The sequence below is a fragment of the Hyperoodon ampullatus genome (genome assembly GCF_949752795.1).
Source record: "Hyperoodon ampullatus genome assembly, chromosome: 10".
Taxonomy (NCBI): Eukaryota; Metazoa; Chordata; class Mammalia; order Artiodactyla; family Ziphiidae; genus Hyperoodon; species Hyperoodon ampullatus.
Window position 1 is genome coordinate 77,527,577 of NC_136923.1, and position 72,089 is coordinate 77,599,665.

At 42.2% G+C, this 72,089-nt stretch overlaps 1 protein-coding gene across 1 annotated transcript; it reads right to left on the minus strand.

Moving 5' to 3' along the window:
• Nucleotides 1–9,123: 9,123 nt before the first annotated feature.
• ADGRF1 (adhesion G protein-coupled receptor F1) lies at nucleotides 9,124–33,083 on the minus strand (the record flags this gene model as incomplete). Its single annotated transcript, XM_079712458.1, has 14 exons — nucleotides 9,124–9,197; nucleotides 9,743–9,809; nucleotides 11,418–11,477; nucleotides 12,485–12,526; nucleotides 14,197–15,570; nucleotides 17,647–17,835; nucleotides 19,490–19,653; nucleotides 20,804–20,955; nucleotides 24,594–24,652; nucleotides 25,663–25,763; nucleotides 27,693–27,866; nucleotides 28,839–28,988; nucleotides 30,840–30,897; nucleotides 33,015–33,083. 14 exons carry the CDS (start codon nucleotides 33,081–33,083, stop codon nucleotides 9,124–9,126), a joined length of 2,733 nt encoding a protein of 910 aa, XP_079568584.1.
• Between the last annotated feature and the right edge of the window lie 39,006 nt (nucleotides 33,084–72,089).

Genomic DNA, 72,089 nt, shown 5'->3' on the forward strand with positions numbered 1-72,089 from the left:
TGAGGCTCACAGAAGTGCTGTCATTAGAAAATGAAACAAAAAAGTCCTCACTCCCTGCCCTACCCTCCTGCACAGGGCAAGGTTTATTCAGATCCTAATCTCCTGCCCTCAGCTTGAAACATTCCCCCTTTGAGTTCTCTAAATCGGTGGTTCCCAAATCTAAGTGTGCATCAGAATCCCCAGGAGGGCTTGTTAAAACAGCACTCCCTGGGCACCACTCCAGAGTTTCTGATTTAGGAGGTCTGGGGTGGGGTCCAGGAATTGGCATTTCTAACAAGTTCCAGTCATGCTGATGCTGCCAGTTGGAGATATAGTTCGGGAAGCATTGCTCTAGTGTAAAAGAAAGCAGGGCAGGTGCACTGCATGTTTGCAGAATTTAATATGTAAAAAATTATCAACATAAATTTTGAAAGTGATTCCATGAATGTGACTTCTTACATATTCCTTTGAAAGCTGACGGGGAGGGGGGCTGTATAACATTCCCCACATCAGGTGACATAGAGGACAGGTGGGGCTGGCTCCCCACACCCAGCCTACTTCAGGAAAACAAAGTCACATTATCACCAGCACCAGGCAAAGCTTTCATGCCACAAAGAGTTGTCCTTGGCAGTGCCTGGCTGTGTGTTGTCATGGAATCCACAGCTGCCTTGCCGTGCCCTACTGGGGGACATGGCTGAGATCTAAGAACCAGGAAACCTTATCCATAAAAGCAATGTGTCCCTTGGCAACACATCACACTGGGGCACTCCTCTGCTCTGGTTTCAAGTGTCAGGTCAGAATTCCAGAGGGCTGTTGCCTCCCATCTGGCTGGCATAAAAGTAGCTGTTGGCAATGCTTTATCTGTGATTCCTACCCAGCAAGATAAGGTCTTGCCAAACCCACTTGGTACTCTTTGGTGATAAATTTCTCTTCTCCCAGGGTGTTACCTATGAAGAGACACAGAATCAGAGAAAGTCAGGACTGGAAGGGATCTCTGAGCTTATCTAATTAATGCAGATCTGTGTTTTACTGATGGGAAGTTGACCCACAGAGAAGTGATTGAGGCAAACTAGAGGTGAGCCTCCCAAGGACTCCATCCCAGAGAGAACCCTCTACGTAAGCCCCATGGAGCCCATCAAGGAAAGGTACATGGGCACTTTTTTTTTTTTAGGATCAAGCCAGGTGAAATGGAGACAAATTACAGAAGAGTTTGTGGTCATCAGTGGACTCTTCCCCCATCACTTGTCCTTTTCTCAAATTCTAACCCTTCCCTGACCTTGCCCAGGTTATCAGGAGAATCTGGAGTCAAGTGTCTGGATAAATTACTTCATGGTACAGCCTGAGGGTCCAATATTTATCCCAAAGCAATAAATCTCTATTCACAAAATATTAGGAATGGTTGCTGCTTGCATAGAGTGAAGCAAGGAGGCTTTCTGAACAAGGGAAGTGAGGCAGGGTGGAATGCTCTGGACCCTTCCTGCTGTGTGCAGCTTACCCAAACTCTCCCAGTCCCAGCTTCCTTATCTATAGAAGGGGGAAAATGATATGCAACTTACTGTGTTGTCTTGAGGATTAAAGGGCATGATCTATGCTGAGTCTAGCACAGAAACTGGAATCCTGAGGGCTTTGGTCACCTCTGTTCCCTTTCCTACCCTTTCTTTCAATAATGTAATAGGGAAGAACAAATCTGACTCCATATTGGATCTGTCTCTTTTATTTTAATCTTTGTATTCTATTGCTTTTGCTACAAGTTAATCACTAAAGGGATGTTGCCTAAGGCTTAAAGTACACATAATGGCCCATCCTGGGGAACCCTGCCTCCCGTGCCTGAGGATTAAGCTAAAATACCTTTTTTTTTAGCTCACAGGAAACATCCTGACCAGGCCAACCTATGAATGGCTGCAAGAAAGAAGAAATCAACACATCCCCTCTGGAGTCTGGCTGGAACCAGGAAATATTTGCAAAACTTAACACTTTTTTTTACTTTACCTCCTCACCTTCCCCTCTTGGCTCTATAAAAGAAACTAGCACCCAAATCTGGGCAAGATGGTTCTTTGGGACACTAGTCCACCAACTTCTTGGTCTGCTGGCTTTCCAAATAAGGTCACTATTCCTTGTCCTAACACCTTATCTCTTGAGAGCAGCATGAACTTGGACTGCATAACACTAATGCAAGACCTGGCAGCAAGAAGAGGGCTGAGGAATAAATTGCAAGCAGCCCCGATCTTTCTTGATTAATCTTTGAGGGCCTAGTAAATCTTTGCTCTGAATGAAGTCACTATTTTATGTTTCTTTTGTTTTGTTCCCTCCACCCTGAAGAGTTAGGGTAATTCGTTCATGGAAGCTCACGTATGACAAAACTGTACAAAATCTGCCAAACCATTTTCCCCCAAAGTAAACAATGAATCCAAAAATCTAGGAATATCCCCAACCTATTTGGTGCCACATACTTGAATTAACTTACATTTGCCCAAGTTACTCAAGGTATATCCTGTTAAGACAACCTACATTTTAAATAAAACGCTGGTTTTCTAGCAGGCAAAAATCCCCTGCCAACCATGGTTAATTCCTGCTTTGCTTAAAAGCAGCCTTCAAGTGTTCGTCAGCACCCTTGGGCTTAAACCCAGGAAACAGAGGTATTGTTTCCCAACCCCAGACGGAGTTATTATGTTCTTAGCTCCCTAATCTCTTTTACTAGACAAAACACAGTAGCAACACTGTAAGTTGTTCCTAATTAGAGTAGTTGGATTAAAACGCCTTTCACCTCGCCACATTCCAGGCTGGATCTCAGGTGTATTTAAGCTTTGAGCAATTTGTCCAGGCTTTATTTCTTGGTCAGAGCCCGCCCCCTGAAGTTTAATAAAGGTAAGTACAGCACAGTTTTGCTGCCTTATTTTAACAAAAGGCACATTGTCTTTCCTCATAAGAATCATTTAGAAACAAATAGATTTGGGACTTTTAGCAAAATCTGCATCAGGCTGGGAAACATTCTAGGTGTGACAAAATGACCATTCCTCAGCCCCTCCATTTGTTCTGGAAGCATCCAAAAAACAGAGAGAAAATTAATCTTTCTAAAATAGCTAGTTGCAGATCTGGAAGAGCTTATCCAATATGAGGGATGGCAACATCTAAACACGATTCCGTTCTCTGTATTCAGTGTGAAACTTTCCACTAGTGGAATTTCTTACTCTGAGTACCTATTATATTCATACATTAAAGATCTTCACATTCAAACTGGAATGGGCAAGTCGGGCTCTTTATCTTTCTTGACTCTCAGCAGTAGTTAACCCAGTTGCTGTCCTTGAACTCCTTCTTGAAATGCTTTCCTTTGCTTCTGGGTCTCATTGTCCTGGTTTCCCTCCTACTTCACAGGCTTCCCTTCTCCTTCCTCTTTACTGAATCCTCCTCCTCTTCCTACTTCTAAATGATGGGGGTACCCTCAAAGCTCAATGCTTAGACTTACTCACTTCTTTCCCTGTACCTGCTAGGTGATTTCATCTGGTCCCATGGCTTTAACCATAATCTCCAGGGTGAAGACCCTAAGAGTGTATCTCTAGCCCAGATTTTCCCTTGAACAATAGATTGGTATGCCAAGTGGCCTACTGGACATTACAAATTGAAGGTTTCATAGGCATCTCCAAGAACTGAAGCAGCTGACCAAGGCTACATAAGCTTGTGGCCAATTAAATCAATCAAGGTGACTTCCTATTTCACGATGTCCCATGCTGTCTCCAATTATACACACACACACACATTAAACCAAAGTCACATGGATATGATTTCAAGAGTCAAATAACTCTATAATTCCCTGCTTCTCAGAGACAAACTCTTTTAACTGATTTAGTTGATTCTTTTGATATTTATTTCTATGTTTCTAAATAACATGATTATAATGCTACTTCTTGGTTTCTCAGTTTTATTGATTTCCAGAAACAAAGAATGAGTATTTAGATCTCTTTTCCTATCCTCTCAAATATACTTCCTATTCTCCACCTTCCCGATACATTGTTATTATTTTGGTTATATCAAAATCATTTCACATTATTGGCACTCTGTATGCTCTATTCATAGCTGAGCCAAGTAGTATGCTTAATTGCTCTTCCTTTTCTGCACAAGATTTTATTTCTGTTAGGTGTAACTTTTTTTTACTTGCTTAGATTTCTGTGTTCTTATGAAAAATCCATACCCAACCTACCTCAAAGTATGTAGGTCTCTTCTAAATAACACTCAAGTATATCAGGTATCCTATCATTTTCACCTTGTTGAGCAATTTCCCCTGTGGGTCCAGCCTGGACCTGCCCCACGGCAGCTGTCTGGCTAGCGACTCCCTTATTCCCACCCTAGAGGTTCCCTCTCTCTCTCTCTTCTACTGCGTCTTGCGTCCCAAGTCTTTCTGGGCTTATTGCTGCCTTTGGTGCAGCCTATGCCCCAGTAACCTTTGGGAAAGGAAGTACTGCAGGAAAACGTGTCAAGAATTTCTGCATCTGAAACTATCTTTATTCTTCCTCACCCTTAATTGTTTTTAGGTTGCAATCTTTTCTTCTCAACACTTTGAAGACATTTTCCATTGTCTTCTAGCTTATACTGCTGCTGTGAAGAGTCCTGATAATCTTCTGATTTGGACCCTTCAGGTAAATCCCACTTTTTCTCTCTGAAAATATTTGCATCGTCTTTTTTTTTCTTCTGTGACCTGAAATTTCACAATAATGTTGTCTCAGTCCATTTGGGCTGCCATAGAAAAATACTATAGACTGGATGCCATATAAACAACAAATACTTATTCATCACAGTTCTGGAGGTGGGAAGTACAAGATCTGGTGAAGATTCTTTCAGGTTGCAGACGTCTGGCTTCTTGCTACATCCTCGGGTGGTGGAAAGGGCTGGGGAGCTCTGTGAGACCTCTTTTATAAGAGCCCGAATCTCATTCATGCAACATCCACCCTCACGGCCCAAACACTTCCCAAAGGCCCCACTTCCTACCTCCATCACCCTGGGGACTAGGTACTAACCTATGAATTGGGGGAAGACATATTCAGATGATAGCATGTCTAACTGTGGGTCTATTTTCACTTATCATACTGGGCATTCTGTGGGCCTTTTCAGTAGAGAAACTCATGACCCTAAGTGACCAAAAATTGTTCTCTATTTATTACTTTAATGATGCCCTCCCTTTTGTTCCTCTAGTCTTTCTTTCTGAAAATCCTACGATTCAAATGGTGAAATTCTGGGTCTAGTCCTCTAATTTTTTTCTCTTTCATTTTACATCTTTTTCTTTTATTTCTATTTTCCAGGTCGTTGCCTCAACTTTCTCTTCCATCCCCTCAGTTGAAGTGTTTTAGTGGTTATGTTATTCTATTTTTAGTTCCAAAGATTCTTTTTGTGGCCCCAGTGTGCCTTTTTATAGCACCCTGTTCATAAAGGCAATGTTCTGTTGGAGGTTAGTATTGATCCCTGCCCTTCCCCCTCTTTCTAGTCATGTCCCCCCACCCCCCTGCCCCTGCCCCAGCTTCCTTTCTCTGTTTTCTCCTTCATCTTCTAGTCGAGCTCATAGAACTGGATTCTAGGTGACACCATACTGGCTCTTTCTGTTTGTTTTGGCTTCTGCATTTAATACTGGGTGCTTTCCTAGAGAGCCTAGTGGGCTGTGACAGTTTGGCTATACTTTTCAGAGTAGGACATTGAAGAGCTGATTGGAAGGTCTGTGAACAAAGTGCGTCTGATGGCTCTTGGCTTCACTGTAGGGTGAGCTGTGTGAACATTTCATTAGCAAACACCCAGAGTCAGTATCTTTCAGTGTTTTCTCCTGGTGATCAGATTCTCCAGAGAGGACCGTCCCAGTCTCTTGCCAGGAGGAGGTAAGCCTCGTTGCTGGTGTTATATGTTAACTTTCACTGAATCTCTCCGTTTTGGAGATGGTAAACTCTACCTCAAATGCTTCTGGAGTCTCTCAGTCCCCAAATCCCGTGTTTTCCCCACATATCCATATATTCTATTGCTAGGATGGAAGAAGGGATGGTTACTTGGTTGCTTGGGGTGAGGGAGGCATCTGAGAGTCTGTTTCCTAAACTGACTTTGAACAACTGTACGGTTTAGTTCCACCTTCACTTCACTTCTTACGGAAGCACTGGTGCTGCCAAGTCTCAAGTCTCTTGGGGGATTCTGCAGGGTAAAGCAGCTTGCTTCTTGGCTCCCCCCGCTTCTGACTTCATATTTAGCTTTCTTAGGCAAGCTAAGTCAGTTTGCACTCACCCCACCTGCTTTCCAAAGTTCTATTGCTGTTGCTTCCTCTCTCTCTCCTTATCCTTAGTAGTTCAGGTCCGGTAATCCCTTCCTCCTGCTGTTCACACCTTTAGAAATCCCCTTCCCTTGAGTGTGGCCAGGACTTGTGACTCACTTCTAGCCGATAGAATATGGAAAAAGTTATAGGATATCACTCCCCTGATTACCTTATATTGTACAAGACTCTGTCTTAAAAGCAGACTGGACTAAGAGACACTCCTTGCAGGCTTAATGACATAAGTGGCCATTTTGGAAAATCCCAGTGGCAGGGATGTGTAGGTGACCTCTAGTGTCCCAAGGTAGCCTCGGGCCAATAATCAGCGAAAAGCCAAGGTTCTCTTTACCACAGCTGCAAGGAAATAAATTCTGCCCATAAACTGAATGAGCTGGAGGTGGATTCTTCTCCAGTTGAGCCTCCAGGTAAAGATGTAGACCAGCTAGCTCCTTCAGTCTTGTGAGACCCTGAGCAGAGGACCCAATTAAGCTGTGTCTGGACTCTTGACCCAGGGAAACTGTGAGAAAATAAATGCAGGTTGTTTTAAACCCCTAAGTTTGTGGCAGTTTTTTACACAGCCATAGAAAATATTCTAATGTCTTTCTCCTTTTTTACTTCTTTTATTGTTGTTTCAGTAGCATTCTGGAAGGGAGCTGAGCTGAATGTGTGTGTAGTCAGTGGGTTAGACAAACATGAAATATGGTATGTGATCCAACACACTTTTAAAAGACCCTAATTTCAATTAAACAGGCAAATAAAAATTCTAGCTACTTGTTATGGACTGAATAGTGTCCCTGCAAAATTCATATGTCGAAGCTCTAACCGCCAATGTGATTATTTGGAGACAGGGTCAGTAGGGAAGTAATTAAGGTGAAATGAGCTGATAAGGGTGGGACCCTAATCTGATAGGATCGGTGTCCTTACAAGAAGAGGAGGAGACACCAGAGAGCTCTATTTGCATGTGCATGGAGAAGAGGTCATGTGAGGACACAGACAAGACAGAAGAGCAGTCTCACTAGAAAACAAGCCCAACTGCAGCTTCAACTTGGACTTCCTGGACTCCAGAACCATGAGAAAATAAATTTGTGTTGTCTAAACCACTGGTCTGTGATGTTCCGTTATGGCAGTCTGAGCTGACTAATATACTCCTACAGATAGCAGTAAATGTGGACTTGACTTACTTTTGTAATCACAGGCTGCTGAGACTTAGGACATCAGGGCTACTCATAAAATAGTAGCTAGATGATGCCTGAGCTCCCTTGCAGACCAAGGAGTCCAGGATTCTAATTACAATTAAATTAGCAGTTCCAATCCTGCTAGGCTGACTTATATAACCCTCTTCTTATTGTAATTCAACTTCCATAACTACTACCCTGGCATAGCCATTTGCCATCCATGTTGCCCTGCTCACATCTCACCTCTCTGTGCCTTAGTTTCAGCAGCTGTAAAACAGGGATAATATTATTCCCCCTTCACAAGCTTATTGTGAAGATTACATGAGTTAATAGATGCAAAGCACTTAGAATAATGCCTGACACATAGTGAGCACTCTCTACATGTTGCTTCTTCTTTTATGACTTCTTACCACCACCGTCATCATCATCAACACTGCAATTGTTATTGAAAAAAATCAACACTTGCTTTAAAAATGCCACAGCAGATTTCTAGGAGACTCTGGAAGCAAGGATGAATCAAAGTGCTTAGTTCTTCTGGGCACTGTGGTCAGGACTGAAACTCAGGTGAGCCCCAAGTGATGGCAGTATGGAAGGGAAATGTTGCTTCCTACAGTGCCTTCACCTGCTGCTCTCTATCTCATCCAAAAGTAGCCATACATGTAATAATACATGTATTACATGTATTATTACATGTATTGTATATTACATGTAATATATAATACATGTAAATAACTTCCAAAAGTGCCTACAGTGTATTATGAAAGAAAACCAGGTGCTTTAAGGTCTTTCTGGATGCTGACAACCAAATTCTCCCGCAATTTTCCTCTTACATAGAGAGAATTCTGGGAGTGATGAATCTCATAAGGCTTGCCTAGGATTGCAGGTAATTTTCAAGGCTGTTATGAGGCTGTAGAAATGGACTAGGAACCAAAAGTCCTAAAAGCGTCCTTTACTGGCTTCACTTTGGGAAGTCACTTCACCTGTCCAAGCCTCTATTTCATCATCTCTGCACTAGGTCTGCCTGGACACCTCACGTCATTGGATGGGGGACCAGATAAAAGTGACTTGTAAACTGAAAAATAATGCATCATATATATATAAAAAATGCTGCTTTATACTTCCTAAGTAACGACTATGAAGCTATCTGAAATGGACACTTCTATTTTGTTTCTGATTAACTTTCAAAGTTCAGTGACTGTATCTAAAAAACAAAAACAAGCATAAAATCCAACTGGAAGTTTTTGGAGGAAAACGCCTTTTCTCTAGGAAATTTCACCAGTGACTTTTTTATAAGAAAGTGAACATGGTCCATCAATGTATCTAAAGTGATTTCATGACATTTCCTTACTCCAATTCAGGTGATTAGAAATGTCACATGAATAATGCTATTTTATGGAAAAGGAAACCATAGTTTGTGGCAGTGAGGGGCTAGTACAACTGACATAATTTCCGACAAAAACCTAATCTTCTACATTTATGAAGCAATTCCTTTGAATCAAAGCCCATGGAAGTAAATCTCTCCATTTAACTGAAAATAAAGATGGCTGTCATGAAACTGCTGAGAGTTCCTTATTATATTCTCAGACTCCAAAATCAGAAAAATTCATTGAATATTGAGCATGATTTCTTCACTGACACTGAGCTCTAATGTCAATTTGCTCCAAAAAATTTTCCTTGATTTTAGGGTTCCCGGCCTTATTCAGTTGATGAAAACTGAGTTAGCATGATGTCATTTGAGGACTCTCCAGTATAAGAAAGTACATAAATGCCTAAAAGAGGAAAAAGAGGATAAGAATTATTGCTATTATGTTGGAATCAAGCATAAGACCAAAATAAAAATAAGCCTATGCAATTCCTTACAATTCTGGACAGTGTTAGGAAGAGGTTAGGGTGTACAGCATTTTATTAATGCCATAGAAGCTTACATTCGTCAGACATCTCTCATTTGAGAAGAGAAGCACCGTATTTTCAGACGTTGGGGAATGAGATTGGTTTGAGATCACTGAATGTTACTGCTGGAAAGAAACTTAGTGATCTCTTAGTTTTTCTTTTTACTGATGAGGAACAAAGGTCCAAAAAGATAAAGAGATTTATTAAAAGCCCTCAGGCTGGTTGGTGGCAGTGATAACAGGACCCAAAGCTTCTGGATGAGCACATGGAGCATTTGGGGAGGGAAATATGCTTTTTCAAGTTCCGACACTTGAACTTTATCTGAAATTCAAAGAATTTTGATTGGACTCTAAAGTGAGTTGCCCATGATGGATTCATGCTCTTTCTTCCTACCCCTTAGAACCTTTGGTTTGTTGTAACTCACCTTTGTGTTGGAATGGGTTGAAAGTCTTTTTGAATCTGGGTTTGACAGATGAATCTGATGAGTTTTGCTGCACAAAAGAAAACCAAGTCATTTAGGCGTTCAAAGTATTCTTCTAGGTGCCTGCTTTTTCATTCAAACTCCCTCAGAAATTACAGATACTCATTTTTTTCTTCTGCCAAATGTGCATTTACTTTAAAGCAAATGAGCCACCTACCCAGAAAACAAAATCTCATTTTTGTCACCTAATTTGAAAGTGAAACTGGAGAAGGGGTACAAATCCAGAAGATGCAAAGCCCTCACTGACCACTGCTGCCTTCTGAAAAGGGTCAACAATTTACATTAAAAACAGGGAGATAAACCACTGTCAGGCATCTTTACTTTTGGTTTTGGTGTATTTTACTTTTCAGTGTTTTTCTCTCTTTGCCCTTCCAATAAGAAAAACTCTGACTTCCTGCTTTGTAGGGTGGGGAGTGTCCTGTCTTGCTTTACCAACTAAGGTTCGACTTTAATGCAGTCACACATGCTGTTAACTCCCTCCTTTTCTTAAGAGTAGAGCATGATTCATTAGTTTCACATTTTCTGGTTCAAGGGATTTTAGTTCTTCAAGACATAAAATCAAAATCACAGAATATTAGAACTTCTGCTTTGAGTAACTAGTCTAACACTTAATTTTTACATCTTGAGAACATTGAAACCAAAAGGTACTAAGTGACTTTCCTGAGGTCACACAGCCAATTGGTTACTGAGTCAGAAATACAGGGCAGGTCTGCCAGCTCCTGGGGTCACAGCTTCCTAACCCACAGCCGTCTCCTATGAAATGCAGACCCAGGAAAATTATTTTATAAAAATGCCAGAGGCTAATTTCCTCACTGTTTTTTTTATTTCAAAACGTTATATTATCCCTTGTTAAAAATCTCTAAATATCCATGTAGTTTTTCATGCACTTAAATTGGCTGATTTTTATCACACACAGAAATTTCTGCTTTAGAACCCTTTCTGAAAGGCCCTCTGTGTCTTGCTAAAAGACAAAAGTCTGAGTTAACGTCAAAAATACAAAACCGAGAGGCAAGTACTTTTGATCCTAACTATACTGTTCCTTACATGGATTGCACTTTTGTGGCAAAGAATGAAAACAAGAATCCTTTGTTTCCATACAAACTTGTCAGTTTGTAGACTGAAGAGCTAAAATTGCAAGGGACAAAGTCAGGTACACCAGCATAAGAGAAAATTCATAAAGATCCTTTTATATATTAGAAGTTAATGAAGACTTCCCCCTCTGATTTTCTGGAGAAGGAAAAGGGGTCTGCAGGAGATCTAGACAGGCAGGCAGAGAAAAGGACCCTATTGACTCTAGATATTGGGAGACAAGTCAGACTATAACAAACAACACTGTTGAAATGTATTTGCTCACAAGAGCACCACAGAACCCCATGCCTGAGCATCCTTGAAGCTTTCCACACCTTCGCATTCATTCATCCATTCACTCATTCACTCATTCATTCAACAGCTCTTTAATGAGTATTGACCATGTGCTGGACATCATGCCAGATACCAGGAATATAACATGACAGAAACTCAAGGGGTTTACACAAAAGTGGGCTTGCCGTGGGACTGTGTATAAAAGTGCAAAACTGGAACTCCACGAATTGCCTCCACCACTGCAGGAGATGATTACCTTTGATGCTTGGTTCCAAAAGCTTAAAGGAGACAACTTGTTGAGTAGCAGCTGTTGCAGCTACAGGGCAAAAAAGAAATAGTGAGGAACTACACATAGGCAATCATACAGAGGCAAATCAAGAACAAAACTGCAGAGTGTAATTGTTATTTAGTAGTAGTATTTCCCAGAAACATTTAATAGACTTTAAGCATGTGGATCTGATGAAAGGATTGCTTTTCTTTTATTTCTTTTCTTTACCTGTAAACAAATCTAGAATGAAACAAAGAGCGACAGTACCAAAAAACATAATAATTCAGATTCTAGACATTAGTAATTGGCAATAGTGGCTAAATCGAAGTTTGTCTTTGAAGTGGAGAGTGTCCTCATCAAGTGAATGGTGCCAACAACAGAATTATTTAGTCCAATCAAGAAGGAGGCAAATTGCTTCTTTGTAAACAGGGGTTTGGAGGCATGTGCAACAATTATGATAATTATAAAATATCCATATCTTCTTATTAAAACAGAGGCTACATTTTTTAGCTTATTGTCTTTACCTCTCTCTGCAGAATTGCTCAAAGCTTGGAAAAATAATGAAAGAAGCTTAAGGTTTTTTCTATTATCATTTACTTACATTGGTCATCCTTCATTAGGAATTCTATTTAATGTTAGAGGCTATGTAATATTTACTATATAAAATTCTAGAAACATACAAATAGATAGGCCTTTCAGCATATTCTAAGTGAATGAATAAATTAAGTAAAGGAGCAAAAAGGAATTCACCCCTAAGGAAAGTTTTTCTGCTGGTTAATTATGCCAAATCATAATTTAAAAGTAAAAACAAGTTTCCCCTTTTTTTCTACAATGTTCACATTATATGTTGTAGTTAGTTCTCTACAGCTCTATTATCAGCAATGAGCGTTTAGTTTCTTTGTCTCCTGACTGAACCTGCCTTTTGTGAAATTATAGAATTTTATTATGCAGGTACCCATGGTCTAACTTCTTATATATGAATAAGGGCCCTAGAACTGAAGGGGAGGGACTAGATGCCTGGGTTAAAGGAGAAAGAGAGAAATGAATACACATACCTTACTATCCAAGAGCATTCCAAAACATAAGATGAAAAAGCCCTTAAAAAAAGGAATAAGGCACATGTATTATCTTTTCCTTTTCCAGTAAAGAAAGCATTTTTATGTATTACTATTCTATTATATCCCCCAACATTGAAATTATTTCCTTGTCTGTCCCCCTGTTGACTGTGGGTCCTTGAAGGTAAGGATACTGTGTAAACTCCACGATGCCTGGATTAACACAAAGTATGCAAACATTTTTTTTGGTTGAACATATAATTAAATTATTGCATGAATAAAGTCTGAAACACACATGGAGCATCATTTTCCCCTTTGTGTCATCCTAAACCCAAAACAAAGAACTTCCATTTGCTTCTATGTCTTAGTCTTTCTTTAGGCATTAAACAAACGTTAACTAAGCGTCTATGATGTCAGCAGTCACTGAAGTCCGATCCCAAGGCCAAGTAGAGGAAGTTGACTATATCAGCATCCTTTCCATCAGGTCCATCCAGCCCTTCTGTAACCCTTGGCAGAGTCTTTCTTGGACCTTGAAATTCTCCTCCCAGGCAGAGGACCCTCAATTGGTGTCTGTTCAGACAGCATGTCACCAAGGGCCCTGGACAGAAGTTCCCTAAACCTGTCACCATTAGGTGTGTGCTCTCCATGACTGCCCTCTGTGCCACCACCTAAATGTACCCTGGTTTGTTGCAGTAGGTGGAGAACCAACTGGATTCAGGAGATACTTACTGAGCACTTACTCTGTGCCAGGCACTGCACTAAGTGCTAAATGATCTCATTTACTCTTCACATTTACTCTAAGATACAGGTAATAATATTATCCCTGTGTACCAAATGAGAGAATTAAGGTATAGAGAAATTAAATAATTTGTTAGCAGTCACACAGTTGGATAGCATGACATATTTGAGCCCAGAGCTATTTAACTCCAGAGCTCAAACATTTAACCACCACTACCCTGAGTCATTGTCCAGAGGAGAACCAGTAAATATTTCTTGAACCAGGACTGAACGCTCTCTTCCAGATTCACCAAAACCTAAGGATTGCTTTGCCCACCTACTCTCTGAACACTCTCTGATCATGGCATGTAAAACCCAGCCTTGGCAGCAGAGTTCGGCAAAGTTTTTCTGTAAAGAGCCAGAGAGTAAATATTTCAGGTTTTGCAGGTCATCCAGTCTCTTACAACTGCTCAGTTCTGCCTGTGCAAGGAAGACAGCCACAGACCCTATGTAGATGAATGGGCATGGCTGTGTTCCAATAAAACTTTATTTACAAAGACAGTGCTGCCTACAATTGGCCAGGCCCTGCTTTATGGCACGTTAGGGACTTCCCTTGCACCATTCAGACTCAAAAAGCACTCTGGATTTATTTCCCTTTCCCTGTGTGCTTTAACAGACATCAGCACAAGACAGAGGACTGGGTCAACGGCAAGAGAGATGAGAATTAACTACGTGAACTCTAACAGATTTAAAACCCCGGAATGGATTACTGAAGAAGCCTAATATTCTGCTTCAGTATGAGAATAACTGTTGGGAAGACTGGATCTTTTATTATTTTATTTTTTTCTATTCACTGTTGCCAGGCAATTTGGGTTATAATAGTCCTGCTAGAGGCAGGGAAATGAGATCGCCCCCAGAGTGGTCTTCCCATCCTCACTTCTCTACAATTATTCCAATTACCCAATGATGTAATAGGTTGTTCTCATCGCTCTTACCTGAGATGCATTGAGTGATGCGAAAATAACATGCCAGGCCAGATTCTGGCTGTCAACCATTGTTCCTATGCCAAACCCCCAGGTGAGCCCTAGCAGGGGGGTCAGAACGAGAAGGCTCCTCCCTATACGGACGACAGTGGCCTTGCTCTCCTGAGTCAGCCTTTCTCCAACAGCGGGCCTCCAGAGCTTCGTGAGAACTAACAGGACCACCACCAAATTCACAGCCACAATAGTCAGGGCAGGACCCGCAAAGGCCAAGAGAGGTTTGCTCCCATCGGACCAGTTAAGCCAACACACATCTTTCCTTTCATAGACATTGCTGGGTTGTGTGACCGCAATGGTGATGATGGATATAATGAGAGGACACCCGTAGCCCAGGCAGAACCCGACAGCCACCAACAAAGGCGTGGCCATGTGGTGGAACACGAGGATAACCCGATAAGCCAGCAGCAAGCTGAGCGTAAGCATCCAAAAGAACAAGGAGAGGTAGAAAAAGTGTGTAAAGAACACTGCAGCTGTGCAGACTCCAGAAGGGTTTGCCGTGGTGTCCACGGAGGCAGCGACAATAAACCAGATGTCTGCGATCAGGAGGCACAGGGCTATGTTCACCATGCAAATGTGACGCGTGTGTGAGGTTTGGCTTTTGTTGACCTGCTTCCAAAACAGAGCTTCGATGGTCAGGTATAAGATGAGACTTCCGATGGAGACCCCCAGTCCCGCAAAGGTGATCCATTTCACAACGGGGATGATGGGAGGGGGGACAGAGGGTGACATCAGCATGGAGAAGGAGGTCAGGTGAGTACAGCGGCACGTCACAGAGTCTGGAGTTTCATTCACTAGGTGGCAGCCATTATCGTTCCACTGCAAATGGTTGAAATCCCAAAACATACAATGAGGCTGGCTCAGATTTGATTCTATCTTGGAAAAAGTTAGGAAAATTTCATTGATGGAATAGTTTGCGATAACTATGGATATCACGGGCCCATTGACCTGAGCATTTCCATCTTTGGTAACAGGTAGAATGTTCCCCAGGGTCAAGGAGGTCATGCTGATGATAGTTTCTGGAAGGGGTTCCCGGAATTGGTCTGACCTAATTAATGCATGGCCTCTGATGGGAATGGAGGGGTTTTGGGGGAACATTTCAGCCTGATAGTTATAACCCAAATTGCTTTGATCTGAGGATGCTGGAATCCCTTTCCAGTCAATGAATTCTCGAGAAAATTCCAGAGGCAGAGCTGTCGAAGGGACTAGAACGCTGATATTTTCCAGTGACTCTAGTAACTGGGATCCAGCATTCTTTTCTTTCTGAAGTAACACTGTCCAGTTGGTTACCGAGGCAGAATTAAGGATGTGGTCAGATATACTGATGACATTCTGAAATACAAGGGTGAAAGTCAGGTTGGATTTTGAGTAAACAGGTCAGAGGACTACGGGTGGATAGTCATTAGTCTTAAGCTCAGGAAAATTGCCCAGAGAATTGGCTCAGCTGAGGACCACATTAAAACTCAGCAATGAAATTCAGCTCTGGTGCTCCACGCAGTGGAAGCATTGGGTTAAGAAATGAGGGTCAGGGCTTCCCTGGTGGCGCAGTGGTTGAGAGTCTGCCTGACGATGCAGGGGACACGGGTTCGTGCCCCGGTCCGGGAAGATCCCACATGTCGTGGAGCGGCTGGGTCGTTGAGCCATGGCCGCTGAGCCTGCGAGTCCGGAGCCTGTGCTCCGCAACGGGAGAGGCCACAACAGTGAGAGGCCCGTGTACCGCAAAAAAAAAAAAGAAAGAAAGAAATGAGGGTCAGCAGAATCATGTCAGTTCCAGGGTGATCACCCCTGGGTATTCATACTCCGGTTGGGGCTTTGGCATAGAGGAGGAGAATCCTGCAATGGGTGCTGCAGAGTGTGCATTTTCTTCCTTCTGAGATGCCAAACGGGACTGCGTGACTCCTCAGGCTGAGGGTCCAAGAGTGAAACGTTACTTGCAATTTCTTTCCCATATCATGTTTTTCTGCTAATATTAGAAGTTCTAAATTCATGTCATGAATGTTCAAGTTTTAATTCATTTGTATTTATGACTTTTCTTTAATAGAGGAGAATATATAGCAAAAATCCTTAGACACTGGACATGCAACAAGGAAGCATTGAATTGTTGTGGGTTTTAAGGGTCAGTCTCAGTTTGAGATTCATTTTAAAGGAATTCCCTGGCAATTCAGTGGTTAGGATTCTGTGCTTTCACTGCTGAGGGCCCAGGATCCATCCCTGGTTGGGGAACTAACATCCCTCAAGCAGTAAGGCCAAACAAACAAACAAAAACAATAGCAACAACAAAAACCAGGTTCCTTTTCCAAACATACCTGGAAGGCAGCGTTTTCTCACCCAGGACCCTCACTCACTCTTACGGGTCTGGTTCCCAGGCATCTGCTGCGGGCGTCTATCCCTCTGGCTGAGTCTTACCCTAACTGAGCCCTCTGTGGCTTCTGGCCCGAATCCCACAGTGAGCTTCTCCTATTGCCCCAGCAACCTCTGCCTTCTTTTTGTTTGTGTTTGCTGCTCTGTTTTTGTCCTTCATTTTATTTTTAGCCTTTTTGTGTCATCTTGTTTTAGTTAGTCTCTTGTAAACAATGCATAGCCAGACTCTAAAAAACAAAACAAATCTGAGCATCTTTGATTCAGGGGGTTTAACTTATTCACACTTAATGTCATCTCTGATGTTATGTTCACCTTATATAGTTAAGCAGGATTGTGGGATTATGTAACATATACATTATATAACCCAATTTTGTAAAATATTATATGCTTTAACATATAAAATGCACACATCCAAAGTGTTTGGAAGGATATTTATTTAACAAATATTTATTGAGTACCTGCTATGTGTCCTTTGTCAATTTTCTAGGCACGGAGGTGACACGTAAAATGTAAGCAGTGGCTATTCTAGGGTGACAAGATTACATATCACTTATTTTTCTTTTTGTTTATTTGCATATCTTATAGTGAGCATGTCTCATTTGAGTAATTTTTAAAGTTAATTTTTAAATATCCAAACTAAATCATGAATTCCCCAGTCAAAAAAATGGAGTTCTTAAAATATATTAAATATGATATACTAAAGTCAGAGTTATGGCCACGGGAAGGAACAACTGCCGACTCAATATTAAATATTAAAAACTTGGCACCTGTGTCATTCAGCGTCATTCAGAGCAGAGGCTCACGCCTTCCCCTCAGCCAGATGCTGTCCAGGCAGTCTGCCTGGAGGCAGCTCCCTCTCACATTGAACTCACATAATTGATCCCAGAGGTTGCTTATACACTGCTGAGGAAGCAGTGAAGCTCACGTCAAGACCGTTACATGGCTCTTTGGTCCTTTTCAATGGCACCCCATCAACTGGGGCTTTTGCCATTCCTCCTGCAAGATTGAGCATTTAAAGTGAGCCATTCAAGCTCAGGCAGACCTTACCTCCATTGTCGAACTGGACACATTGAAGTGTCGTCCTAGGGACAGGGATGAGATATTGCCCAGAATTGACACCACAGAAGCCAGATTCCCGGCTGTGGTTGATAGGTTTTGCTGAGTGACCACTGAAAGATTCTGCACCAAAGAAGACACGGTTGCCTCAGTGGCGTTGCTGGCCATCACACTGAAATTCTAGGAATAGAAATGGTTATGTTCTAGAAAACAATGAAATGCTTGTGCTTCATCAGACTTAAATCAGATTTCATGGCCACGAATAACCAGAATTTGTATGGTGCATTATAACATAGGATAATCATATAACAATAATAACAACAATATAATGGTTGTCATTCAGTGTTTTTTATTTTCCATACAGTGTGCTAAATGTTTTACTGGGGATTCACTGATTTCATCTTTATACTACCCTTTAAAGGAGGTACCATGATCATTTTCATTTTATGATTAAGGAAACTGAAACTTGAAGAGATTCACTAAGAAGCACTTTTATATAAATTGTTACCCTGATGATACAGAACCTGATGTTCAGTGAGATTCAGTGACTTTCCAAACAGTACCCAGCTAGGAAGTGGAAAGGTAGGGTCTACTTGGCACTAAATCCTATGTTATATCCATTATACTATGCTGAGAAATCCCTAGAGAGGATTTAGAGGGACATACAGGGAGATTTTGTTACACTTGGTCACTGGATTTGGGGTTTTACTTCTTCCTTGAGGCTCCCATCTGCTTCCAGGACACTGAGCTAATTTGGAAGGCAGCCGAGAGGGATATTCCCTTTGTTGAAAGTACATCAACCCAGGATCCCAGATCCCCCCTGTTTTCCTTTTTTATTCTTCTCAGCTGACAGAGCTGTTTTCTGCCTAGGGTGCCTGGGATCTGACTGTCCTCACACCCTGGGGTGACCTAGTCCCAGCTACGATTCATGTCCAGAAACTGGGCCAAAGAAGGCAAGAACAAGGGTAAACCTCAGAAGACATCTGCTCCAATCTCCCTCCCCAGTTTACAGATGAGAAAACTGAGGTCCAGAAAGAGAGCCGTAAACCTTCCACAGTCCCTTGGTGAATATCGTGGGGTTCTCTGCTTCCAAAGCAGGGTCTCTGGCTGGGACTGAAGTTCTCCTCACTATGAACTATTTGCAGGACAGTGTCTGTGAACTGGTCTTGGAGTTCGTCTTCCATGACTTGAGTTTTAACTCCTCACCGTTTGCTTCCATCTTCTTTCTATCTACTACGTCTTAAGTACTTGAAACTTCCTAAGAGAGCATCATGTGGAGGTCATAGCACTGGACTGGAAATCAAGGGACCACGTTTCTAGTTCAACACTACTGCGACCAGAGGGGCCACTAGCCCCTCAGTCTCCCCTTTTCTGATCTACAGAAGGAAGTTGGTGAGGCACGTGGCCCTGGAGAGCCACTGGAGTTCTATCATTCTATATGGCTGACTCAGTCCCTGCCCCGCTTTCTGACAAATGTACTAAGGTTATAGCTTCTGACTGATACCTTCACTTGGATCTTTGATTCCCAGTCTTTCAGAGGCCAGCTTACTTGCTGTTCTGCCATCTTCAGCTCTCTTCAGCATCGATTCACACCTCTGCAGCACCCTCCCCCCAAAACCACCCAATCTTACGTTTCTGAGGTTCTCGGCTGCTACCTAGACTCACGACTCACGCCTACACTCCCTGGGTTTCCCAGGGTCTGATGTCACTGACTTCTGACCAATGAGACAAATGGATACATTTTACCTTCCACCATGAGCCATGCTCACTGGGAGATACCCACTGTGAAACTCAAAACCAGGGCAAATCTTCAAGGTGGAAATGCTTTTTTTACCTTCTTCAGTTCTTCCAGCTCAGAGAGCACACACGTCTCCCTGAGGACATGCCACCCAGAGGGTTGGCACCTGGCCGTGATGCTTCCAGAGTAGCCGCTGCTACAGGGAAGAGTATACTCATCATTCTTAGACCCAAATCCAAAGAATATGCTGTTACACTGGGCTGGAAAAGAATGGCAACAAAGAAGAAAAATGTCTCAATATTTTGACACTCTCTATAAACTATAAAGCAGTACTTTTTAAGTCATGTTTTCAGACAAAACCCAGGCAAAACTCAGGAGTAGAAGAAGTTTGTCTTTGATGCCCAGCTTCACGCCATCAGCCCCTTTTCCTCTTTCCCGATGTGCTACCCTCCCCAAGGCTGGCCGCCTTTCCCTCCAGGTGTCTGATCTATGCCAACAATCTGAATTTAACGGGCTATCAAATAGTTAACTATTCGGTGAAAATAAGACAGGGTGTGATCCTTCCCAGGAAATATTTTCACTCTTTAAGAGAATGCTAGAAAACCAGAAAATCTTCAAGACACTATGGGACAAAGCAGTCATGATAGGGTTAAAAGATAGGCAGTTGCCATTTGGGGATGACATGTCCTACTTTGTGCCCCTTTAAAGGCTTCTCACATGGTGATCAGCCACTAGTTCCTCTTGCAACTGGCCCTTCATAATATATTCTTACCACGTGGGGACTGCGAAGAGGAAGCCTTGAAAGGAAGAACCACAAGGGCTATGAATTTTGTTTCTTTTCCCCGCTGCTGTGTCTTAAGTGCCTAATCACTTTGGATACCTAGTAAATATTTGTTGAATAAATGTTGAAAGGGGCACAAATCTTGGTAAGAGAGGTTTAAAACTGAATGTAAAGAATTTTTTAAACATCTGAGGAAAAGAAGTAGGGTGTGTATGTCTATGTATATCTGTGTGTGTTTGTGTGTCTGGGTGTATGTGAATGACCTGGAAAAAATGCTTTCTTTCCTGGGTCCCTTGGATTATGATTTAGGAATTTCATCAGCCCCAGGGCTCTTCCAGCATGTATACCAGGAAACTATTGCTGAATCATTTCCATCAGTGCCTGCAGTGAATCAGTCTTGTGTGATGTTTACACTAAGAATTGGAGCTCAGCTGACCCACGCGCAAGAGCCTGAAATAGTGAGCTGAAAGTGAGTTTCATCCTGGTTGGGAGGAGAAACAGCTACTTGTTTCTACTAAAATTCAGTCTTAGAACAATTCTGTGTCAGGAACATCTCCAAAATATAATACAATCTACTAATTAGGCTCCCCTAATCTACTTCCCTACAGAGGACAGGAATCCAGTGTTACCTTTTCCGAACACTCTGAAAGAGTTGTCTTCTAGTGGAAAAAGCTGATGCAGGCCTGTCTTAGCCTTCTTAGCCGCCTGCCCAATGCCTGACAGCAGTTCAGATGTGTTGCTGGAACCAACAACTTCATACCCAGCAATGATGCTTCCATTTCTACAATGATGACGTGGAAAGAAAAATGAGATTCATTCATTCCGTCACTCAAGGCTTATTCTGTGTGGGGATGGCATTGGGTCCGTGGGAATAGATCAAACAGATTTGGTCTTTGCCTTCTTGGAGCTTATGTGCCAGTGGAGAAGGCAAGGCAAATAAGAAACAAATAACCACCAAATACTATATATATATATATATATATATATATATATATATATATATATAAAATTCCAAATTTTGTTAAGTGTTATGAGAGACAAGTTCAGGGATAGAGTTACAGATGTAGAAAACAAACTTATGGTTACCAGAGGGTAAGGTGGGGGGAGGGAGAAATTGGGAGATTGGGATGGACATATACACACTCCTATATATAAAATAGATAACTAATAAGGACCTACTGTACAGCACAGGGAACTCTACCTAATACTTTATAATGGCCTATATGGGGAAAGAATCTAAAAAAGGGTGGATATATGTATATGTATAACTGATTCACTTTCCTGTACACCTGAAACTAAGACAACGTTGTAAATCAACAACACACCAATAAAACTTTTAAAATAAAATAAAGGTTTCTTCATGTAGATCTTAAAAAATATATATATCAAGTAGATGTGAGGCCCACTTTAAATAAGACTGGTCAGGAAAGACTTCTCTGTGCAGAGGAACTTTGAAGCTGAGACCTGAAGGATGAAAAGAAACAGCCAGTGATGCAAAGAGAATTGGTACAGCATGGCCAGCACCTGAGAAGGGCTGGAGGCAAGAAAATGCCTGTGAGTCTGACAAACTTCAAGGCTAACATGACTAAAATTCAATGAGCAGGTGAGAGATGGATAGGAGATGACCCTCGAGAGGTACCCAGGAGCCAGATGGAGCAGTGTGAATTTGAGTCTGAATTTCATCTTTTATTAAAAGGTTTTATTCTTTTTGAAAAGGCATGGCATGATCAGATTTATAATTTAAGATCATCACTCTGGCTGCTGTAGAAAATAGGTGAAGGCAGGAAGCAGAGAAGCAGGAAAACTAGTTAGGAAGGAGAGGGTGGTGCCCTGAACTGATTGAGTAGCAGTGTGTGGGGGGAGAAAGTGAACTGGTCAGTTTCAGGTTGTATTTGAAGACAGAGCCAGAAGACTTGCTAAGGGAGCAGATTTTGGGTGTGGGAGAAAGAAACCAGGCAAGAACGACCCCAAGGAATTGAAAAACAAATTGTAGTATATTCATACAACAGACTATTACTGGGCAATAAAAAGGAAGGAGTCACTGATACTCAAAAAGCCAAGGATGAGTCTCAAAGGCCTTAGGCTGAGTGAAAGAAGCCAGGCACACACACAAAACTATACAGTAGATGATTCCATTTAGGTAAAGTTCTAGCATAAACAAAACCAGCCTGTGGTGAAAGAAATAAGATCAGTGGTTATTTCTGGTAGGGAGGTAGGAATGTGCATGGAGATTGGCTGGAAAGGGGCACAAGGGAACTTTGGGGATAATGGAAATGGTCTGTCTTGATAGGAGGTGGCGTGTATTAGTATTTGTCAAAGCTAATAAAGCTGTACAATTAAGTTTTGAGCATATCACTGTATGTAAATTATACTTCAATAATTAAGTATAATTTATTGTAAAATAAATTAAGACAGGATACCTCTAAGATTTGGGTCTGTGCAATTAGAAGAACAGCATCTCTGGAAATGAGATGGGGAAGGCAGTGGGAGAAGGAGATGAAAGCTTATGACGGGGGGGAGTTGGAGGACTCCCATTTTGGACATGTTACATTTGACATGCCTACTAGAAAATCACCTGGAGATGTTAATAGGCATTGGATATTGGAGTCCAGAGTTTAGGGGAGAGGCTGAGGTCAAGTAATAAATTTAGAACCCATCTGTATACAGATGGTTTTTGAAGTTATGAAAGCAAGTGGGATAACATGGATTAATTTAATCCTGCAACTCCATGAGGGTTAGGGTTAGGGTTATTCTCATTTTATAGATAAGAGAACTGAGTCTTAAAGAAGTTGAGTCAAGTCATTAATGATTAATTGATGGATATGAACCTCTGGCTCTCTAAAGCTCAAATTCTTAATCACTACATTGAACTAACATTGAACTACATTGAACTCACAATAAATAAACCCAAATACCCTTTTATGCTGTGATGATCACAATGTCTTCTCATTGATATGGCCCTTCTATAGTCTTTGAAAAGTGTTTTTCTATTATTTCATTTTATGTAATGAGGTTAAATCAAATTCCACAGGTATTAACAGTCCTGTTTGACAGATAAATAAATTGAGACTGTGAGAGACTAAGATTTACTTTAGATCATGTATGTAAAGAGTAAAACCAAAATAGTTTTATTTTATAGACTTATGTCTACTTTTACTGTGATTTTGTCTACAAATTATTGGAGACAGTTTGTAAGATATATATATATATATATATATATGATGGGATATAAATTAGAAATATAAATAGAAAACCAGGACCAAGGAAAAGAAACATGTGAATATTGAATACAAAACTGTTGATTGAGTTTCAATGCTGTCTATGAATTCAATGACAGCAAAGTCAAAAACAGAAGTTAGATTAATTATATAGACCTTGATATAAGAAAAAAGAAGCAGTGTTTTTCCTAGCACTGAATTTTAAAGAATATTATACATGTGAACCTTTTTATAAGTACATGAGAGGGCTTAAAGGATAATGTCCAGGACAGTATATTTATAGCAAAAGTTACTGAAAATTTCCTTTAGCTATTCTTTAGCTGTGAAAAAAGTATATAAGAAGTTAAGTTCTCTGACCTCTAAGTCACTTCCTCTATCAAGCAGACTATAAATAGCTGGTAATCAATACACACACGGGTAACTAACCAAATAACTTTTGAATTAAAGTATAAACAAAAGGCTAATTTACTAAATATCTTTTTATTTGCTGTAGACAATGACTACTGGGCTTTGAACTATGGTGCATCCATGATATCTACACAAAAATATAATATTCTACCCAAGGAGCCCCTTCTGGCCCCCAGTTATACAACATCACACCCTCTGTGTTAATGGAAGGAGAAAACCCATCCCTCCGCAACCCACAACCTTTGTCACCACCACTCGCCCCTTCCCATGCATGCACACCACGTCCTCCTGCTTCCTTCCAAGCCATGCGGGTTTCCAATTCTAGTTTCTGATCCATAGCTTCGAGAATGCCATTTAATATTTATATTCGCAAAGACATTTAAATGAGAATATAGGCTTTCTTCTTAAGATTTTTTAAAGCACCACAGACTTTTATCCAGTTTTAGTAAGAATCCTACTTCAAAAAGCAGTTGACTGGGCTTCCCTGGTGGCGCAGTGGTTGAGGGTCCACCTGCCGGTGCAGGGCACGCGGGTTCATGCCCCGGTCTGGGAGGGTCTCGCACGCCGCTGAGCGGCTGGGCCCGTGAGCCATGGCCGCTGAGCCTGCGCGTCCGGAGCCTGTGCTCCGCAACGGGAGAGGCCACAGCAGTGAGAGGCCCGCGTACCGCAAAAAAAAAAAAAAAAAAGCAGTTGACTTATTTTCTGTCAAGGTCACTTGGAAACAGCATGAGGCATCCTACAGGACGGGTGCATGATTCCAGGGATGCCTTTCTAAGACCATTGTATTACTTACCGAAATTGGGTGACTTGAACTGACTCAAAACCTCGGATACTTCTGTATGCTTCTTTAAGCTTTACAAAGAGAGCAAAGAGCAATATGTTGATCTTTGTCCCCACACAAGCAAGACATTTCAGCAAAAAATGGTCGCAGACAATAAATAACCAACGGAAGCACCAAGAAAAGGAAAGAGGTAAGGCGAGAGGTAGTTGCATGTTATAGAAATACATTTAAAATGATAGCAGAGAATGTACGCACACACGCCTGCGCACACACATATAATTTAATTTTGAGGTTGCTAATAAAGAATGTAGAACCAACTGCTTAGGCTAGAGGATGGGTCGGGTGCCAGATAATGTAATAAATTCATCCAAAATCTATTTTCTTCTTCCCCTAAATAAGCCATTGATTTCAATAGATGCTTAAACTGAATCTACCTGTGAAGTGTTTGTGCATGTCTTCAGTTAGAACCACATCTAAACCACCACCCTAGGTAGAGGTAGTTTTATGTGACTTCATTATGAAGTCCAAAATTTTGGTCAGTAACCCTCTTTAAGGAACAAATCCCAAATGTTAACAATTGAGCTTAGATCATGAAAACTTTCTTTTGACAAATAAAAATCAGAAAATAATCAAGAAGGCTTGATTCACTTATCTTGTTATGAGAATAATGTGTAACTTTGCGGCTGAAGACTTACAAAGAATGAAGATAATGGGAACTTTTATTCTCAAAATAGTGACATTATCTGCAGCCACAGATTCAATATTAGACCTGAGAATAAAGATCCTTAGTACTTAAAAAAAAAAAAGAAAAAAGAAAATAATCAAGATGGCTTGGTTTAATATTACCCTAACAAATGAGCAAAACTAAACACTAAAGAAATGGGAAGAAGTCAATTGCTTAACGCTCCTGGGAAGAAAATGTTCAAAGTAGATCACTTGTGGGCAGAGTGATTAACTGCTATGTAATAACTCATTGAAAATGAATAATTAAGAATATGTGTTAAATAAATATGTTGAATTGGAAACATCTGAACTTACGTTGAGGCAACGATTTCTTTTGTAATAAGTAGAAGGTGCTTACTTGACTTTCAATTCCTGTGGTATATTTGGAGTATATAGCAGAAGATGAATCCAAAAGGTCTTTTGTAAATGTTTCATTAATCTTGAAAGTACCCCAAACCTCTATGGAAAATAAAAAGAAATTTACAGAGATAACAATTACTCACTTGATATATTATAGCTTAAAATTACAGAAGTCTAATTCAGCCCATCTATTTGACAGTGGTACTTCAAATCCTTTTTTTCTTCTTTTTTTTGTCAATTTCTTTTTATGATGAATGTTCACCTAAGGTAATATAGGAAGCATCAATAAAACCAGAATTTTCTTTTGTGAATTTGGAACATAATGGGAAAGTGCGATCATCAAGATGGCCTTATAAGCAGGTAAATGAGTAGCCACTCACATGTGGTTATAAAAGGCAGTCACTTATCCCAGTCTAGGCCCTGAGCATAAACGTTGTCCCTATTTAAAAATTAAAAAAAAAAAATCACTACTTGCTAACTCCAACTTACCCCTTGCTAACCCATCACTGGTGCTTTTCTCCTCTGGGACAGGTTATTCCCCACCTCTGGATGGACAAGTCCTGTGTATCTTTCATTCAGGACTTAGTTAAATGCACCTCTTTAGCAAGACCTTCCCTGGGCCCCAGATGAAAAGAGTCTTCCTCTCCTTTAAATTCTTACAGTACTTTATCCATACCTCCCTTCCAGCCTCTTCACCTACACATCCATCTGTGAACACACCTCATGTATGTCTGTCCCCACTCTGCTTTGGGAAGCTCCTTGTCAGTGTAATCCCTGTCTGATCCATCTTTGTATCCCCCAAAGATGGATCAGACTTGGACCACTTTTCAAAGTGTAGGCTTTCATCAAAATTTGTTGAAGAGATCACATTGTCTTCTTTCATGTGTTAACAGCCTGGCCTCCCCAAGTAGCTTGCTAATTGATCATGGTGACCTCCCAGAATTTGCCCCAGATCTGGGTATAAAGATGGTGTTTAATAAGTACGTGTTACTTGAGGCGGGAAGGATTAGGAGTCTGGGATTAGTAGATGCAAACTATTATATACAGGATGGATAATCAACAGGTCCTACTGCATAGCACAGGGAACTGTATTCAATATCCTTTGATAACCCATAATGGAAAAGAATATGAAAAAGTATAGATAGATAGATAGATGTATATAAAACTGAGTCACTTTTCTGTACAGCAGAAATTAAACACAACATTGTAAATCAACTATACTTCAATCAAATTTTTAAAATAAATAAACAAATAAGTGTTACCTTATGTGGTTCTGGAAAAGGGACCCAGGGAGACCCAGGAAAGCTGGGCTATTTCAGGTCCTCCTTCACTCTTTGCTCCACTCTACCAAAATCTGGAGCTTCAAGATAACTGGACTAGTCTTTGGGGATGTTTCTTAAAGTCCTTCAAGCTGTTGGAGCCCACGTCATCTGGCTCACCCCATCATCCACTGAACATCAACCTAAGTCAGCAGTAGCTCCCTCAGCGTCCACTGGTTCCTAAACTAGACTTTCAACTTTTGTTTGGTTTTGGCAATTCATTCAACACACGTATTTGTTGGCAATTTACAGAATTTCTTTCAATATAATCACTAGGTAACCATCCCTGCTTGCACACCTCTAAATTTTTATTTTCTGGAAATTGATGTTGGCCAAAGAAGTAAACAGAAGGTGGGAAGAAAAACGTTATTTACTCAAGCTGTTCCCCTACTTGGAATTTCAGGGAATCTCCCTAAGTCTCAGAAGAATTGTAGAATTGTCGAGGTGAGCTGGATGTACCTCCAGGTTGAACTGGCGCCCAAACATCAGCTCGCGTTTCTGAATTTTCTGCACTTACGAAGCTCTCGCTGTGTCCAGCCAAGCCTAGCAGGGTACGTCATCATTGCCCTTCCAACTCCCTGTAAACACTGGCTCTTCTCTGGGAGGCAGAGAGAAACACTGGGGCACAGACCAAGTGGTCCTTCTCTCTCTGTCACATGTGGAGGTAGGAGGGGCCCCAGCTCCCCTCTTGGTATCCTTACACACTTACTTGTTCTCTCACAGAAATGGACACTCTGGGTGAGGTTGTTGAGATGACAATCACAGCTCTGGAGAGATCCCTCCGTGTGAAGGTAGCATTTCTGGGGATCAAGGCACGAGGGAGAAAACCAGGAGTAGCCGTTGTCACAGGCACAGCGCAGGACCCTGTTCTGGATGCCACAGTCTGCACAAGAAACAGAGCTTGGTCTCACGGGACCTGGTTAATAAATTGGCTATGGCTGAGTTCTCACCTTTGGTTCTGATATAGAATCTGAACCAAAAGCTAGAGATATTTCTCTCCAAAAGCTATAAGGATGAAAACAAGATGGAAACAAGTATGTTTAAGGTTAAGGAAACGTCCCACTCAATAGATACTGAGATTGGATCAGAAACCCAGCTAACATAACAATCAAATGTCTGGGGCTAGCATCTAAAAGAAGGATGTGTGCCCAGTCGGTACCACTTACATGGAGAAAGAAGCAGAAGAGGATATGTCGAGAGTTAAATATGAGAGTTATTTAAAGGGTTCCAGATGGTATTTGTCCACTGTCTTATCGGAGGCTCCCATCCACCTAGCATCACTCCCCCAAAGTCCCTGTTAGCAATATGGCAAAGGTAGAGAGACCTTTATGGTGAGAGCCATGATGAAAAATTTTATTAAGCAATCCTGTATGCTTGTATTGGACCTAAAACTCTCACTAAGAAACCTTTCCTTTTCAGTAGACCACAAAAAAAAAAAAGGGGGGCAAAATCACCACATACGGTTGTGAAAATATGCACAATGGTGTGCAGTAAATGGTTCTCAAACGTGATCATGCATCAGACTCTTTGGGGAGGGGTCTCATCCCAAAGTTTATGATTCAGGAAGTCTGGAATGGAGCCAGGGATCTGCATTTCTTTTAAGTTCCCTGATGCTGCTGCTACTATCGGTCTGGGTACCACACTCTGAGAACCCTTGCTTTAGATAAATCATTTAACTTCTCCTAACCCCATTGTGGTGGTCATTAGTGTTGTTGGCCAGATATTTTTTACAAGCATTTATTCTTTTCAGCCACAGATATTGGGGCGATGATTGATTCCCCAGCATAACCTAACCTCTCCTGACTCACACACCACCTTCCCCATTTCCACTCCCAGTTACCAGAGACTGACTCACACGTGGTGGCCTTTGCTCTGATAATCTTCACCGACCCAGGTAAAAAAAAAGGGTAAGGCTCCAAAAGCTTCAGAAAGTTCTTCACGTCTCTTTTCTCCTTGGAATCTCGATAGGCTACCTGAATCAGCAGCTCGTATTCCTGGATTGGACCTAGAGAGAAAGAGAGACAGTCAAAGGCTTCTTTTCTCAGGCTGGGAGGGAGATACTGCAGAGCAAGTGACCTCAGAGCACTTGTCAGGTTCAGCCTGAGGGTCACGGACATGGCTTGGTCACTTCCATTCATCCAGACATGGACTAAAAATGAGCATCTCGAGCAAAGCATCAGATGGTCCACAGGTGCCTAAGACACCTCTCTCCTCTGACTTCTGCCAGGCCAGCTGCTCTGCGCTCTCTGATCCACCCAAGCATCGCCCTCCTGACTTTACATACTTCTCAGGTCACATCCAGAGTCAAGTTTCAGGGTCAAGACTGAAGGGAGAAGAGGTGAGAAAGTCCTGGTCACTCTCCCCTCCTCCTCCCCCAGCTCTGGTCTCCTGGACGTATCTCTGATATAAAACCCCCAGTCCCCTCTTTCCTCTCCAAAGAGCCCTTCCTTCTCCTGTACAAATGTTCCACTAATTCGCTGAGTTTGATACTGAGATGAAATGCACGAGTAAAACCAAACCAAACCTTACTTGAGCCTTGATGCACCCTTACCTCCACCTTATCGTTTCTGAGCAGTACCTTTTGTTTCCCTAAGAAGAGACCATTAGGTGTTTTGGGCTGGGAGAGAAGAGAAATCCCACCCAGAATTCACTTAGGCACATTCACATGAAACTCTGTATGAAGTTCCATGGGGTCTCAAGGTCCTCCCAAGGTCCTCTGTGGACCCCAGGTTAAGAATGTGAAGGGCCTCAGAGAAAAAGAGGCAAAAGGTGAACATCCTTTTTTCCTGGGTCTCATTTTGTTATCATTGGCAGTGAAACCTCTTAGAATCCCTTAGATCTCTCAGGACGGGACCATGCTTTCTACAGGCACAGGTGAGATGGGGAGCTTCTATGAGACTGTCCATTTCTTAAGGGTCCGGGGGAGCTGGGAGATTTATAGGGAAGAAAAGCAGCTGCATCAATCCCTAGGCTTCTCAGAAGGAAATCCAGAAGCTGCGCCATGTCCCAGGACATTTACAGGAGACCCCTGCCTGCTGTAGTTGTCACCCTTCCTCGCATCTCCTTAAGGCCGGAAACTCTGTCCCGACCTTGGGAATTACTCCAAGGGATATAAGCTAAGGGGATATCCACTCCCGTGGCCCAAGCAGGTAATAGGTGGGGAAGGGGGGAAAGATTAATGGCTCTGGTCCTGGAGCCAGCCTGACTGGGCGTTGAATCCTGCCCCACCTACCCACCGGCCTTGTCAGTTTCACTATCTGTAAAATAAAGATGGCGATTGTACCTAACTCAGAGGATCTCTGTGAGGATTTAATTCATCGAACACACTTAGAATAGTGCCTGGCACTGGTAACAGTTCAATGTGTACTTGTGCTTTTACCTTTCCATGGCATTCCAAGTTGAAGTTCTGGTTTCATTTTCCCAAAGAATTGTAGCTTTGCTACAATGTGGTAAGGTTTATGGCCCTATTAGCACATTGTTGGATGGCAGATTCATGGCACCGTAAAAAGGCTTTTGAGGACTGACCCAGGCTTGAAACATCAGACCCGCAAATCAAATTTCAGACCACAACTCATTCCTAGACTGAAGTCTGTGCCATTCATTACATTATTGGGATCAAGATGAAGAAGGAAAGGAAGAGTCTGGAGCAGCTACTGGCTGGTTATGGGACAGGATACTATGCCTTTATTATATTATTTCATCCTCACAAGGAATTACTATAATTATCGTTTTACAGATTTGAGGTTTTAAACGATGCGCCACGGATCATAAAACCCATCAGAAGCACTCCTGGGATTTGAGCCCTGCTCTCGGGGCTCCAGTGTGTGCTGTACCGTGCTATCTGAGGGAGTCTCACCTAGAGGCTTTTTCTTATTCAGAATGAGTTCTTGCTTTGTTTTGATGCCATCCTCACTCTGTTAAGAGGAAAAAAAAAAAAGAAAGAAGAATTACAGCGAGACTTGGTCATATTGTATTTCGTAAGGCCTTGTTGGATTTCCCAGATAAACTGGAATCATGGATCTAAAACGCAAGCCAGGGATGGTGGGGGAGGGGGGCAGAAAAGGACATCGCTGAGGCACCTTCTGAGCACAAACCTGAAGGAAGCAGGAGAGCGAGGATCCCTGAGAAAGAACTTCCCAGGAGGAGGGAAGAACAGGTGCAAAGGCCCTGGGATAAGAAAATGCCTGGCACGTGAAGGCCAGAGTAGCTAGGTGGAGTCGGGGAGGCGGGGCAGGAAGTGACGTCAGAGAGCATCTCTGGGGAGGCAGATCCTGGAGCTCCTGCTGGGCTGTGGCAAGGGCTTAGCTTTTGCTTGAGTGGGATGGGAGCCCGCTGGAGAGTTCTGAACAGAGGAAAGATGTGTTCTGCTCCACTTGTTAGGAGGCTCAGTCCTGCGGCCGTGTTGGGAATAGACAAGCACCGAAGCAATGAGAGCGTTTCAGGAGCTATCGAAGTAATATAGGCGAGAGATGATGAAGGTGTGGATCAGGATGGTAGCCATGGAGTTGGTGAGAAGTGTTTGGAGTCTGGATATATTTTAAAGAGAAAACCAGAAAAAAAGATCTAATGGTTTAGACATGGATTATGAGAAGTGTCAAGCGTAACAGTAAGTTTTCTGCCTAAGCAGCTGGAGAGACAGTGATACCACTTGCGGAGAAGCAGGTTTGGTGAGAAAAAAATGAGAGTTTAATTTTGGACATACTAAGTTGAGGGGATATTGGCACCCGACTGGAGATACCAAGTAGGTAGTAGATAGGTGAGTGTGGCGTTCGGGGGACAGGTGTGAGAAGGAGACACAGATTTTGGAGTCATTGGCATGCAGAGAACATTAAAACCATGACCCCAGATGAAAGCATCAAGAAAGTGAGTAGAGTGTGGAGAAAAAGGAACCCTCCTACACTGTTGGTGGGAATGTAAATTGGTGCAGCCACTATGGAGAGCAGTATGGAGGTTCCTTAAAAAAACTAAAAATAGTGTTGCCATATGATCCTGCAATCCCACTCCTGGGCATATATCCAGAGAAAACTCTAATCTGAAAAGATACATACACCCCAATGTTCACAGCAGCACTATTTACAATAGCCAAGACATGGAAACTACCTAAGTGTCCATTGACAGATGAATGGATAAAGAAGACGTGGCATAGATGTGGAGTATTACTCAGGCATATAAAAGAATGAAATAATGCCATTTGCAGCAACATGGATGGACCTAGAGATTATCATACTAAGGGAAGTGTGTCAGAAAGAGAAGGACAAATATCATATGATATCACTTATATGGGGAACCTAAAACAATGATACAAACAAACTTACTTACAAAACAGAGACAGACTCACAGACTTAGAGAACAGACTTATGGTCACCAGAGGGGACAGGGGCGGGGGGGAGGTATAAATTAGGAGTTTGGGATTAACAGATACACACTACTATGTATAAAACAGGTAAAGAACAAGGACCTACTGTATAGCACAGGGAACTATACTCAAAGTCTTATAATAACCTATAATGGAAAGGAATCTGAAAAAGAATATGTATATGTATACATATATATATGTACAACTGAATCACTTTGCTGTATACCTGAAGCTAACACAACATTGTAAATTAACTATGTAAACTAAACTAAAATATGTAAATTATTACTTCAATTAAAAAAAAGGTTATTGGGAAAAAAAAAGAAAGTGAGTATAGGTAGGAAAGAGGCCAAGGACTGCTAATGTCGATCTATATGCTTTTTCTCCATCAAAGAGGCCATAGGAGAGGATGCGCTGAGTTAGAAAAGATCTCCAGTATGGCTTAGTCCAAGATCCTGGTTTTTGCAGTCAGGTCATCTAAGCTCCAAGAGATGAAATGACTCACCCAAGGCCACACAGCTAATGCTGGTAACGTTGAGACAAGAACCCACCACTTCTGATGCCAAGTCTATGAAATTTTGTCATTGCAGTTGCCTAGATAGTGACAGACACTCAAAGTGCCAGAAGGACAGAGGGGAAGTGGTAGAGAAGAAAACAGGATGTACACAAACTCACCCCCAGGAAGCCATTCCAGCCCTCGGTGATCATGAAGAAGGAGAAGAGCCCAAGCGTAGGAACTCTCATCTTCCCCTGGCCCCTCCTGCTTCTGGACAGGACAAGAACAGCTGGAGTCACAGTCTGTGACTAGACGTGTGCACCATGCAAGGCTGAGGCACAAAAACAAGTCATTCAAGCCAAAAATTTTAAATGCACACAGGGGTAAAGCCTAGCTGGGCTCATCAGAAGCCCTGAGCATTTGGTTATTTTTTTCCACTGGAGACAACATCACTTCCACTCCCACTGCAGAACTAGTGAATTTTTCTCTTTATAAACCTACTGGAAAATTTCTCCAGAACTCTCTTCTACATTTAAGTTTGATCTAACTGATCACATTTGACTCAACACAGGCTATTTTTAAATCATGACTTGCTTCACTTTGTAGCTGGGTGCATTTAACATCCAGCCTTTCATATTTCACTGAGGTTTTCTTTTCATCTCAGTAAAGACAAGCATTCAAATAACCAAGGACCTTAGAACCATTAATATAAAGATAGACTCTGAGTATTTCAGCATAAAAATGATAGTGAACCAATCCAGCAAATTTCCTTCTTCATAGTTCATGTAATTAGCAGTCAACTGTGCTCAAGTTCATGGGTATCTTAGAATAATTTAGTCAATACTCAGCCCCTAGTCATGGTCACAAGATTTAATCATTTACACACAGGTTATTTGGTGGCAATGAAAAAAATCACGAGTTAGAACTGTTCTGTCCAATGTAGTAGCCACTAGCCACATGTGACAGTCAAATTTTAATTAGAATAAATTCAATTTTAATTAGAATAAAATGAAATGAAAAACTCAATTTCTCAGTCATACTAGCCACATTTCAAGTGCTCAATAACCACGTGTGGCTAGTGGTTACAATGTTAGGCAGTGTAGACACATAACACTTCCGTCATTGCCAAAAGTTTTATTGGGCATGGAATATTATTCAGCCTTTAAAAAGAAAAAAAATTCTGTCACATGCTATGAACATGGATGAACCTTAAGGGCATTATGTTAGATGACATAAGCCAATCACAAAATGGCAAGGACTATATGATTCCACTTATATGAGGATCTAAAGACGTCAGACTCATAGAAATAGACAGAAGAAAGCGGTTGCCAGGGGCTGGGAGGAGGGGTTAGAGGGGAGTTGTTATTCAGTGGGTATAGAGTTTCAATTTTGCCAAAAGGAAAAGTTCTAGAAATCTGTGGCACAACGGTGTGAATATATTTAACACTGCTGAACTTTACACTTAAAAATGGCTAAGATGGTACGTTTTATGTTGTGTGGGGTTTTGTTAACAAAATTTTAAAAAATGTTTTATTGGCCAGTATTGACAGAACAGGAAGGAATACTTCCCTGTGGCCTTCGTCAGAGCTGATGTGGTTAGCAACAAATTGTCCTCAAGTTCATGGTTATCTCAGAATAATTTAGACAAAAGTCCATAGTCATGGTCATAAAATGCCCTTTCTCTTTACATCTCCATAGGAAAAGATGAAGAGCTATGATTCCCAAGCTCAATAACCCACCATTGGAATAAGTGCCTGGGGTCAGCAGCACAGAAGCCCAGGGTTGGTTCTCCAGCCCTTACCTTGCTTCCTGGGTGCACTTTACACTTCATACACGCCCTGCCATCCCGACAGTGCGGCCTCAGGCTTTGCTCTCTGACCTACAAGAAAAGAGAACAGGTGGGGAAGGATGGAGTGAGAGGTGGGGATTAGCAGATGTAAGCTTTTATATATAGAATGGACAAACAACAAGGTCCTACTGTACAGCACAGGGGACTGTATTGAACGTCCTGGGATAAACCATAATGGAAAAGAATATTTTAAAAAAGAATGTATATATACATATAACTGAATCACTTTGCTATACAGCAGAAATTAATACAACATTGTAAATCAACTATACTTCAATTAAAAAAAATTGATTAAAAAAAAGAAAAGAGAAAAGGCATTAGAGACAGGGTAACGACTCCCACAGATGTGGCCTACATGTCAGCAGAGATTCTTTCTAGGGCTTTCTAGGGCAGCATGAAAAATAAACCATGAGACACATACCCGTTTTGTATTTACCTTCTCCCCTTAGTGAATGGTCCTCGCGTGCTCCCATCCACCTGCCTGCCAAGACTCCCCCTAAATCGACTGCTTTAACTTTCTTTGGGCAGCTGTCCAGTCTCCAGATCATTCTTCCCCATCTTGCTTCCCCAAACCTGCTCTGAGTCCTATTCACTCTGGTCTGTGCTTTCTGCTTTCCAAAAGTGATGGATGTGTGTCTCTGGAGTGGTGTTTTTCAAATATTTTTGACCCCATAGAAAGAAACATATTTTATAACATGAGGATATAGATACACTCATGATAAAATGTGTACATATTATCTGTATTATGTATATATATATATACACTCACATATAATGAAAATTTTATATATATGTAAAATAGCTGAGCAGTTTTGTGAAATAGAACTTCTTTTTCTGTGCCCTTTGGATATTTTCTGTTTTTATTTATATATGTTATTTGTTTATTTATCGGTCAATTGCCACATCCTGCTAAATTTTTTTCCCAGTACCCTCCTGGAGTGCAGCCACATTGCAGACAGAGCTTGTGCTCTTTCCAGCCCCTTTCCCAATTTTCCTCCACTTCCAGGGACAATTTTTAACATGATCTACCCTCTCTCTTGTGCCAGGGCCTGCTTCCAAACGGGAGGCCTGGCCCTCATATGGCTCTTTCTCTCCATCTCTCTCTCTTTGAAAAAATCTCTTTCTCCCATGTAGCATTCAGGCCTGAGGCTGCAAACCCAACATGAGGAGGCCTGGGTGACAGCGCCAAGCATTGTGAGGAAACTCTCTCATCCTCTCAGCCTGTTAATTCTCTCTTCTTCCCACACTGGAGGGTGGAGCCTGGGCTGTCTCCTTGGACTGGCTAGAAATGGTAAACTGGAACTTAAAATCAGGGTTTCAGACCAGTGATTCCCAGTCACTGGTCTATAGGCCAGTCATGAATAGCTGGACTATGAAAAAGGGGGAGGAACTGGGAAGGAGACAAGGAAACACTTAGGGACTCATTTGAAAATAATGGTGCCCCTATCCCACAGTAAGTCTACTAAATCTCATGCAGATCAGGCACAGCCATGTGCATTATTAAAGCTTCCCAAGTGAGGCTGACCCCCAGACAGCTTTGAGAGCTGTTATTCTAGACTGCTTCTAGGAGAGGGAAAAAGAGTTCTGCCCTGAGGCTAGTACTGAGATTTGAATTCTCCTTTGGGGTTTGGGACCAAACGTCAAATTTATCAAAATGTTTTCTTTTCTTCCTTGGTGCACTCAGCTCCCTCTGGGGTAGGGTTGGAAGATTGACTTTCAGATAAATAACAAATAATTTTTTAGTGTAAGTATGTGCCACACAATATTTGGGACACTATTCATTGTCCAGAATTACAGCTGTTTTTCTGAAATTCAAATTTAACTGGGCTGTATTTGACAACTAATCAAAAGGAGGAAAATCGTTATCTCCAGGTGCATGGGTCAAAACAGGTCTGTGGCTAGCCTGCAAAGGCTTCAAGTCCTGGCGTTTATCAACCGGACACCTTTGGACCTTTTTTTAGGCTTTCTATGCCTCGGTTTGCTCATCTATAAGATGGGGAAAGTCGTATCTAATTCAGAGGTTCTTCGGAGAATTGAATGAGTAATTGAATATAGAGGATTCAGAACAATGCCAGACAGGTGGTGAGCCTCAATGATTGATAGCTGCTAATATTAGTACGACTAGCATTTCAATCTCACCACCAGTTTTTGTAGTTACTTGTTGGATTGTGTCAGAATTTGACTTCAATCTGAGTCAAATTAACTGATCAAATAAAAGGTGCTCCTGGGTTGATGGCTAGCATTGTATAAATGCAGGGATCCCAGCTTGGAGGTAGTAAAAATACATTTTTACAGTAACTCAGTTATCTAACTCTAAAGAGGGTCAAGAAATATTGTGTGTGTGTGTGTGTGTGTGTGTGTGTGTGTGTGTGTGTTGAGGAGGTGTAATCTGAAATCCAACTTAATTTTACCTTCACTAGAGGCAAATCCCGTGGTATTTTCAGCACGTCCCTTCTAAGCTGGAAGGGTCCTGATTATTTTAAAAAAAAATTCACAGAATCCATGTTCCCTTGCCATAGATGAGAAGCTGTTTTTTGTCATCAGAGTGTGTGTGCTTGTTTACAACACACGTCTCTCTGTGCAGCTGGGGGCCAGCGATGCCTGACCTACAGCTGTGTTGGCCCCGGCGTCCATGGGAGGCCCTGGCATCCATGGGAAGGCTTGGCCGTGGTGGGACTCCCCTCACTTCCTTGAATTCATTCAAGTGAATTCATTCCTGATAATTCCTGTCCTTCAGTTTTTAGAGAACAATCATTAGAATTTGCTATTACGCCTCTGGAGACAGCTGCCCATTGTCTCCTCAGTCTTCCAGTTATGTATTTATGGATCCAAATATCATGCATTTATATCAACAGCTGTCTCCTTATCAATGGTGGTGCTTAACTGGCACTGCTCTCACATACATTTTCCAGCATTTTTAGCAACATTCTATTCTTAGGCAGAGTTAAACTCTTGGGCTGTTTTCCTGGCATCAATATTTATGGGATTATGTTTCTTCCTCTATAAATAGAAGAATTCCCAGTAGAACTGTCACCCTTCTCTCTGCCTTGGACTCACATGTGCACACATGCATAACACACACACACACACATACACACACACACACACGGAAAGAACAGATCTCCAGCTGGGATCTGAAAGAAATCAGGATTCAAATAGAACTGATTAATAGGCAGAGGACCTTTAAAATCTTGGTTTTATTTTACCTCTTATTTTATAAGTTTTGGGTCACATTTTCATTGGGATCTACCTTTGTATAGGAGTCCTTGGGCCATTTGCCTTTAAGAAGAGTTTCTTTGCATTCCTTTCAGTAGGTAGATATGGTAAAGACAGGTGGGAATATAAGTGGGAGACAGAAAAGATAACCAATGTCATATACGGAAAAATGTTTGGTGGCTTGGTAATTTTTATGAGCTAGACCAACTTCTTTTGGAAGGACTATAAAGTTATTTAAAAGTTCAGTGATGGGACTTCCCTGGTGGCGCAGTGGTTGGGAGTCCACCTGCCGATGCAGGGGACACAGGTTCGTGCCCCGGTCCGGGAAGATCCCACATGCCGTGGAGCGGCTGGGCCCGTGAGCCACAGCCACTGAGCCTGCGCGTCCGGAGCCTGTGCTCCGCAACGGGAGAGGCCACAGCAGTGAGAGGCCCGCATACAGCAAAAAAAAAAAAAAAAAAAAAAAAAAGTTCAGTGAGTGTCTGTATAAACATGTGTTCCCAGTAAAATTTTAAACACATATTTTATATTTCAGCATGTTTTTAGTGTGTTCATGTTGAATAAACTTAGTGGGGAAAGACCTAGATGAATTAGACCCTAACTTCAGCATTGTCCCTTATCTGCTAGAATTTATGAAAGTTAAAAAGAAAACTTGCTGGACTCAGTTTCCTTTTCTATAAAGCAAGCAAGAAAATAGGGTGCACTCAGATCTGTTCACATTCAGATTCCATTATTATGTGCCCATTTCCCAGTTTCTAGTTGTATATGTAATTGTTCTTTTCATTAGTGTCTGTCAGTCATCAAACCTGAGTCCAGAAAGATTAAGTTGTTTTCACTGGACTCTGCTCCTGTGTCCTTCTCAAACTGGTTATTACCATTCCTGAGCATCTTTTGAGCTGGGCTGAGAACCTGATAAGAATTAAGCCCTTCGGTTGAGAATAGCGGTAGGTTTTTGAAGAACTACGGAGTTTTAAGGCTGGAAGAGACAAAAGGAATTACTTAGCTAAGTTGTGCCTTTCCTTGCGACACTTTACCAATCTGCTAAACTTTGATTTGTCCAATCACTTGTGTATCGAGAGCCTTGTGCATTGAGCACCTCCAATTTCCCAGGCAGGGTGTTCGTGCCACCCACTTGGGGAAACTCCAAGAGCCATGATCAGACCTACTTTTGAAAACAACTGCTGGGTTGCTGGGGTCTCTCTGTTCCAAGGTCCCTATTTAAACTCTCTGATGTTTCATTGAACGGATCTTCCTTCAGAGTCCAGTTTGTGACCATGCCTCTTATCTGATTCTTTTCCATCCAAAAATTGAGATATGTTTTTGACGAGGCCTTCTGTCCATTGCCACGAATGGGAACTTCAGCTAGAGAGCATTTCTCCTGTTGCTGGTGCTGTCAGCCTAGCTCAGCTGTCTGCTCCCTCATCACAAGGATTCTGGTTTGGTTTTTTTGTGTTTTTTTTTGCTGTACGAGGGCCTCTCACTGTTGTGGCCTCTCCCATCGCAGAGCACAGGCTCCGGACGCACAGGCTCAGCAGCCATGGCTCACGGGCCCAGCTGCTCCGCGGCATGTGGGATCTTCCCGGATCGGGGCATGAACCCGTGTCCCCTGCATCGGCAGGCAGACTCTCAACCACTGCGCCACCAGGGAAGCCCGGATTCTAGCTTTTTAAAATTCATTTATCTCTGCTTTGTTTCTTAGAAGAGATACAGAATGGTTTGTCATTCTTAGCTCATCACCCAATACTGCTTTGGGTGTACTGGTTGAGTTTATCACTCACAGACAAGTCTAGCTCAATTCTGTTGTAAAAAGCCTGACTGCCAGCCTCAAGGGTTGGCTCTATTCCAACCCCCTGTAACTGAGGATTTGCTCCTGTCACTCATGGTTCAGTTGAACACAAGCTACCACCAAGCCCTTAAAGCATGATTAATGGCATTCCAGAAAAGGTGCCAAGCTCTTTCTTCCGCCAAGACTTCAGCTTAGCAACTGGGGACTCAGCCTTCCTGGAATCCCCAGGTCATTGTTTCCCATCTTCCCCACTCGAATTTGCTTACTGACAATCAGTAAAGCCCAGAGAATTTGACCTTCCTCTTGGACTTTTTGCTTGAAAAAAGTACCAGAACCGCACTCAAGGGCGGGGATATTTACACAAGAAGAAATAGGACAATTCTTTCTAATTTACAAAATGCTTTCATACGTAATGCTTTGATTATTTTGGCAATTAAGTGGGAATTATTTTGGTTTTACACTTGTGTAAAATGAGAAGGGTAAACCTAAATTCTAAATAAAAAGAATGTATTGACTATTTCCTTCAGTTTCTCTCCCCAAAGAACCTGTTATTTCTCTTGGACTCTGGGCCCAGTTCGTTTTGTTGCTTGGGCCATGATCTTAATAGAGTCATGATTTTTTTTTTTTTTTTTTTTTTTTTTTTTACGGTTCGCGGGCCTCTCACTGTTGTGGCCTCTCCCCTGTTGCGGAGCACAGGCTCTGGACGCGCAGGCTCAGCGGCCATGGCTCATGGGCCCAGCCGCTCCGCGGCATGTGGGATCCTCCCAGACCGGGGCGCGAACCCGTGTCCCCTGCATTGGCAGGCGGACTCTCAACCACTGCGCCACCAGGGAAGCCCTAGTCATGATTATTAACATGATCCCCAACTGAGTTCCTGACAATTAAGCTTTCTTTATTCAGGAAAAAGAAGAATATATGTTTCAAAGCTATCCTCCTAACAATGTGAGTGTCACCAGTGTCCAAGGAAACTCAGCTCTTCAAGGGAGAAAACACAATTCATCAGGCCTACTCGAAAGAACCTACAGAACAGGCTTTGTGGGGTCTTCATGGGTGAAATGTCAGATTAAAGATGTTACAAACTGTTCTTGCGTGATCTATTTTTAAATAAGAGTAAAACAATATCTGACTTTTCATTCAGTGCTCACACTGATAAACCTCAATTGTTTCAAATCTACCAAAAAACACTCATTCTTTAAGCTTCCCTAAGCATATTAACAGTGTCTTCATCATAATTTCCTAATAAGTAAAAGCACATTTTCCAGTCATATTCCCAAAATGATTTTTCTAGAAATAAAGCCAGTTGCCTGGCATTCTACCTATCCTGCAAATATCATGCCAATCCACACTCAAAAACCTCTGGGCTTCACGTTACGTACAGACGAAAATCTAACACATTATCATGGCAAATTTGTTATTTAGACTCCTATAATCTGCCTCAAATGTTCCTTCTGTTAACCTTCTTCTTGTGCATCTTTAATTCCAGGTTATTACATTTTGAGTTTTGATAGACATGGCCAAATGGCCCTCCTAATTTTTACCCATTTACAGTCCCTGGTAAGGTGTAGAAATGCCTGTTTCATCACACTGGCCCCAATATCTTTTTAATATTTGCCAAACTGATAGGCAAATATTTATCTAATTGCTTAATTTTTATGCCTTTGATTATTAATAAAATTAAGCATTTTTTCAGATGTTTATTGATCATTTATATATATTTTTTTCTGGCTTGACTATTTAAGTCATTGTCCAAAGTGTTTCTATTGGAATGTTCACCTATTTCTTAAGAACTGCTTCTAGGAGCTCATCATAGCATGGATATCAGCTCTTTGTCACTCGTGTTATAAATATGTGCTCGTCATTTGTCTTTGGTCTTTAACTTTTTACATTGTCCTGTTCGGCACAAAAGTTTAAGACATTCATCAATGAATGTCTCTGTCAACCCTTTCCATTGTGGATTTTAAACTGGGGTCATGCTAAGAATTTTTTTTCTATAAAAAGATGGTAAACATATCCTCCTATATTATCTTCTAACACTTCTTTCAGTGAGTTAGCTCATTTGTTTGTTATATACTTTTAAATTCTCAGTCCTTCTGGAGTTATTTTAGGTTTTGGTATAAAATAAGGGTTTACTTTCGTTTTCCTCCAAATGAATAACCAGTTACGCTAACTACATTTCTTGACTAAACCATTCTTTATCAAGACCACCTGTAAAATTCTTTATCAATTTTAAAGGTGCACATAGTCATATAATAAAATTCTAACCTAAATATTTTTTAAGTTCTATGCTATCTGTGTCTTTTCTTTTGCTAGTGACTTGCTTAATTGGCAACTTGGTTGACAGTGTAGAAGAGTGTTATACGCCTAAGAAATATGTCGTTCTCTTCTTAGAAATAATTAGCCCGATTCTCTTAAGAGATTAAGCATAGGAATGTCTTTAAGCAAAATTAGGCTAACGTACAAACACAAGTGTGATAGGTCGTCATGGAAAATATAATCTGCTTAATACAAAACCTCTTTACCCAAAACTTTGCAGGTGTGAATCTGTTCTGTTGTGACAAAGCTGTCCTAACACTACAAATTTAGAGTAAATGCCTGCTTATCCCTAATAATAAAGGAATTCTTATGATCAGGTTTTTAAAATTTTTGTCTTATGAGAAAGAAGCAAGTGATAAGGAAATTATCTTCAAGACTTTATTTAAAGTCTTTAGTTTAAAAGACTTTCTTTAAAAACCACAAAAAAAAAAAACCACTAGAGTTTCCATGGTTTGTGGGCCTCTGGGGATTAAAGACTGACATTCTCACTGAGGACCCAGAGACACGATGAAGACCAGATAACCTTCATCAACAAGATTTAACTATATTTTGCACATTTTAGGGTTACATACCTCATGGCTGTTCACCTCTTTGCATTTTATTCATTCAACTGACTGTGCATGGGAAATTTACTTTAATTCTAGGAAATGCCAGGGCACTTTCACACTTATTAATTCTTCTGGATTTTTGGCCTCAACACGCCAGAGCCCGGGTTTTCCCTGGTGGCGCAGTGGTTAATCTGCCGTTTAACTGGAGCCTTGATGAGATTATCTGTGGCTTGCTCTAGTTATCTGTAGCTACAGTGGTGGAATTCAGCAAGGCTAGAACCAGCTGGGCATGGGAGAGAGGATGATGTTCTAGATCTTTTGCACCATCCCTCCAGGTTTCTAAGATTATTTTCATAGCTATCAAGACCGTGTATCCAGTCCAGAACTACGGAGACCTTGACATCCTGTGAGCATGTCTCTGCTCAAACACATCTATGTAGCTATGGATATTCCCTGCCAAAGACCTTTAGAAAGAGAACAAGGCAGACTATTTTGAAAGTGGCGGAGGCATATGTTTAGATTGGGTAGAATGTGGTTTCTTAAGGAGCGGCCGTAAGCAAAACTGTGAATTCAGTGACATTGTCCTAGGGATGCCATCCCTCTACTTTCTGGGTCGTTCACCCTGGGGACACATTGCTGCCACTGCTCATGTCCTTCTGTACCCAGTACCCTCTTGCTTCATCCAGTTCACACTTGCTCCCAGCCAAGGTGCTAAAAAATGTCACTGACACCCTAGTTTGAATGAATGTGTTCATTTACTTTTCCTAGGAGGATATTTGTATCCCTTTAATTGTGGAATGAATGACACCAGAGGGCACGTGGATCCCAAAGTATTATGCTCACCTAACCCCCAGCACCACAAGAGATAAACCCTGTGATGGGAACCCTGTCCTTGCTTTTAAAAAGGAATAAAGAAATACACTGTCTTTTTAGAGAAGCAAGACTTATGTACCTTTGAGGCCTGTCGGCAACAATTTCCATCAACTTGTGGTCATGCACAGAATAGGAGTGTTTGAAAGTCAAGTTTCTAAGACTCAACACAGGCAGGCTCTCATTTTTTTTTTTTTTTTTTTTTTTTTTTTTTGCTGTACGCGGACCTCTCACTGCTGTGGCCTCTCCCGTTGCGGAGCACAGGCCCCGGACGCGCAGGCTCAGCGGCCATGGCTCACGGGCCCAGCCGCTCCGCGGCATGCGGGATCTTCCCAGACCGGGGCACAAACCCGCGTCCCCTGCATCGGCAGGCGGAGTCTCAACCACTGCGCCACCAGGGAAGCCCCAGGCTCTCATTTTAACACTTCATGTGCATGGCTATCATTTTGCAAATCAAGTGACCAGAATAAGAAAAGCTAAATAATTTGCTCAAGATTATGTTACTTGTTAATGGTTGAATAAAGTACTATATGTGGCTATATAACATACAATCCTTTTAAATTTGGGTTATGGTTGAATAATTAATAGTGGTTTTATTAAGAACATAACAAAAGGCTTGTGCTAATACTCTGATAAATTATAGAATGTACTTTTATCTATTTTTGTTACTTCTCTTGTCTCTGTAATTTCCAGCCTATGTGTGTTATTATCAGGTTTAGTTTCATGGATTTCTCCATGGAAATGCCAACGTCATCATTTTTCCACATTTCTCCACCCTGATCTTCTTCCTATACCTCCTTTGGCAATTTCTCATTATTTAGTATCTGGCCTGGATAGATTACATAGAATATCAGGTTTGCATAAATTAATTCTTCATGAAAAAGAAGAAAAGGGAAAAGAAAAATGACTAATTTTCAAGGACGGTCAGAAAATATAATGTATCGCTTTATATTTGGGGAGGGAACAGAGGAAAGGATTAAAAGGGTAGTTTGTGGATTTTTTAGAGTCTACGGAAGGAGTTAAATCGGGAAGCACTTCCTGGAAATATACCAATTAGGTCAAAGCTTAAACTAATTCATCCCAAAGTGAAAATAAACTTGATCTTACCAAGAATATTTTTATTTCAAGAGATGGCTAGGGGAAATCTATGACTAATTCATGGAAGCCGCGAGATTGACGTTTTTAAAAATTACCCTTGGCCGAGCCTTCTTTATTCCAGTCAATGCATCTCCCAGGCACACCCCCAAGAATAGGGGTTACCGTGTTGCAATCGACAGAGAGAAGGCTGTGCTTTGAGTCAGCAAACCTCTATTCTGAGACTCACCAAACATCTCGATTTATACAATTACCGAGAAGCTGAACTCTGTTGTATCTGCTCATTGTTTTTTCCACTCTCTGTTCCTTTAGTTACCCTTCTTTAGGAAATGGGATATTGAAATCAGAGTTTTCCCCATGAGGAGGGGAAAAATCATCTCAGATTAACAGGTTGTAAGGATGATAGTAAGATACATTCTAAGGAATCAAATCACAGCTTTGGGGCTTACCTGTGATTCCTCTCTTCACATCACAGCCCCAGGGAGCCCTTCCTCTGGTGTAACCGTGGCTCAATCACTTCTTGTTCTGTTTGGAAAGGTAATCGTAATATCTGAGCCACAGGAGCTCGCCAGCAGGCGTAGAGGCCACCGATTCACCAGCAACTCCTGCAGCACGTTGCTGCCCAGTAGGCAGACAAGCCCAGAACACACCCCCTTCAAGAAGGAAGAGAGAAATACCTTTATGTTGACTCTCCCTCCCACTTAAGTCCCTATCAGGCCTGGTAAGAGGAAAGAGCTCAGAGCCCAAGACCTAATGATTCTCCCAGCACAGAAATCACAGAAGGAAAATGGGAGAAAAATGCTCTAGGGGAATGCAGGACACTTCTGTCCTAGATTCATGTGTCACACGATGCCACTCTGTCAAGCTTTCACATCCAGCCTCTGGACACCCAGGGCTATAGCCCATAAAGCAGAAGGAATGTAGCCTTTCATGCATAAATTTCAGCTGGGGAGAGGTGGGTCTTTCCAGTGAGGTAGGGGGAGAGGTAGATATTATTTTTCCTTTTCCCACTTTCTCACTCAAAGCTGAAGAATCAACCTGCTACTTTCCCAGACAAAGGCACCTTGGACTTCTGGGTGGAATACTATGGAATGGGGGTGGGCAAAAGAGAGCAACGGCATCCATGCCCAGGGCAAAGGCTTTCGGTATGTTCTTTGTCCTTAGAAAACTTCGTGCTAAACCTTACTAACTTCTTTCATCAGTTTCTTTCTAAGGAGTCATCTGATTTGAAAGCTGACACTCCACATTTACCAATGACCTGAGGTAGTTGACACTTTAAACCACTCTATAACTTACAAATGATTTGAGGCGGCTTACAATACTAATGCATACAATTACATTAGAATAGAAATAAAGAAACATAAACTATAAAAGTTCTATACATAAACTATATGTATGTATAGTTCATATGTATGAACTATAAAAAGGGGAAACTATAAGAGAGGAGAGTCACAGGAATAGAGATGTAGACACCGAGACCAGACATGTGGACATGGTGGTGGGGGGAAGGGAGGGTGGGATGAACTGGGAGATTAAGTTTGACATAAATACACTACCATGTGTAAAATAGATAGCTAGTGGGAACCTGTCGCATAGCGCAGGGAGCTCAGCTTGGTGCTCTGTGACGACCTAGATGGGTGGGATGGTGGGGGGAGAGAGAGGTCCAAGAGGGAGGGGATATAGGTATACATATAGCTGATTCACTTCATTGTACAGCAGAAACTAACACAACACTGTAAAGCAATTTTACTCCAATTAACAAAAAAAAGAGTAGGGAGTCAACTAAGAAAAAGAATGTAAATAAAAACCTATGAGGTAGTTACAGTGTTTTGTAAATTTAAAATGTAACTCTAGGGACAGAGCTTCCTAGCAATGAAAAGAGGAAGCTAGTCAGATACATTGTTCTTATTATCAGAAAAGAGGAAGCGTCCATTTTCTCAGGAAGGACAAAATGGTCTTCGGGGCAATAAAACCTAACAGAAGTCTCTCTCTCTCTCTTTTTTTTAGAGTGAACAATATTCCCAATATATTAGGATCCATATTTTCAGTTTGAATACCTTTCGTGCCAATCAGGCCTAAACTCACTGTGATCCTCTTGTTTCCAGCACCATCTGGGCCACTTGGTCCTCATCCTGTCTCTTCATGACCAGGTCCGGATCTGGTCCAGTGGAAGAGCTGTGAAGAGAACAAAGCCATTCTGACAACCTCCAATAGTTCAAGGGCATCAACCATCTCTCCTGTGTCCCCCACCAGCCTGGGTGGAATAAAGCTGATCTCATCATGTAGTCAAGTTAATTCCTTTCTCCTCATGTGCTTTTTCTGCAGGGTTCTGCCTGTTTTCGGGATCCACCGATGGTACGTGGAGACCAAATTTCCATTCAGTTCAAAGGGTCGAGGACTTCTAGAACTTCTACTTCTACTCTTACTCAGTTGATCCAATGTCTAACATTCTAGGATTAAATGCCATATTTTCAGTTCAGTGCTGCCCTTTTCCTATTGTCTGTATGAAAATGCAGGAGCTTGTAGGAACATATAAGTCACTGACGTCTCAGTGGGAATGTGTCTATACAATGCACTAATAATTTATTAATTACTTAGGGAGAAAGTAGCTATGGAATTGGGTGGTGGGCGACGGGGAGGGGTAAGGAAGCAGCAGAAGAGCAGACTAAGTGGCTGATCAGTGTGGAGCTCAGCGTGGTGAGGGCTGGCCTCTCGCATGGCAGCTCTGTTATTCACTTCCAGCTCTTTTTGTCATGAAGCCCAGCAGCTTCCTAGGGGCTCGTGTATAGCCCTCAGAACCAAAGAGACCCCTACAGTTTCTTATTAGATCAAGACAATTTAGCAGATACTAGAAAATTAGGCAACCAATAAACATCAGTGATTTCATGAGTACATTGATTTTGGTGAAACCGGAATTCAAATAAATGTATGTGTTTAATAGCTAATTCCATATTTTATAGAAGGAGATCATAGTATGCCCAATATTTAGGTTGTTTCGCAAAGGGGGTTACCAATGACTCACCACCAAGCCATTTAATCACCCCTTCTAGCTTCCTCCTAATATGCTAACACACGCGATGCTGAATTTTTCAGTATTTCCTGGTTAGGGGATGGGGCTCCCCCATCACTGCAGAGGACAAAGACCAAAAGGAAGAAGCATGCTTTGAGCCTTGTGGTGGCATTGTGACACGTCTTTGTTATGAGCCCAAGAAGAGCCACGTTCTGCGAAGGCAGAGCTGAGGAAGTGTTGCTGCTCTGCTGTGATGGCAATGCTCCTTCTGCCCCCAAATCTCACACACTAACCTATGAAGCAGAAACAAGGTTGTTCACCTGAGGGTACAAAGACAGCTAAACCAATGCGTTTTGGTCCATCTGGTCAACTTGACATTTTTTTCTCTGGTGAACTTGACCACAGAGCTTCCCTGGCGAGTCTGGGTCCAGCATCCTGCAAATGCCAAAGAAGAACGAGAAGGAAGACCAGGGGCTGAGGAAGAGCTTCAGGCCTCCTAACTCCACCTGTTTGTTTTGGTCTGATGGCTTGGTTTCCCAGCAAAAGAGTAGAGTCACAGGAATAAGCAGCAACAAGACTGAGGCCTAGGAGAAAGGAAATAGCAAAACAGAATCGTGTTCCTGGAACTAGTTATCTAACTCTTATGACCTCAACAATCTTTCCCTGAGTGACGGCTGTGGATTTGAGACAATATCTGAATTTGATCAGCAGGTGGACCTGCAAAGGACATGTACCCACGCTGAGGAGTTTCCTTCCATCAGAAGTGCTGGGTATCCTTTGCGTTTGGTCTTTGAGGAGCTCTGATCCAGGGGCTGCAAACACAAAGGGCCACATTGAATGACATGGTGATTCAAGGGAGGGATAGGTCCTGAACTGTTTCCAGTGGCTTTATTCCATAATTGTGAAAGGGTGAAATGCAATTTTTAAAATTCAGGTATAATTAGAAAGAAAAACTGAAAGGAGGGCTTCCCTGGTGGCACAGTGGTTGAGGGTCCGCCTGCCGATGCGGGGGACGCGGGTTCGTGCCCCAGTCCGGGAAGATCCCACGTGGTGCGGAGCGGCTGGGCCCGTGAGCCATGGCCGCTGAGCCTGTGCGTTCGGAGCCTGTGCTCCGCAACGGGAGAGGCCACAACAGTGAGAGGCCTGCGTACCGCAAAAAAAAAAAAAAAAAACCTGAAAGGAGAAGTAAAGAGGGGAAGAGTTAACTGTAAAATGTAAATTACAGTGAGTAATATGGTAAGTCTCACAAATATGGTAAAACAATCAAAACTGATGTAGTCTCAGTGATGGGCCAGGACACTAACACAGCTTGACTTCGAAGTCTGTTTTCTGAACCTTCACTCCATTGCTTCTCTAAGACAGATGAGAAATGCAAAGAGAAGTGTCAAACACTTGCAAAATAACCAAAGAAAAGATAAAGGCAAGGCTATGTCTCAGGTGCTAATGAGACACAACGTTCTCACCATCTGAACCTTCCATACCAAGTCAGAGAGCCACCAGAGCCCCATAGAATCCACAGTTCCATTTTATTCAAGTAGCTTCAAGTATCATTAAATTCAAGGCCCTGGGTGCATTTAACAGGGTTGGGCAATCTTCCATCCATTGCCCTTAATCAGTTCAGAATGTACTGTGTTTGAATGCCAGAGGTAACACTGAGAAGAGAAAACCATGGACTATAAAAGTATTGAGTTTTTTTTTTACCCCTTACTCCGCCTGTCTTTAAAATGCGAATTATAGAGCACTAACAAAAGAAAGGGAATTCCATGGCAGTCCGGTGGTTAAGACTCGGTGCTTTTACTGCCAGGGCCCAGGTTTGATCCCTGGTCAGGGAACTAAGATTCTGCAGGCTGTGTGGGTGTGGCCAAAATAATAATAAGAAGAAGAAAATAAGAATTATACAGCACCAAGCAGCCCACCTTTCCAAGCTCAGCAGACCCTCACTGGGCACATGAAAGACACAACCACAGGCACCAACATATCCCCTATGTTCACGTGATGCTCAGGAATTCAGATGAGCATCTGGGCAGCCTCAGTGGAGAAGTTTGTCCTGATACAGCTTACAAGAATTCTGCTTTTACTACACAGGTTCTAGAGTCCCAGACCCTAACAGTAAGATGCATTTCTCCACCAGCCGAAAGCAACAGAGAAAAGTAACACCAACGAGACTTCTGGAGAAGGCTCATGAATCTGTTGGATTAGAGGCTAAAACTCAACAGACTGTCATTTAGTGCCCCCAAGGGTGCATTCCTGTGGATAAAAAATTCTCCCAGAACAAAATAAATCTGATTCCATCCCTAGGAACTTTTTCTTTGATATTGTGGCTGTCTTCAGCTTCTTCAAGAGGACAAACATATGTAGAAGATGTGGCCTGAGATTAAGGCATTCTTTTTTACTTAAGTATTGTTTCTTTTTAGCAAACCACAAGTTGAACCCAGGGCTCCAGAATGTCTTTTAAGCAAAGCGAGACATCTAGTGGCCAAGATTCACAACATGGAAGAGGCCACCTGTAAACAAAATCGGGTACAAACGTTCAGCTTGCCATGAGTGCACTGGGGGACTTGGGGGGTTGGGGAGAGGTAACTTCTGAGAACCTGACCTACTTTGTCCTAATATTTGGCAGGGATTCTATTTGCAGTGGAGTTCATTCATTCATCTACTTATTCATTCAACATACATTCATATTAAATGTCTACTAGGTACAAGATACTGTGCTAGGCCCTGGGGATCTCAAAATCTATAAATATTTCTAACTTTATAACTTAATAGAAAGGCTTGAGTTTAATAGAAAAACTAGGCCACCAACAATCAATTAAAATCCTTTGTGATACAGGCTGACCACACTATGGCTGCCCCTAGAAGAGGCACTTAAATGAAACTTTGAGGGTAAGAGGAAAACATGTCTAAACCACAGGTCTCAAACTGGCACCCTGAGGGCCCCATCTGGCTCACAGATGTGTTTGCTTGGCCCAGGCAATGTTTTCAAAACTCTGAATTAGTTGTTAACATTTAAACATCCGGGGATTTCACATGAAAATCCAGATTTCAGCTTCTTTTGAAAAATGGGCAGGTCTGACAATACTGTTTCCATATTTCTGCCTTGGTGACATTTAACTGAAGCTGAGCAGAGACTGTCCATGTTCCTGTTGCTTTCTTTCATCACAGCAAAGAATTTAATTAGGTCAATGAATTTTTGGTAGATTTTACATGAACGAGGTACAAAACTCAAAATTACAAAAATATATTCATTGGAAAATTAATCTCCTACAACTCTTGTTCCACAGCTCACAGATCATCATCTACAAAAACACCCATCCCCACCAGTTAGGTATTGTATAAATACGTATCCCTCCCTAGCAACTTACACCAGAATCAATTTCATCTGGGTTAAAAATGTTAAAACAAAATATGGAACTATAAAGATACTAGAAGAAAACAAGGAGTTGTTGCTCTTATATCCATTAATTTGTTGATTTAATGAGAAAACCTTTCCAAAGTAAAACCATAACCCAGAATGACAAAGAGAAACAATTGGTATTTGACTATATAAAAAGGTGTGGGAGGGGATTCTTCACAGCAAAAACCACAAAAAACAGCATCCAAATATAAATAATTACTTGGAAAAATATTTTTAATGTATGTCATAAGTGAGTCTTTTATTGACTATGTAAATAGTTCTTATAAATCTATAAGAAAAAGTTATGTCTGTTGAAATAACTTTCTGGGCCCAAAATGGATCCAATTCTGCCTGGAGTGTCACATCAGCAAATTCAAACTTGGGTGACTTCTGTGTCCTTGTCAATGCTCCACTTGACATGAAATGCAGTCTATCCAGTTAGCCAAACACCAAGCCAGCTCTGGGCTCTACCCTTATTTCCTTGTTCTTTTTCACCCCAGACAAGGTAGACTCTGCAGCCCCAGTCCATCAGATAGTTTTTTTTTCTCTTCCTTATTCCTTATTCTTTACCTATAAAAGCTTCCTGCCTTCTGCCCCATTTTGCACCTCTCCGAATGGAGACTGTCTACTTCATGAAGTGTTAAATAAAGCTTGTTTGGATCAACTAAATTGTCTTCTTTAATCATTGTTAATATAACCAAAGAGAGAAATGGAAAAAGGGATATGGAAAAAAAAAAAAAAGAGGTAAAAAGACTTCTGAAATATATGAAAAGCAAGCAAAAGTCTAATCTAACTTGAAAAAATGAAAAATAAAACATTAATGAAATATTACATTTCACCTCTCAGGTGGGGCAAAGGTCAAAAAGGTTAATACTATCGTTACAGGTAGGAGGAAATAGGCAGTCTCATATATAGCTAGTGGGAGTATAGATCAATAAGTCTATGCCCAAATTTAAAATGTACATATCCTTTAACCTAGCAATTCTATTTTCTAGAATTAGAACCTACAGATATACTTGCCCACGTGCAGAAAGATATCTGTACAAATATGTCCAATGCAGAATTACTTGTGATATGTGACCATTGGAAGCAATACAAAAGTCCATCAGTAGGTGTCGTGGCTTCTATTTATTTAAAATATGTTATATGCACAAAATATAAATCTATTTTGTTTTAACAACTGAAATTGTTACCACCATGAATCAATTTCATCTGGGTTAGAAATGTTAAAGTATGAAACTATAAAGATACTAGAAGAAGGCTTCCCTGGTGGCACAGTGGTTGAGAGTCCACCTGCAGATGCAGGGGACACGGGTTCGTGCCCCGGTCCGGGAAGATCCCACATGCCACGGAGCGGCTGGGCCCGTGAGCCATGGCCGCTGAGCCTGCGCGTCCAGAGCCTGTGCTCCGCAATGGGAGAGGCCACAACAGTGAGAGGCCCGCGTACCACACACACACACACACACACAAAAGATACTAGAAGAAAACAAGGAGCTGTTGCTCTTATATCCCTTAATTTGTTGATTTAATGACACAACCTTTTTTTTTTTTTTTTTTTTTTGCGATACGCGGGCCTCTCACTGTTGTGGCCTCTCCCATTGCGAGCACAGGCTCCGGACGCACAGGCCCAGCGGCCACGGCCCACGGGTCCAGCCGCTCCGCGGCACGTGGGACCCTCCTGGACCGGGGCACGAATCCGTATCCCCTGCATCAACAGGCGGACTCTCAACCACTGCGCCACCAGGGAAGCCCGACACAACCTTTTCAAAGTAAAACCATAACACAGAGGGACAAAGAGAACCAAACGGTATTTGACTATATAAAAAGGTGGGGGGGGGGATTCTTCATGGCAAAAAACCATAATAAATAGCATCCGAATATAAATAATTTTGGGGGAAAATATTTTCTATGTATATTATAAGTGACTCACTCTTTTTCATTGTTACCACCATTGACTTAGTTGGCTAATACAGAAATTAGTTCCGAGAGTGGGGCAAAAACTTCCATAAGAGAAATTTGAAAATTAATGGCATTTGCTTCTGGTCTAGCTAGTGGGCAGCAAAGAAACTGTTACAGGAGACTAAATTGAAGGCAATCTATGTAATGCAGTAAAACTTTTGTGAGAACTTGTCTGGTAGATAATAATATGCTGAATAAGCTTGTGGTCTTAGATAAAGAAGTTAGAACCCCTTTTAGCACAGCTAGTGGCTCTCTTGACAGTGTAACTCTCTTAAAAACGTAGTTGGCTTTTTATCTATTTTATTCAATTAGCTTTATGTGCCAATCGTTATGCCCCAGTTCCCTTCCAGGCAGGTATCTTGAGCATATCAGGCTTTGGTGGGAGAGCCGTATCTTTGGTCTGTTTTCCCGGAGCAATTTTGTCCAACTGAAGGGATTTACTTAGAACCACCTTAATTATTCCAGATGTTTAAGCAAAAGGTTTTGATGGTCATACCCTTGACTTGCTCCTTGTCATGAGGCTTAGTAGTAATTGGCCTTAATCACTCAAAGGCCATCTCGGTTTTATATTTTTCCAGTTAGAAATGGGAATTAGTTACATCTTTTGTCTGACAGATCCTGGAGTTGGGGACTTATTTTTTTTGTCCTTTTATTCCTTTTTAAGAACAGCCATCTTTTTCTTATAATGCATAGTCTAAACCAGCCAAAGCAATTAAAGCTAGTAACTTTTTCTCCAGCTATTTACCCATTTGTTCCAACACTGTTGATTGAATAATTCATCTTTTCCTTATTGATTTGAGGTACCACCTTTATTAAATGTGAAATTCCCATGTTTCTTTGTGTCTATTTATGGACTTTACATTCTTTGCATTCATCTGTATGTACTCAAGAACCAGCTCAACACTATTTGCTGTAGCTTCATAATACACTTCTAGATATTTACCTAAGGGAAATGAAAATAATCTATCCACACAAAGAATTGTATGCAATGTTCATAGCGGCTTTACTCATAATTGCTCAAATCTGGCAACAATTCAAACCTCCATCAATAGGCACAGGGACTAACAAATTCAGATATAGCCATACAATGGAATACTACTCAGAATATATATAAAATTCTTAGCATGATATCTGAGCCTGTAAGGTATAACAAGGAAGTTGTGCTCTGTGCAAGAACAATGCTGTACAAATACAAGGTATGCCTTCTTTACATCTGTACTATTCCTACTTTGAATTATAGTGTCTCCATGCCTGTTTGAATGGATGATAAACTCAATTTTATTCAACAAGTATATACCGAGACCCTCTATGCATAGTACTGTTAGAGACACAATAAGAAATAAACCAGGTCCCAGGATGTAAGGAGCTGACAGTTTTGCATGGGAAAGAGCACTAATGCATTCAAAAAATTGAGAACAATGTTACACATTACAATGAACATTTCCAATGCCTGTTACCTGTTTACATTCAATAAAAGCAACAAGCAGAATAATAACCTCAATATCATAAGATCTTAATCAAAACCTTAAGCTGTGCCACACTTGCGGGTCCCCTCTCACTTCCACGTGGTGGGACAGCCAATTTGCCCTATGATGTCATCTTTCACAGATTGGGGCTCTAACTTTTGGTTTTCCTGCTTATTTTAGTAAACCAATACAGTGTTATCATATATTAAATTTTTAACCCTTTGCTGAACTTATTTTGTCTCCAGCATGTGGCAGCATCTCATGGAAGTAATTTTAACCCCTCTTAAAAGAGTTCCTTTAATTTGCCTTAACTTTAATTTTTAGACCTCAAAGCACACTCTTATGCAGAATAGTCTCCAATTTAGTGCTTCTTTCATATATTCTGTATGCCTTTATTCATAAATTGATTGGATACAGTCTCATGCTTACACTTTGCAAGCTGGTGACCTAATTTGTGATTTGTCATATGCAAAACTTTGTAACAAAAGCTTAAAAAATAAATCCACATAAATTTAGAAGCTTTTAGGAAGAGGTCTAAATTTATCTTTATAAATCCATATTCCCTTTCTTGGTTCCTTCACATAACAGCAGCTCACTGTTAGGCAGCAGGCCAGGGTTTGAGGTGCAGATACTTAAATGCAGAAAAGCAAATTTAAGTGACCCATTGAATGCCTGAAGATATTAACACAGCCAGACAAAAACATGCATAATTTACCAAGTGTAATTAGTCAGGGTTCTCCACAGAAACAGGACCAATAGGAAATACGTATACATCTATATAGATACAAAGAGATTTATTATAAGGACTTGGCTCACGTGATTATGGAGGCTGAGAAGTACAAGATGGGCTGTTGAGAAGCCAGAGTCCCAGGAGAGCCAATGTGTAGCTGTGGGCTGAGTCCAAAGGCCGAAGAATCAGGAGAGCCAATGGTGTAAGTAAGTCCCAGTCTAAAAGCTGGCTGTCTCAGGATCCCAGAAGAGCAGATGTTTCAGTCCAAGTCTGGAAAACACCAATGTCCCATCTCAATCAATCAGGCAGGTGACGTTCTCTCTATTCACAGGAGGGTCAGGCTTTTTGTTCTATTCGGGTCTTCAGTTGATTAGATGAGAGCCACACATCACATTAGGGAGGGCAATCTGCTTTATTCAGTCTACCGATTCAAATGTTAATCCCATCCCAAAACACCCTCCTCGACACAGCCAGGATAATGTTTGACCAAATATCTGGGGACGCTGTGTCCCATTTGACTTGACACGTAAAATGAACTGTTGCACCAAGCTAACTAGCCATCAATGGTCCAGCCCAGAGTCTACAGTTCCAGATTTTTCATGCTGCTCTTCCAGGGCTCCACATGATTTTTACCACGTTCTTTAAAAATCGTAAAATTATACTCTTTTGTTGAGACCCATCTAGTTAACCCATCAGAAAGAGATAAGAATCAAGGAGGTACAGGCATAACACAGAAGCCATCAATAGATCAAAACCTGCTATCCTTTGTCAATGGTATGGAAAGTTTCCCGCACTTCACCTGCATCACCTTAGCCACCTTGATCCCACAGATGACTCCTACGACCTCAGTCAGCAGACACACAGCACATGAAGGGCCCAACACTACGTCCAACTGCCCCCAACAACTCTGACTAGCTAAACAACATCTGGACCCTTCAGATTCACTCACCAAGCATCATTACTGTGTTCACCATGACCCAACATCCCAAGTGGTCTCCAAGGGCAATGTCTTTTCAGAGGGACCACTTAGGCATGGGGAATACACTGAGAGGTACTCATATAAGTTCTAGTCATTAGGGCACTTTCAGGTGTTGGCTTGCATACAAGATGCCAGAAACAAAATCCAAGGAAAAGAAGCTTTTGGCTGAGGGTAGACCATCTTGGGTGGCCTTTGGGAAAGAGGTGTAATGATTCACAGAACAGGTTTCTGTACTAAGGAACAAGGAGAATTGTCCTTCGGTGAAAATGTGAGGATTCTCCCTTTCTCTGGGGTGGGGGTTCGGGACGGGAGGCAGTGAATTTCTTCAGGCGTAACAGCACCTGTGCACTTCCCCCACCGATTCATGCAACCCGTTAAAGTGGTTTTCCATGCCGCTGTCCCACAACAAACACACCACAACACGTCCTCCACCCACCCAGCCTCCTTTGCCACCTACCCCTTCCTAGGAGACGCAAATAGCCTCTGAATGAAAATAGTCGAGGCAGTACCACTAATTTATTTCACCTTCTAATTTCACATATACGGGACACTGCCTAGTGCCAGGGAATCCTTTGGATATGTTTTCTCAATTAAATTTCACAACAACAACCTATGATGCATTCCATTTTTTCTTCCCTTGCACAAGGATGAAACCAAGGCTTTGAAAGTTTAGCCAGCTCACCCAAGGTCATACAACCAGTGGCAAAGCTGACCCTGGAAGTCAGGTCTATCCACCTTGGGTTCCTGGGCTTTTCATGATTGATCTTGAAATCAGGCCTTAGTGCCTCTCTGTCCAAATTTAGGAATCACAAGACCTTAAGTACATGGTTAAAAGCAAACTTAAGTACATGCTTAAAAGCAAACTTTACAAGAAGTCTTGAGACATTTCAATGGATGAAGTTCCTCTCCAATATGCACAATGCATAAAAGTTTGTGGATCTATTGGTTAAAAGAGATGTCAATTCAGAGGTTTCATTTGGGTCCCAGAATACAAATTTAAATTGCTAGATCCTTTAAGGATTTTAGATCCTTAAAAGGCATTCAACCATTTGAGAAGGAGATAGTGGAGGCTTTGAGTCTAACTTCTTTGTAACTCTACTCAAAATCATATGGCTGAAAATATTTTCTTCTTTTTCCAGCTTTATTGAGATATAATTGACATACAGCATTGTGTAAGTTGAAGGCGTACAATGGGATAATTTGATATATGCATATATTGTGAAATTATTACCACTAAATAATCTGATCTAATTAATTCAACTTGAGAGCCCATGGAGAGTTCCTTCCTCAGGGAACATACAACTTAAAAAAGGGCACGAACAAATAGACAGAAGGGTGATACCACATCACCTATGACAGGAATTCGGGTCTAATAGGACTGATGATGAGCAGATTCATCCAGGTCATTTCGTTAGCCTCCCAATGAATTGACCCTACATCATTTGAACCTGAATTTGGAGGATGCCATTTACATTGTTACAGCAGGATTTTCTATAGCATTAGTATAATGGCTAAGTGTTAGATCAGCAGATGCCCAAGAGAGTACTGAGCACCTAACCCATGTATGATCACAGAAAATGTATGTCAATTGCACCCACTCTGCCAATCAATCTCCACTCCCCATTTCATCTCAGGACACCCTCTTGTCTCTCCTGTTCCACCATGAGAAGCAGTGTAGGGCAGGGGTCAAGAATAAGGGCTCAGGGCTTCCCTGGTGGCGCAGTGGTTGGGAGTCCGCCTGCCAATGCAGGGGACACGGGTTTGTGCCCTGGTCCGGGAGGATCCCACATGCCGCGGAGCGGCTGGACCCGTGAGCCATGGCCGCTGAACCTGTGCATCCGGAGCCTGTGCTCCAAAACGGGAGAGTCCACAGTGGTGAGAGGCTCGCATACCGCCAAAAAAAAAAAAAAAAAAAAAAAAAGAATAAGGGCTCAGGGAGACATCCATTGGGTTAATCATCTGATGATGCTGAATGAAATATTTCACTGCCTCCCTCCCCCAGCCTCATTCATAAACCTAGAAAAATTCATGCCTACCTTATAGGGTTGTTGTGAAGATTAAATGAGATAATGTGTGTAGAGTGCTTTGCTAATGACTAGCATTTAATAAATGCTTTTAAAAAGTAGCTTCCTGGAATGCCCATTTCCCTCTTCTCCATCTCCTCAAGTCCTACAGAGAATTTGTGGATGAAGAATGTTGCCTGCCATATCAGTAAACAAAGGATATTGCAGTCATCGAGCCACTAGCCACTGCAGCCAGCCCGGGCTGTGTACCCTGAGGGGTTCAGGATGGAGAAAAACAGGATACCGACCTTAGATAATTAAGGTGCATATCAAAGGAGTGACTTCAACAAGCCCAGACTCTAGTATCTTCCTGTACATAGAAAAGTGCTACATTCATTAACTTGAGATGCCTGGTTTTCTTTCATTAACTGTAATCTTTTGATGTTCCAACTGCCTGGTTTTTGTTGCAAAAATTCCTATATCCTGGTTTTTCCCTTACCTCTTCAGAGCAGTCCCTCAGAGCTATCTGAGAGGCTGCCTCCTGGGCTTAAGTCCTCAGAAAGTCCAAGTCTGTGAATCAAACACAGTTCTCAACTTTTAGGGTGTGCATTTTTTTCAGTCGACACCTTTAAAGCCTGAATCAAGTTCTCTTCTCCCTGACTACTTTCTCCCTGACTACTCCAGCTCTGATGGGAATGACTTCCCCTAAGTAACCCACACTACACACTCAAGCCTTGGATAATAGGCTTATTAGATGCTGGCAATGCCTGAAAAGGAGGTGGTGGCATTTGGATGGGTTGGGGTAAATACGGGGCAGACAGGCAAGCATTATTTCCCCAGTGTCGCTCACGCTGGTCCAGGCTGGCCAGGTTGCCAACGTGTCCCCAGGAGGAGACAGAGGGGACCACAGACTGCATTTCTACTTTACTACCCTTCTCCCTCAATCTACTTTCTAGTGGTATATCCCAAGATAAGGCCAGGCCTTGGTTGCTTTATCTGTAAACTGGGCAAGCTCCCATTTTCCCAAGCCGAGGTCAGAGAGTTGAACCATATCCGAACGTAGGACCTCCTCCATCTCCAGATCTGGGGTTCTCCTGGCACGTGTGGCCCTGGGTGTCGGAGGTTACATCACCCTGCAGCTGAGTGCCCTGTACATACGACCACGCCAGAGGCCTCCATACCCTCTGAGTGAACAGGACATGTTGTTCTTGTTTCACTCAACTCCCTCCAAAATCTGGAATCTCTTTCCAATCAGGCCACGAGCCAACAGCTACTAATACCCAGGCTGCCAGCAGGGCAGTGCCCAGAGCTCACTGATGTAAACACTGAGAAGGAATGATTGAAGTTTGGCTCTGCCTGTCCCTTTCTATGCTATCTTCAGCCAAAGGCCTGCAGGCTTTCATCTGCTGAGCTGGGCTGTGTTCAACAACATTTTTCTTCCTGCCTGCCTTGACTCCCACCCCTTCCTCTGGCTGCTGTCTCAAAGGAAATAACCAGCAAGGACAGGACAGCCCCAGCCATTTAGACTTCTTGTAAATTGGAAGGGTGCTGAGAGAGACAGCCAGCTCTCTGCTTCCTTTAATATGGACCTGGTGACAAATCTCAAGGAGGAATGAGACACAGACAGAAGAGGCAACTGGAGATTTACTTTGGCTGGAGAAGAGGGAGAGATTTCTGATCAAAGAATCCTGACCCAATCTGTAACCAGGTGAGGCCTATGTGCTTCCAGGTCTCGCCGAGACGCTGCTTGAGAAGGTCCCTGGTGACAGTGACCAGCAGTCAAAAATTCATATTTTTATGACAAGACAAGAAAAATGTAAACAAAAATTCTTCTCTGCCCTTTGGTCTCCCCCCTCCCCCCACTGTGCACTGTGTATCTGCATTTGGCATCGACCAAACCTCCCCCGTTGGCAGAAATACCTGTTCAACCATAAAGAGCAACATTCTCCTAGCATCAGTAAGATAACTCCTTGAAGATAGAATGTCTTCTGGATCTCATCAGGGGTCACATGACCCACCACAATGACACTTAGATCTGGATGATATAAACTGTCAATAATAGGTCGTTTGGGGCTTCCCTGGTGGCACAGTGGTTGAGAATCTGCCTGCTAATGCAGGGGACACAGGTTCGAGCCCTGGTCTGGGAAGATCCCACATGCCGCGGAGCAACTAAGCCCGTGAGCCACAGCTACTGAGCCTGCGCATCTGGAGCCTGTGCTCCGCAACAAGAGAGGCCGTGACAGTGAGAGGCCCGCACACCGCGATGAAGAGTGGCCCCCGCTCCCCACAACTAGAGAAAGCCCTCGCACAGAAACGAAGACCCAACACAGCCAAAAATAAAATAAATAAATTTAAAAAAAATAATAATAATAATAGGTCGTTTGATGTACAGCCCTCTGTCTCAAAAAACTTGCAGAACTGTGCCTTGACTTCTAAGGAGCTGAACAGTTCTCAGAGCTTTCTGAGATGCTCTTCCTGGGTTATAATCCTCCAATTTGGCTCGAATAAAATTTTCCATTTCTTTCTTAGATCAACTGATTAATTTTTCGTCAACAAAGTAAAAGAAGAAAAATCACACCAGCATATTAACTGGTGCAGGAAAACATGTCAAAATTCAACATCTATTTATGATTTTAAAAATACTTCTCAGAAAACTGGGAATAAAGAGGAACTTCCTCAACTTGATAAAGAACATCTACAAAATGCCTACAGCTAATATTATGCTTAGTAGTGAAAGACTGAACGCTTTTCTCCGATCAGAACAAGGCAAGGGCATCCACTCTCATCACTCTTTATCAACGTGGTGCCAGAACTTCTTGCCAATGCAAAAAGGCAAGAAAGGAAATAAAAGGTATACAGATCAGAAACTAAGAGCTAAAACTGGGCCTCTTTGCAGATAATGTGATTATCTACATAAAAACATCTCAAGGAAGTTAAACTCACACACAACACACCCCTCCTCCAACTAATAAGTGAGTTTAGCAAAGTTGCAGGATCACCATGCAAAATCAGTTGTATTTCCATATGAAAGCAGTTGTATTCCTGGGCATTTGTATAAACATATGGTCATACAAAGCACTGTATATGAATGTTCATAGCAGCTTTATTCATAACAGCTCCAAACTGGAAACAAGTCAAATGTTCTTCAACAGGTAACTGGTTAAACAAACTGTGGTACACCCATACCATAGACTACTATTCAGCAATGGAAAACTATTGATACATGCAACAACCCCTGGATGAATCTACAGAGAATTATGCTGAGCAAAAGCAAAAAGAGCCAATAAAAAAAATTACATACCGTATGACTCTATCTATATAACGTCCTTGAAATGACACAATTGCAGAAACAAAGAACAGATTAATGGTTTCCAGGGGTTAAGGAGGACGTATGGATGGGAAGAAAGTGTATATGACTATAAAAAGGCAACACTCGTGACCCTTGTAGCAATGGAAGTGTTTTATATTTTGACTGTATCCATGTCAATATCCTGGTTGTGATATTGAGCTATAGTTTTCCAAGATGTTACTCTTAGGGGTTAACAGTACACTGGATTATTCTGTACTGTTTCTTATAACCCATGTGATCCTATAATTATCTCAAAATAAAAAGGTTAATTTTTAAAATGTAAGGCAAATGTAGTATCAAGTTTTTAAGAAAACAAACAAAAAATAAAAGCCATGCAAACTCACTCTTACCCAGTTCTGTGGGTTCCAAGTGAGTCATAACACCATTCCATGCTTAAGGAGAGGGGAATTAGATTCAACCTGTTGATGGGGTCAGAAACATCACAATTTTCCCCTTTAATTGGTTCTAGGTCCTATAACATGTGGACAGGAACACATGACTCATCCATTGACTTGCCTTATTTCTTCCTTTGAATGTTTCCACTTCTACTTTATGCAGAGTCTTTAAGGTGGCGGCTTAATATTTGAAGTCATAGAACATTTGAGCTGGAAAGCACTTAAGAGATCATTGTGCCTTACCTACTCTGACTCTGGAAATCCTCCCCTTCATACAGAGAGCAGCTGAAAACATTAGGAAAGCTTAACCTAAAGCACAAACTCAAGGATCACAAGGCCCTTAAGGTAGTTGAAAGAGTCTCCTTCTCCTTTCTCTGAACTTGGGGGATCAGAGTCCAAAAACTTGCTAAAGGTCAAAACATCCCAATGTTGGAAAGTGCCGTTTTCTGTTACAGAATGTGCTCACCCGTGGACAGAAGAGACACTTCACCTGGATGCTCTATAGGGGTTTTTGAACCTCAAAGAATTGTAGGATTTAATGATTTTGAGTCTTTTTTCTGCCCTGGGATTCTAGAGCTGTGCTATCCAATAGGATGACCACTAACCATTGAGCACTTGAAATATGCCTCATCCAATGTATAAAATACATATTATTAGCTTTCAAAGACATAGCAGTAAAAAAATGTAAACTATCTCATAAATGTCTTTTGTGTTGATTATATGTTGCACTGACAATATTTTGAATTGATTAGGCTAAATAAAGTGTATTATTAAAATTTAGTTCACCTGGTTCTTTCTATGATTTTGCAATGTGGCTCCTAGAAAATTTTAAATTCCATATGCGACTATGTGTCTGACATGATATTTCTATTGGACAGCACTGTTCTAGCTAATCTGAGGCACTTTCTCACCTCCAGGCCTCTCACCTTCCTTACGCTAGTGTATCTTCCGGCCAACTGTGACATGACCCTTTCCCACTTCATGCCTTGAAATTTACCCAAAGACTCATCTTTTGGTTAAATGACACTGACACTGTGTGACATCGTTTCAAGAAGACATTTAATACAAATTTTCTGTATGAATGGGAAAGATAGAGATTATCTAACCCTCCCCCATTACCCGTTAACATAGATTGGTTTATAAGACTGGAAGATTAGTTTATTCGATCTTGAAAAGAACATCTGGCTCAAGTTGAATTTCAGAGGTGTTGAATTTCAGAGGATGAAACCAAGTGGCATTTAGGTCATCAGGAAGCATGGAAACCACTGGTGAAAGAAGCAAGGTAGAATGACGCAACCAGGTCTTTATGTTGGGTGGTTAGAGAAGGCTGGAGGTCTCAGGGCAGAGCAATACCCAAGGTGATTGGCAGGTACCAAAGGCCACTGATTGGCAAGGGTTCACAGATAAGCACCTTTGCCTCCTTACCACACTCTGTCCAAAGACATCACCAAAAGCAAAGCAGGCTCTTGATTAAAAACCCACTGCTGAACAGGAATCCTTCTACCGAATGGCATGTGTAAAGCCTCTTTCGTAAATGAACCCCTGCATCCCGAGGCTATTGAAATGATTAAATGAAAGTGCCTGGTACAGAGTATATGCAGAGTACATATGCTCAGTAAGTAGTCGCAGGTATGATGTGTCTTTCTGCTGCCATCTTTAGGCAAACATTTCACATGGATGAACCTGAAGATGCATTCCTCACAGCCTCACAGGCTTTTGGTGAGCCTGTGCTTATGAAAAATAAAATAGCAGAACACACATTCAAATGAGTTGTGTTGCTAGTACATGAAAGTCAAATACAAATCCATTTGCAAAAGTTATAAATCCAAATTGTGAAAGTGTTCCCTGACCCAAAACTGTAATTTTATCTTCAAAATATTAAAGTGCATTAAAAGCGCTTAGCCATTTCAATGTTTGACTAACAGCAGGGAATGTTTTGTGCTAGTTAACACTCAGTAAACACTCCACAAATGCTAAGGAGGAGAAAATTCATACTCTTGATTATTAAAAATATTGGGTAAGCCAAATGGCTTTATCTCCTTTCTCATAGCATACATCCTCTCAGGCAAAGCTCTTCAGTGGTTAATACTTGAGACTTGTAAGTTACACCTGTCCAACTGGAAATGGTTGAGAGTCTATTCATTCATTCGTTCCTTCATTCATTTATTCACTCACTCAGAGAAACATTTATTCAGTTTTGGCACTGTGATAAATGCTGAAACAAAAATGAGCAATGTTGGTAATAAGGGGCCATGAGTCCATGTGAAAGAGTGTACAGAGTGCCGTGAGACTCAAAGGAAGTTACCCTTGGTGGCACCTGGAGGTAAGGGATGGGTTAGTATTCAGAAAAAGTCTCCTAGAGATTAGAGGTGAAATAACTCTGGAATTGGGTCTAAAACAGATATGTAGATAATGTGGCACTGCAGTGGGTTTAGGGTGGAGGGAAGTGGACCAATAGCAAGTTGGGAAAGTCAGAAAAGGGACAGCATAATTCTGGGCAAAGTGAAAAGAAAGTGCATGTTTTTGTTTTGTTAATTAATTTATTTTATTTATTTATTTTTGGTTGCATTGGGTCTTCCTTGCTGTGTGCGGGTTTTCTCTAGTTCCGGAGAGCAGGGGCTACTCTTCGTTGAGGTGCGCGAGCTTCTCATTGGGGTGGCTTCTCTTCTTGTGGAGCACGGGCTCTAGAGCTCAGACTCAGTAGTTGTGGCATATGGGCTTAGTTGCTCCGCGGCATGTGGGATCCACCCAGACCAGGGCTCGAACCCATGTCCCCTGCATTGACAGGCGGATTCTTAACCACTGTGCCACCAGGGAAGCCCGAGAATGCATGTTTAGCCTGTCTCTGTGGGGAGTGGAGTGCAAGAGGTTTAGGTGAGAGATGAAACTAGAGAACTGAGTGGTAGGCAGGGGCTGCATTATTTCTTGGTCCCACTAAAAAGTACGGGCCTCATATTAAAAGCAATAGAGAGCCACTGAAGGAAGTTCACCCCAGATGCTTTGTAGGAGGTAGACTGCAGACAAAAAAACGGGAGGCAAGAAGAGCATTTTAATAATCCAGGGAAAAGTCAAGGACGGTAGAAAAGGAGGGCAGTGGATACATATCAGAGGTGCTGTGGAGGCCAAGTCTACAAGATTTGGTAACCGACTAGCCATAGGAGATGAGAGAAAGAAAGAAAGCCAGGATGAGCGCCCAGGTTTCTGACTCGGGTGAGTAGAAGAATGGTGGTGCTCTTTCCTGGATTGGGGTACAGGAGGAAGAACAGGTTTCACAGGAAAGATGAGTGCAATTTTGAGTATGTTGAGTTTGAGCTGCCTGAATGGTATTCCAGGAGAAGACATCTTGAAGGAAGCAGTTAGAACTTAGGGCAAAACGTGGGGTAGAGATACAAACATAGGGGTCGTCAGTACGCAGGTAGGAGGTGAACCATGGACATGGGAGAAATTACCAGGAGAGACTAAGAAGGGATAAGATCCAAGGATCCTGAAGAACTTCAACAGTTGAGGGTTGATGTGGAAAGGAATCGCCAGAGAGGGAAAAGGAGAATTAGGAGGTGGTGGTGCCTTAGAAATGGAGAGTAGAATTTCCAGAAGAAAGGAGTGACCATGGAGACAACTACTACATAACATCAAACAAGCTGAGGGTAAAATGAGCTCTTTGCCTCTGACAATTAGGTCCTTAGTGTCTTCTTCTAATCATTTTCGTGGCCTTGGGGGCTGGAAGTGGGAAGCTTGTTGTTAGGGAGTTTGAGGGTTTAAAGAGGAAACCATAGTCGTGAAGAGTAAAGCAGGCAAAGTGTGGATAGAAGTGGAGGTGTTAAATATAAAGCATCCTTTGAAAGATCTTACCTGGGAAGGGAAGAGAAAGGGAAGCTGTCAGGGGAGATGGGGTGAAAGACAGGTTAAGAGAGGGTGTTTTTAAAAGATGAGAGAGGGGCTTCCCTGGTGGCGCAGTGGTTGGGAGTCCGCCTGCCAATGCAGAGGACACGGGTTCGTGCCCCGGTCTGGGAGGATCCCACATGCCGCGGAGCGGCTGGGCCCGTGAGCCATGGCCGCTGAGCCTGCGCATCCGGAGCCTGTGCTCCGCGGCGGGGGAGGCCACAGCAGTGAGAGGCCCGCGTACCGCAAAAAAAAAAAAAAAAAAAGATGAGAGAGACTTGAGCATCTTCATAGGATATGGAAATGGTGACTAAGAAAAGGACACTACAGTGCAGAGCAGACATACCTTGGAACCAGCTCGTGGAGGATACATTTGGATGAATAACACAACAGGAGGCACCAGCAGTAAATTGGAGAGAGGCTGCCTTTGTCTGAAACCAGAGGAAAAGAGCCAAGTGTAGGGTTCCAGGTGGCTTCATCTTCTCCCCCAGGCTAGAGGCCAGGAGGTTTGCTGGCAGAGGAGGCTTGAGGGGAGGGAGGAAGGCTTAGGAGAGCAGATGTGGAAGAGGCAACATGACCTTTGTCATGATGCTTAGAATTAAACTTCCTAAGAACACTCTGTGAAAAACTGTTTTGGCTACAGCCCCTAGAGGAAGTTTTCCTCCGAAGAGATAACCAGATTCCTTGGAACTTCTTTTGCCCTTTATTTTTCCACACTTCTGTGTTCGTTTTAATTAAATTGACCTTTATTTTGGTGAGTCATCAAAGAATATTCTGGGATGGAGCATGTTACAGCATGCAAATCCGCTACACTCATTTCTCCCCATGGATTGAATTAGCGGCCACCCAAGGCTCATCATCACCCTGCTAATTCAAGTGACATAGCTGTCTTTACGGTGGAGAATTAGTGTAAGTCTGGTTTGGCAATCCGCAGAGGTTGTTAAGGATCCTCATGAAAGGGGCAAGGTTCCTGGTACCGAGGGGACAGATCTGCTCTGTGTAACATTATTGTGGCAGCAAAGCTCAGACCGAAAAGGGTACAACATCTCCTTTGGAGACCAGATCATGGGGCCAAGCAAGATGCTATCTGGCCCTGTCAGCCTCAGAAAAAAAAGATGGTCTTGAAACAATTTGGGCAGGGAGACAATAGAATTCTTTATTTCTTGGCACAGAAATGAATGAATCTTTATTCCAAATGCAAAGCAGGCATTAAATCCAAGGACAATAAATGGTGAGACCAGCATTCCAGGAACAATCATGGGCTTTCTCTGTGCCTTCACAGTGAAAACAGCCCCATGGGGCTTCAAAGAGACGTGAACTTCTTTTCTCTTCTTAAGCAAAACAAAATTAAGAGAAAACAAGCACTTCCTACAGCTGTGAATGCCCAGAATTTCTCCCTACCCTATCCCAACCCTGACCCCCATCCAAGGAGCCCTCATCCTCTCTGGCCTAAAGCAGCGTGGTACAGCGAGTGACCTTGAGGTTGAATGTGAAGCTTTCTGGGCACTTCTTTGAGATCAAGGCTGAAACATTCTCCAAAGCATAATGAACTTTCCTAACCCCCTGTACTTCACGGCCTTTTCACTATTCTTTAAAGATAAATTTATATGTCTTTGAGAAAGCCCCAACACTGATCATGTGATCATGTATGCTCGCAAAATAGATAAACTTGGAAAGCGCGGAAAGTGAGATGGTCCACGTTGGAACAGTGTGCACTGGGGTACTTTGACTTGCCAGGTCTTTGATGCTTTTTTTTTTTTTTTTTTTTTTTTGCGGTACGCGGGCCTCTCACTGTTGTGGCCTCTCCTGTTGCGGAGCACAGGCTCCGGACGCACAGGCTCAGCGGCCATGACTCACAGGCCCAGCCGCTCCGCGGCATGTGGGATCTTCCCGGACCGGGGCACGAACCCGTGTCCCCTGCATCGGCAGGCGGACTCTCAACGACTGTGCCACCAGGGAAGCTCAATTTTTTGTTTGTTTGTTTTTTTCTTTGATGCATTTTAAAAATTAGTTTTTATTTATAGATAAATAAATTCGTCTTGCAGGACGAAGAGACACAGCAGTATTCCTTGAGCTCAGTTTTTCCCCTCCTGAAGGAGAAACTTCATGCTAAAACTGATCCTAGAAAAGCTGGTGCTGGTCAGGATGGGACCTGCAGTCAGCTGCCCCTTTGTCCTCCAGTTCCGGTCAGGCTGGCAGGGGGCCTTCTCCGTAAAACGTCTTGTCTTTGAAGAGGCCGGCAAGGCTCTTCATGGAGTCACCTCTTGCTACTGCCCAGAAGTCACTCCTGAGTCAGGGAATTACAAACAAAGTTTGCTCCACATCACATGGTCCCCTCCTCCCACCATCATCCCCCCCCCTTGAATCCCACAGTTTACATATTCCCACAAGGTCAAGTCAAGGACATTCGGTCACATGCAGAGTTATGGAAACAGCACGCAACATGGGCCGGCCACGCACCAAACTCAGAGATTAAAAATTTCTCTTATTTCCATGTAAGATTTCACATGGGACTGCTTCCCTCTGATAGAGAGCTGTCCTTTTCCCAGAGCAAGACCACAGTGTGACCCATCTTTAGGACAGACTATTCTGGTTCAGTTCCATGAATATTTCTGTCCTGGTCCTACCATTTGCTAAACATGAGGGTCTTAAAAGAAACTGAAAACCGGGTCTGGGTCTTAAGGGCCTTACAATCCAGACAAAAAAACAAGAAACATACACACACACATGAAATAGTTTGTTGATTCATTCATCCAATCAACAAATTTTTGTGAAGAATCTCCTTTGTGTCAGGCAGTACAGGAGATACTGGAGAAACAGCAAAGAAGTCTCGATTCTGTCCTTAAAAGGCTTGCGGCGTAGCTGATGGAAACAGACCCATCTGTAAGCATAACCTCTATTGAAAGGAAATGTGTCAGGGCCAGTGGTGGCAGGAATCGTTAGGGGCAGAAATGACATACAATAAAAGCTGTAGGAGTTCGTAACTGAAGAGGCGAAGGACAGTGAGAGATCAGGAAAAACTACATGGGGAGATAAGGTTTGATGTGGCTCTTAAAGGAAGGTTAGAATCTGGATAATTAAAGAAGAGGTGAGACCATTCCAGGAAGAGAGACCCATCTGAAATTACGAGCAGAGTACTTCCCAGGACAGGGAGGGGACAGTCACAGCTGGAGTGAATTACTATGCATACTTGAGTCCTTTAAAATGCAGCAAAGTGTCCAGCCTCACACTGAAGCAATCTGCCACAAAGAAGTAATCATTGAAATGATGATTAAAATATAATGTAGACATATATAACTCATCCAACTCTGTTGCTTATTTGCTGTGTATCCTTGGATCAGTTATTAAACTCCTCTGGGCCTCAGTTGCCTCGTTTTTCATGGTAATGCCCACTAGATAGGATTGCTGTGTGACTAAGTGTGTTATACATGAAATATGTTAGAACCGTGCCTGACACATAATATGTGCTCAATAAAACCACAATTATTAAATATAGAAAAAAGCACTGGGGGATACGATAATAATGGCTGGCATTTATTGAGGGCTTACTGTCTGCCAGGGGATGTACTAAATGCCCTATCATTAGTATTAGATAATTTCATGTACACCAAAATATTAACATCTCTGGGTAGTGGAGGCACCAGGAGATGGCATGGAAAGATTTCTCCCCTACACTACTTAAAACATCCATTAGTGCCTGTTCTTGGTCAGGTACCTAGAGCTTGAGACAGGGATTCTAACACATGTGAAGTACTGAGGGTGCTCTCAGGAGAAAGGTGGGGAGAGAAGGGGACGGGGCAGGGAAAGAGCTAGCCTAGGATGTGGCCTCACCAGGGATCTAGCCTTAGCCTAGTCCCACAGGGACCACCGGAGTGTGAATTGTACCAGAACCAATGCTGCCTTGAGGCAAGGGGACCACCTTTTGTGACAATCAGTCATTGGCTGCAGGGTGGTGGACGGAACCTCCCCTGTGACCCGAGCCAGCCCAGGACAAGTCTATGTGGAAGGGCGTGGCCACAAGATCTTAGCAGCCCACACTCACAGTAGCTGGAAGATGGATACACCGGCTTGGGAAGAGGGATTCAGGCTCCACATAAAAAACCACCCCAAACTAAGCGGCTGAAAACATTTATTTTCCTTACAAATCTACAGTCTGAGCAAGGTTTCTCTGAGACAGTTTGTGTTACATGGTATCAGCTGGGGTAGCCTGAAAACCGGAAGTGACCTGACTGGGGACCAGGGCCATCTGAAGACTCATCCTGACTGGCAGTTGGTACTGGCTGTTGGCTGGAACCCTACCCATGGCTTCCCTGGGAGGCTGCTGGGCTTCCTCCCTACTCTGGATTCCAAGAGTGAGCATCCCAAGAGGAGAAGAAGAAAGTGCCTGGCATTTTTGTGATTAGCATTAATCTCTTGATGTTTGACTACATGGCTAATTTTTTGTTTTTTACATGTTTTGTTTGTTTGTTTTTTCAGCAAAAACTTCTATATACTCTAGTTCCTCCCTTACCTCTTTGGAATGGTTCCTCAGAGCTATCTGAGAGGCTGTCTCTTGGGCTAGAGTCCTCAGTAAGGTCCCCGAATAAAGCATAACTCAAAACTTTTAGGTTGTACAAGTTTGGTCAATCGATGGAGCTCACTACAGCTCTATAGGCACTGTATTTCCATTGTAGAACTAAGAAACTTGAAGCTCAGACAAGTTTTTTTTGTTTTGTTTTGTTTTTTAAGGGCTTCAAATGCTTGGCTTGCTTTATTTATTTATTTATCTATCTATCTATCTATTTATTTATTTATTTTTGGCTGTGTTCGGTCTTCATTTCTGTGCCAGGGCTTTCTCTAGTTGTGGCAAGCGGGGGCCACTCTTCATCGCGGTGTGTGGACCTCTCACTATCGTGGCCTCTCTTGTTGCGGAGCACAGGCTCCAGATGCGCAGGCTCAGTAGTTGTGGCTCACGGGCCTAGCTGCTCCGTGGCATGTGGGATCTTCCCAGACCAGGGCTCGAACCCATGTCCCCTGCATTAGCAGGCAGATTATCAACCACTGCGCCACCAGGGAAGCCCCTCAGACAAGTTTTTAAAAAACAGACCGAAATCACACAGCTAGTAAGAGGTAGACCTGCGGAGTTGCATCTTGGATCTGTCAGACCCTGAAGTTCCTTCCCTTTCTGCAGTTCCTGCTGCCTCCCCGCCACCTGTGTTTAAGAGAAGGCTGTTATGTCCTTGAAGATCCATAACAATTGAATAACAGCCACAGTAATCAAGAGGATAACAATTCTAATAAAGATGACAAGGACCTTGTTGTTGTTTTGAATACCACTAGAATTCATTCCCTTCCAGTCCTGGAACATTTACAGGTCTGGAACTGTCATATTTATCTGAAAGGAAGGCCCAGCTGGCTGCCACTGGCTCTTGGCCATGTGTAGACAATGCCTGGTCACTTGTCAGTGTTCCCCAGGGTTGCCTGCTACATGTTAAAATCCTGACAGCATGCCTCATTTCACTGTATAATTGTACTGGCCATGGTAAGGCTGACTAAATTCTCCTGATACTTCTGCTAATTCCATGATCCCTGCAGGTCTGAAGAGCCCAGAGACAGAACAGGGCACACCCAGAAGTGCAATCCAAAGGCTGGAGGCTCCTCTGGTTTTTGGATGTGAGTAAACTTTCATTGTCAATATGTCAACATGAAAATACAGGTAGGGCTTTCTTCTCAGCTTGTATAGAATGCTAAGACTGGAATTGACGTCAATGATCCCCTAATACAGTGTTTCAAACTGTACTCTGAAGAGCCCTGAGACTGTGGAGTCAGGAAAAGCTGAACAGGTCAGGGTCTTGGTTTCACACCCCAAGTTCAACCAAATCAGCCATACTTCTAACTATGGCTGTCACATTAAATTTATTTGGAGCAAGGGCCCCCAGCTAAAGCAAGTCAGAAGACACTCTATTTTACTGGTGTAGAAACTGAGGCTTAGAAAGGGTTTGCCGTGGCTGGACCATGGGAAGTTAGAGGCAGGGCTGGAATGAGTAGCTGATTCCTCGACCAAAGCTCTCCCCACTATCTGGGCTCCATCACCACTCAGAGTCCACCTGTCTCCTTTGTTCTGGGCTCTTATTCTTATGAATTTGCAGCCAGTTATCCCCTGGCCCCTCAGCTGTGAATCAACTCATCCTGAATTCTCAAAAGCCCCTCTGTGAATCAAGGTTTCAGTCCAAGTGTTCTTGGCTTTTCCCTACTCAGTTCTACTCATGGTACATCTTGCTCAGTTGAGTATCAGGCTGAGCCCTATTGGAACCTGAGGCAAAGGAAAAGTGTGTGTACCTATATACACTTATTGAAATCTCCTCCCAGATTTTGAGCCAAGGGAAAACATTAGTGAAAGCTCTACAATTTAAAAAAACGTATCTATATATAAA